Source organism: Cnephaeus nilssonii (assembly GCF_951640355.1).
Source record: "Cnephaeus nilssonii genome assembly, chromosome: 8".
Lineage (NCBI taxonomy): Eukaryota > Metazoa > Chordata > Mammalia > Chiroptera > Vespertilionidae > Cnephaeus > Cnephaeus nilssonii.
In genome coordinates this window covers 59,901,450-59,973,538 of record NC_137079.1, presented here as the reverse complement: position 1 = coordinate 59,973,538, position 72,089 = coordinate 59,901,450, and the positions used below count along the sequence as shown (strand labels likewise).

Genomic DNA, 72,089 nt, shown 5'->3' with positions numbered 1-72,089 from the left:
ACACTGCTTATAAATTAACAAAATCTAATACAACTGGTCCAAACCTGTAAAGTCTGCTGCCCAAGAGCTAGTTACCAACCATTTACCTAGCACTAAAGTCATGTCATGGAAATCCTGAAGAGCTTTCCCACTGGTAATCAAACTGCATCCCTTCTTTAAATGAACTTTCAACCTTTACAGCTTTCCTTATGCTGTTCGTGCCTCTTGGCATTCAACTCTCAAACATCTTAAAATTCAAAACTCCTCTCATATTATACCCATTCTGTGAAGTCTTTCCTGGTTTACTCAGCCTTCCTATGAATGTTCTGTGTCACTTCTTATAGCCTAGCACTTAGAACATTTTGCTGTGTATACTAGTCATCTGTGGGTGTGTTTCTCTCCCCCACTCACTGTACTACAATTGCCTTTGGGGCAGCTGGTACGTCCAACACAATACATAGAACAAAAACAGTCACACATTTATGAAGCACTATATACACTGTACAAAATTTAAGTCATTATTTCTTATATATAGGAAGAGGGAAAATGGCACTAGATATTGTGTCAATACAACATATTTAACTTATACCATAAAACTGGCAAGAAAATAAAATGTGGCAGCAATAGGAACAATCATTCATCTATGAAGAGTTCTATTAGACATCTATATAAGAGTCACGAATTACTTCAAAAATGATTCCAAATATCAGAATGTGAATAGATACTCTTAGACCTCTAGTGTTGGGCAATATAGCACCATGGTTTGTTAAATTTAATAAGCACAGATTCTAAAGTCAGACAGACATGAGTTTGAATCTCAGACTTTGTAGATATGACTAAATTAAGAATCCTGAGGCGAAGTGTTTCCTGGATTATCCATGTGGGCCCAATGTAATCACAAAGTCCTTTTAACAGGGAGGCAGGAGAGTCAGAGTCAGAGAAGGTAACATAATGATGATGGTAGCAGAAAGAGAAGCGACAACAGAAGCAGACGTTAGAATGATGTGCTTGGAAGATGGAGGCAGAACTCACAAGCCAAGGACTGTGAGCAGCCTCTAGCTGGAAAGGCAAGAAAACAGATTCTCCCCAAGAGCCTCCAGAGGGACACAGCCCTGCCAACACCTTGGTTGTCAGTCCTACAACACTAATTTTGGATTCCTGACCTCCAGAACAGTAAGATAATAAATTTGTGTTGTTTTAAAAAACAGCACTCCCCTCCCAATAAAAAGGTTCCACTTTTAAAACCTTATAATCTAGTATGATTCAGTTTCAAGATATCTTACTCCAATAAAGATGATTCAGTGTAAGTGAATGGATAAAATGAGTTATGAAAGACTGAATCAAAGTGCACTAACCCAGTAACTCTGAGCAAAGCCAGACAAGAGTGTTGGTTACTATCTCTCTGAGTTCTCCCTACCACCCAGGAATCCTCAAAAACAACAAACAGCAAGATCAATTGGAGACAAATGACACAGAGCAGTCAATGGTCATCTCTCAGCCCCTTGTATTCTCATTCTTTCTTATTTCATCTCTTATAGTATTTTGAATGGACCTGGGTGACTCTTGACCTAAAACAATATATTTTTAGTACTCTTCTTCTGGGAAGTGTTTTATAAGTTATTTGTCTAAAAACAGTTTATTAGCTAAAATAGGACAAGAACACTTGTAACAAAGAAACAGGATTAAGATATACCTAAGAATTCAAATTCTTATTCTTAGTATAAATATATAGGGTGTCCCAAAAAATTGCATACACACACTCTGAATAATTATAAAGGCAGTGTTTATTAAAATACATTTCATTTTCAAAATTGAGCTATCAACCCTAGCCAGCATGGCTCAATAGATAGAGCATCAGCCTGCGAACTGAAGGGTCCCAAGTTCGATTCTGGTCAAGGGCATGTACCTCAGCTACAGGCTCCATCCCTGGCTGTGGTCAGGGGGTGTGTATTGGGGGGGTGGGGAGGGCAACCAATCCATTTCTCTCTCTCTCACATCAATGTTTCTCTGTGTCCCTCCGCCTCCCTTCCACTCTTTCTAAAAATCAATGGAAAAATATCCCCGGGTGAGGATTAACAAAACAACAAAAACAAAAAATTGGAACCATCAGCTCTTAAACTGTGTTTACATTTTTGGGGGACACCCTGTATACACATTGGAAGATTAAAGAGGTATACTCTCCATTCTTAAAATAACTGGTTTTTAAGACTAAGAAAATGTTTGCGGTGCTATCTTTGTAAAGTTTAGTAATTTATTCCCTTAATCATCATTCTGAAATATTGTGTACCTAGCCCCGCGGTGTGCTCAGTGGTTGAGCATGGACCCAAGCACCAAGATGTTGCTGGTTGGATTACTGGTCACGGCACCTGCAGGGGTTGCGGGCTCAATCCCCAGTAGAGGGCGTGCAGGAGGCAGCCGACGGATAGTTCTCAGCGGGATGTTTCAATCCTATTGCTGTTCCTCTCTCTCTCTTCCCCTCTCCCTTCCTCTCTCTAAAAGGCAATAAAAACATTTAAAAATACTGTGTAACTAATTCCGAATAAATTGAACCTAATCAAGAACAATACTTGTTCTGTACTCTTTCGGCTGGGGTGGGTGGGGAGGTTAAATGACGATGGCAGTAGGCAGTGGCTACCATCTCAGGTGCAAAGAGGAAGGAGCGATGAGGGGCAATGCAGGGTGGGGGGACGAAGGTGACCGGCTTGCGGACACGGGCCTTGGATGGGGGGAAAGCTGGGGAAGGCTCACGGCGCATCGCCCCCGGCTTCCCAAGGCCCGCCCCTTACCCACGGAGGCCAGCGAGGACCGGGCAGGGCTGCCACTCACTCACCTGGTTGGTGACCTGAAACGGAAGCAGAAAACGCAATTTAGGGAATGACCTTTCTCGCGCCAGAAGCCCGCTTCCCCGGCTGCCACTAGCCCAGGGCTGACCTTGTCCTTAGCATCCAGCAGCGGCTCGTTAGACCCCTCCATGGCAAGGGTCCCGGGCTCTGCACCACCGACTCCGGTGGACGCTCCCCGAGCGACAACACTTCCGCTTCCTCTTCCCGGCGCGGGTGGCCTGGCGCACGCATCGGGCGGGGGGGCGCAGCAAGCAAACATTTTTGTGTAACTCACCCATATCATCAATTAAGTACTAGTTTTAAGGAATACACTCAGAAAAAAATTAACTACTCTAGGAATATGGTTCCCAGCATGTAGGCTATCCCCTGCTATGGAAGGACCTAGAACTTTAGGGTGCCGTCTCCCCCTATTAACGCTGTAGGTGTGGACTCTTCCTATGAGGGGGGGGCACAGCTCCCTCTGCGCAGGCGCAAGCTAGTGGCTTGCGCGAGTAATTGATCCTAATCAAATTGGAAAGCGGCTGGAAAGCCGCCCTCCTTCCCCACAGAAGTTCGTTTTACGAGGGAGAAGTTGTGGGAACTATCGTTAATAATCAGCTTTCGTCACTCGGGTTTCCTGCACAGGGGTCGCTGGTGGGGGGCGGAAAGGGGGGGTGCTTTATCCCCGCTGCCATCCTGACCGCAGCCAGAGCTCCCCATCTGGGCTTCCCGCTTCCCTCCTACTCATCGCAAATCCACTCTATATCCAAAGAGATTTTTTCCCCCCCGCAACTTTTTATTTTGAAAAACTTGATTTTTTTTTCCCCAGAAAAGTTGCAAATAGTTCAATACACATACGTATATACTTCATCTAGATTCACCCACTTAACATTTTTACACATTTGCTTTAACCCTAGTTACATACTAGGTGTACCGGTTAATAATGACAGATTTTGTAATCAAAGAAAACATGACAATTTCAAGGAGAAACATCAAAAGTTCTTTATTCAAAGTAATGTCCATCGCTAGCTACACATTTCCCCATCTTTCAGGTAATTTGTGGGTACCGTCCCAATAGAACTTTTCTTGTTTTGAGGCAGACCATTCAGAGACCCAATTTTCCACTTCTTTGTTTGTTTTGAAGTGCTGCTCAGAATGTGTATGTGCCATCGATGGGAACAAGTGGTCATCTGAAGGAGCAAGGTCTGGTGAATACAGCGGGTGGGTTAATACTTCCCAGGCAAGATCTTTTAACGTGTCTTTAACTGGTTTTGAAGTGTGTGATGGTGCGTCATTACGAAGCAAAATTACTTTGCCATGTCTTTCGTTTCACAATCAAAGTGTGGTTCAAATTGATTATTTGTTGTCGGTAGCGATCAGTATTAATGGTTTCACCTGGTTTTAGAAGCTCATAACATACCACACCTTCCTGATCCCACCAAACACAGAGCATTGTCTTCTTTCCAAAGCGATTTGGCCTTGCAGTCGATGTTGATGGTTGACCTGCATCAACCCATGATTTTGTGCATTTGGGATTCTCAAAATAAATCCACTTTTCATCACCAGTCTCAATTCGATGCAAAAAAAACTTTCTTTCGTGCTGTTGAAGCAACATTTTACTGATGACTTTCCGGTTTTCCATTTGTCTTTCGTTCAGTTGATTTGGCACCCATTTTCCTTCCCTTAACATCTTTCCCATTGCTTGTAAACGATCTGAAATTGTTTGCTGAGCAATGTTTAATCTTTCTGCAAGTTGTTTTTGAGTTTGACATGCATCTTCATCCAATAATGCTTGTAATTGTTGGTCTTCAAACTTTTTCGGGTGACCTGGACATTCTTTGTCTTTCACATCGAAAGCATCACTTTTAAAGCGTTTAAACCAGCGTTCACAAGTATCTTGAGATGGATCATGTTCCCCATAAGCTTCCCGATGTATACGATAATTTTCAGCAGCACTTTCCTTCAAAATAAAGTAATGAATTAAAACTTCCTGCAAAAGCTCTTTTTTTTTGGCACAAAATTCGACATTTTTAAGTGTAAAAATATCTATGATGTTAACACCTTCAGCAAATTTGACATATGAAGTTTTTTTTAAAATATATATTTTATTGATTTTTTACAGAGAGGAAGAGAGGGATAGAGAGCTAGAAACATCGATGAGAGAGAAACATCGACCAGCTGCCTCCTGCACACCCACCACTGGGGATGTGCCCGCAACCAAGGTACATGCCCCTGACCGGAATCGAACCTGGGACCCTTGAGTCCGCAGGCCGACGCTCTATCCACTGAGCCAAACCGGTCTCGGCGACATATGAAGTTTTGAAGCTTGTTGTCAATACAACAAAATAGCATACATATCAAATCGCATATATATCAACATATGTGTAACTCCATCTATTGAAAAAAAAAAGCCGCATTATTTATTACCCGGTACACCTAGTACATAGTAATGATGACACATTATCCCTAAGTCCTTGTATCTCCCAAGAACAAAGGCATTCTCCTGAAAAATCACAATTATCACACTCAGGAAATTTAAAACTGATAAAATATTATCTACCACATGGGCCAAATGCAAGTTTCCTCAGTTGTCTCAATAATATTCTTGAAAACTGTACCCACCAATGTAATGAACCTGCCACCGGATGCATTTGGTTATGGTGTCTCCTTAGTCTCCTCTAATCTAGAACTGCTCTGGTCAAATGGCCGGACTGCCTTGTTCCTCCCTGAGGCTCCGGGGGAGAAACCACCTTCAGGTTTGGGCAGAACTCAGTTTTACGCAGCTGCCATCTCCTTGCTGCCTTTGGAGAGGGGGGAGGGGGTTCTTCAGCTTCTAGAGGCCACCTGCATTTCTTGTCTTGTGGCCCCCTGTCTCCATCTTCAAAGCTAGTAATGGCAGGTCAAGTCCTCTGCACCCTTGGAATCCCTCTGACCTCCCATTCTGCATCACCTTTCTTTCACCACATCGTTTTTAAGGTCTCAAATGATGACACTGGGTTTACCCAAGTAATCCAGGATAACCTCCCTGTCTTAAAGTCCATAATCTTAATTTCATCTGAAAAGTCCCTTCAGAGCAGTGCCTAGATTGTCTCTGATTGAATGACCAGGAAGAAGAATCTTCGGGGGGAGGAACATCTTTTAAAATTTTGCCTACCACAAACAACCTTCATATAATTGTTGGAGAACTACATTAGTTAACACATGTAAATCCCCTAGAACTGTGCCTGCCATGGAGCACTCAGAATCTATGCAAAAAGGAAAAAAAAATAGCCAAGGTTTTGGACTCAAGGTTATTGGACCTGATTAAAAGTACTAATTAGCTTAGGAACACAGTCTCTGAATGAGAAAAATCATTTCTTTTCTATGGAAGTCTGATGAAAGATAAGACACTGTGGTGCCTCCCTCTGGTCAGTGCATCCGTTTCATTTGTCAGGAAATATTTCTGTAGCCCTTGGCTGCCATCAGATTATGATCCATGGAGGGAATTGTACTCTATGCAAAGCTGTATGCACACACACACACACACTCACACACACACACAACTAAACACACACAGGCCACATGTATGCACACACACATATGTAAATCTTAACTATATAAAAATGCCCCCAAAAGATGAAAAGAAATATATTTAAAAGTTAAATTTTTTTTATTTCTCTGTATTTTTCATGCATTCCCTTTAAAACTTGATTTTTTACAAATTTAAATTAGGCATGACTGTCCCTTTGTAAACATCTATTGATCTAATTTGGGGAGAGTAAAATGTCAGTTGTGTGTAGCCCAATCTCTGCTGTTACTCTTGTTCTTATGCTCCTGACACTCTAGCAACACATGTGATCAACTGTTTATTTTTAAGACCTCCATCTTACAAAATATCAGATTTTGTGCAGGTTTAAGACTTGGAAAATATAGTTTTTATGACCAGAGTCAAGAATAATGCTAAAATTAAAGATGTGTAAGCATAACTTTTGTTTTATTTATATTTTTATTTTATGACATGTAAGTAGAACACATAAATCAGAAAATTCTTTTAAAATATTTTTTACTGATTTTTAAAGAGAAGGAAAAGGAGAGGGAGAAACATTCATTCCCAACATAGGTCAGCCTCCTCCCACATTCCCCACACCAGGTATTGAGCCAGCAACCTGGGCATGTGCCCGGACCAGGAATGGAACCGGCCAGCCCCTGGTGCACAGGATGATGCTCAACCAATTGAGTCACACCAGCCTGGGCAATCAGAAAATAGTTTTGAAGCCCAACTGGTGTGACTCAGTGGTTGAGCATCCACCTATGAACCAGGAGGTCACTGTTTGATTCCAGGTGGGGCACATGCCCAGGTAGCAAACTCTATCCCTAGTAGGGGGCGTGCAGGAGGCAGCCAATCAATGATTCTCATCATTGATGTTTCTATCTATCTCTCCCTCTGAAATCAATGCAAATATATATTTTAAAAAAGAAAATAGTTTTGAAGCTCCTATAATAAACCTGGTACTGTCAGAAGTGCAGGAGGATGTCCCAAGAACGATGGCAAAAACTCTGATCTCACAAGAATTACAGTGGAATGGGGAAAACAAAATTGACACACATGAAGCAAGTAATAGTTCAAGCTAAGCTTGTGTTTTGGGGGCTTTCGGATGCCGAATCATATAAATCCAACTCAAACTAGCCTGAGCAAAATATCAGAAATTATTGTCTTACAGGGGTGGCCCCTGAAATGTAGGGGTGGAACAAAAGGGCCCCATCTCTCTTTCCCAATTGTGACATGGCCTTCTGTTTGTCTGTTGGCTTCATTCTCTTGGGCTTCTCCCCGTTATGGGCTTATGGGGGAGGGGTGTGTGCCTATGCCTATTTGACCACCGTCATCTCTGGGGTCACAGCTTATGTAGCTCATGATCCGAGGGGAAAGAGGGAGCTGTTCTTCTGTCTCAGTTCTCAGAGGGACTCTGATTTTCCTGCTTGGGTCATATGTTGTCTCCTTGGACCAATAGTGAGTCTAGGGTGATGCATTAATAATTTTGGCCACAAGAGGTAGAATTGTGTGATTGGCAGAGTTACTAGCAACAAAAGAAGTGAAATGTACCGTATAGAAGAGAGAAGTGCAGATGATGCAACAAAACGTGGGTGAAAACATTCTGGGAAAACAAAAACAATAGATGTCCACTAAACACATTACCATACCATACCATAGCATACCATACCATACCATACCACAACATAACATAACATACCATACCATACCATCAATGGCGGTAGTAAGCAGAATAATGCCCCCCCCCCCCCCCCCCACCAGATGTCAACTTCCAAATCCCCAGAATCTGTGAATATGTTAGGTTACCTGGCAAGGGAGGATTAAGGTTGGGATGGAATTCAGTTTGTTAATCAGACCTGATTAACAAACTGAATTCCATCCCAACCTTAATCCTCCCTTGCCAGGTAACCTAGATATAGGGGAACAGAAGAGTTAAAGTCAGAGAAACTTTCAGGGATGGGATGTGAGGAAGATTCAGCCAGCGTTGCTGGCTCTGAAGATGGAAGGTGGCCAAGAGCCAACGAAGCAGGCGGCCTCTGGGAGCTGGAAACAGAAAATGGATTCTCCCATATAGCTTCCAGAAGGAACAGAGCCCTACCCAGACCCTGACTTTAGTCAAGTGAAACCCATTTCAGACTTCTGATCCTCAGACTGAAAGGGAATACATTTGGGATGTTTTAAGCTGCAGAGTTTGTGGTAATTTGTTCCAGCAGCAGTAGGAAACTATGACAGTGGAGGATCACGCGATGTGCTGGAAGCTTTAGAATCACACAGGCCTGAACTGAAATCTGTCTTCTACCACTCAGCTGTGCGACTTCAGTAAAGGTAGCCTTTCTGAACTTCAGCGTTCTAATCTGTACAAATGAGGCTATTATTTGTTTCACAAGGTTTTTATGAAAGGTTACATGAGATCACATATACAAAGCACATGGCAAAATTCCTGAACATAGTAAGTACTCTGTAAATACTAGCTCCTATTATCATCATTATGATAGTCAATCCTCTAAAGAAACCTCTACCCTGGCTGGTGTTCTCAGTGGTTAGAGCATTGGCCCTCATACCAAAAGGTCATGGGTTCAACTCCTGATCAAGGGCACTTAACTGGGTTGCAGGTTTGATCCCGAGCCTTGGTCGGGGCCAGTGCAGGAGGCAACCAATTGATGTCTCTCTCTCTCTCTCTCTCTTTCTCTCTCTCTCTCTCTCTCTCTCTCTCTCTCTTTCTCTCTCTCTCTCCCTCTCTCTCTCTCTCTCTCTCTCTCTCTCTCTCTCTCCTCCCCCCTTCTCTTTTTACCTCCCTCCTACTTTCCACTCTATCTAAAATCAATGGGAAAATATTCTGGGGTGAGAATTAACAAAAATGAAATAAAATAAAATAAAATAGAAGCCTCTGGATCATACATTATCTCCATTTTAAACATGAGAAAAACTGAAGTTCAGGAATGTTAAGCAACATCACCTAGCAAACAAAAAACTCTGTTTTTAATTTACAGTGTGCAGTCTGATTTCAGAGAACTCCAGAGGGATTGAGCACTCCCAGTGTACCTGCTAAAATCCTCCCCAGGTGCCTTTGGCTAATTGAATGTTCTATTTGTGCTTCAGGCTATTCAAGAATGTGAATAATTGAGTGCATGTTGTGGGGGTGGTGGATAGTGGTGGTAATCAGTGGGCAGCATAAGCAAAAATGCAGAACTGGGAATAAAGCAGTATTTGTGATCCTAGGATCACAGAGGTTTTAGAGCTTAAAGCAGAGTACACACAAATTCTTAGCCTCTGCGCCAAACCTGGCTTACCCACATATTTAAAACAAAACGAAACAAACAAACAAAAAAAAAAAAAAAGGAAAAATTATATCGGAAACTGAATGAGAATGCATGTAGATTGGTCTCACATGTTCCAGTTTTGTCCCTGTCCCCACGTTCTTATTTCACTCCACCTGGCCAATTCACACAATTACCTGAAACCTGCATGACAGGACATAGTTTTCAACTTTTGGCTTAGGGAGATCTTACAGAGTCTCTCATTTTAAAAATTAGGTCTAAGTAGGTTAAGTGCCTGATAGATTATGGTAGTCACTGTTTCTGACCAAGTGGGGAGAATTATTAAGCCATCCTGTAGACAAATAATATAAGATCTGGATATGTTCCCAAGTACTGCAGAAAGGCTATTTGGAGATGGTGGTTTGTCAATGGAAGGCAGGCTCAAGACAGATGACAGGCTACATACACATGCAGCAGGAAGACAGCTGGATATATTGCTATTAAGACGAGAAATCTGAGATAGCATGCCGTCACTGTGGTGCACCATGAATGAGTTACAGGTACATAGAGACACTGGCCCCCCTAGCTCCAGGAAAAGCTGGGTGGAGCCTGAACGCGGAAGATCCCCGGGGCTGGTTAGGAGGACTATGACAACTGAATTTGATTAAGTCGGGTGTTATATAAATACTGCATTTCATCAATTGTCCAGTTTGTACTTTTCCACATTTAATGTCTCAGAAATCATATCGCACGTTGCATCAGATGGCTTCCTACAGTGACAGGGAGCCAGGCAGCAGTTGTGACTCAGTTGTTTCTGCATGTGTATGCACGAACTGGGTCATAGCTGTACAACACTGCTATTGAGCTATGGGTATTGTTAGCCGTGTGTTATGATGTTTAACTATCATTCAAAATGTCTTTGAAAAGATTGGGCTGTGATTTGGCATAATAAAAAGTTATCCTCATATAGAAATAGGCATGAAAAGAGAACAGTGGGTTGTAAACTTGTATCAGTAAGGCAAATGTAGGTTATTGCAGGGATGACCAAAATTCCAGGTTTTCTTACAAAACAACCAAATAATTTACAGTTCCAAAATAAGATGGATCGTCTTGAATAGACAATCAAAAGGGTTGCTTATTTCAGTTTAAGGTGAAGAGATTGCCAAATCCCTCAGAATATAAAAAACAACTTATTAGGATGAATGAGCAGGTTTTGAGGCACAAGTACTATTGTTAAGTCATCAAATATCAAATTGTCCAGAACTTCCTGCTGCTTTTGAATAGAAGCTGTTGAATTTTCATCAGTTGCTGAGAAAATGAAACTATGAGTTTAGTCAAGTAGGAAATGGTGGGAAACCCTGATATTCTTTGACAACCATCAAAATTAATATGTCAATATTAAAATTGCATGGTTTATATTATAATTTTATCTGTATCATGTGGTGAAAAGGGCTGGGAAGTACGGGAATAGGTAATAAATGCAACTGGCTTTTGAGAAAGAATTTTAGGATGGGTGGAGACCGTGAAGTAACAGCCAATTACAACTTCAAAAAATGTTCAAACTCATTATTGATCAATGAAAATAAAATTTCTTGACCTCCCATTAAGTTCTAGGATTTCTCTCTCGTAGGCTTCTTTTCATGATCCTAACTCTTACCTCCTTTATTTACCCCCTCACTCTCTTCCTCTCTTTCTTCCTTTCTTCTCCAACTCTCTTCATGTTGTTCTATCATGCAGAGAGGTTTAGCAATGACCTGTTGTTGGGTGTCCTGCTGACGCTGGTGTCCTAAGGCCTCAATCTCCAATTAAGTGGCTCATCAATGGAATCTTTCTGAATAGACAATTCCTTCCTAAGAGGAATTCAGACACTGCTGTTGCAACTATAGACTTTTCACTTTGTTAAAATTGCACTTGTAAAGCTTATCTAAATATATATAAAACCCTAAGCAACCAGTCGACTGTTTGACCGGTCGCTATGATACGCACTGACCACCAGGGGGCAGACTCTCTATGCAGGAGCTGCCCTCTGGTGGTCAGTGCGCTCCCACAGAGTGAGCGCTGCTCAGCTGACAGAGGAGCGCCAGACGCTGGGCTCACAGCCGGTGAGCGCAGCTGCTGTGTGAACCTCTCCCACCTCCATGGCAGCACGACCTAGCAGTGGAGGGGGCAGGCGCAGCAGGGCCAGGATGAGAGGGAGCAGCGCAGTGCCCGGCGGGGGTTGGGCTCCTCCCCACCACCTGCCACTTTGTGCACTACTACATCCCTGGGGGATGTTGGACTGCCGATTTTGGCCCAATACCTGCAGGCCAGACTGAGGGACCCCTCCGGTGCACGAATCCATGCACCAGGCCTCTATTAAATAAATAAAAATAAAGTCATGCCGAAACCGGTTTGGCTCAGTGGATAGAACGTCGGCCTGCGGACTGAAGGGTCCCAGGTTCGATTCCGGTCAAGGGCATGTACCTTGGTTGCGGGCACATCCCCGGTGGGGGGTGTGCAGGAGGCAGCTGGTCGATGTTTCTCTCTCATCGATGTTTCTAGCTCTCTATCCCTATCCCTTCCTCTCTGTACAAAATCAATAAAATATATTAAAAAAATAAAAAAATAAAGTCATTATCATAGATACAAGCAAGTTTCAACTCTTAAAAAAAATTTTATAGCAAATGCTGTTCTCTTTCTTTTTAAAATTTTTTTATTTTTATTTTTATTTTTTTTTATTTTAGAGAGAAGGGAAGGGAGAGGGATAGAGATAGAAACATCAATTGGCTGCCTCCTGCATGTCCCCCACTGGGGATCAAGCCCTCAACCTTGGCATGTGCCCTAATGAGGAATAGAACCGGTGACCTCTTGGTTCATGGGTCGAGGCTCAACCACAGAGCCACACCAGTTGGGCAAAATGTTTCAACTCTTGACCCATAATAGAGGCAGATTTGTCCCTAGAATAATTGACAGCTTATTTCCTGTTTAGCCTTCTCCAGCCCCCAGCTTTCTGAGTTCCATTCCCTGGTTTGTGAACATCATGTTGCTCTTCTTGTTTCTTTCCTGCTTTGAAAAGAGTCCTCGATGTGGCTGCAGAAAATCTAGGCTGAAATCACTCTGCAACCTTGGGAAACAGCTTAACCTTCCAAGCCACCCTTACCTTGTTTGTAAGATGGCGACAACCGTATCTCCTTCCCTGCCCACTTTACAGACTGTGGTGGGGATCAAACAAATATGAGAGATGTCAAGGTTTCTATTAAGTGTAACACCTGAATCAAGTGTGAATATCTATTATTTTCATTGCTAAAATAACATCTCATTTAGTTAAAATAATGAAATAGTTCATTAACAAACTAAAGTTGCAGTAACGTATACGTTTTTTAAAGAATTTGGAGGCAAAACAACACATTTGTATTTGGTTAGTAGCATTTGGGGGGCTCCTTTCTGAGTCTCAGTTGAGGCGCTATCCCCCGCGCAGTCACAGCGTGTTGCAGGCTGGGGCTCTCTGGGGGTGGGGCAGTTCTATCAATTAGTTGGGTACTCCTTTTAATTTGATTATTCAAATTCCTGGCAGGTATAGCAATTAGCTTTTGCTATGTAAAAATACAAAAATTGAAATGTCCACAAATCCCCAATGTCATGCTACAAGCAAACATTTATTTAGCTTACATGTCTGGGGGGCTAGTGGTGGGTTGGCCCGTCTAGACTGGGCTCAGGTGTCTCTCACTCTGTTCCTAGGACCAGCTGGCTAGCCAACTAAGCACATTCTTCAAGGCAATGGTAGAGGTGCAAGACAGCAAGCAGAAACACAAGCTAGTTATGGCTCAGATGTGGAACTGACACACCATTATTTCTCTCCCATTTTATTGACCAAAACAAGTCACGTGGTGAAATTCGGTGTCAAGGAGTGGGGAAATATACAGCAGAGTCTCATTACTTGTGGTATTTATGGTCTATAAAGTCACCATGTACACTTGTGGTATTTATGGTCTATAAAGTCACCATTGCTCGTAAGGGAAATACAGGTTAGGTTTCTGTGAGACTTTGGTCACATTTTCATCCACAGGTCAATACATAACCTTGTTTATGTGTGTTTCTGTTTAAAGACACCTCATTTACTATATGTTTGGGTCATACATATACACAGTGAAATCACCAACAAAAATGCAAAAAAATGTGCCCAGCCTGTGTGGCTCAGCAGTTGAGCATCAACCTATGCACCAGAAGGTCAAGGTTCGATTCCTGGTCAGGGCAAATGCCTGGATTGTGGGCTTGATCCCCAGTGGGAGGCATGCAGGAGGTAGCTGATCAATGATTCTCTCTCATCATTGATGTTTCTATCTCTCTCTCCCTCTCCCTTCCTCTCTGAAATCAATACAAATATATATTTAAAAACGCAAAAAAAATGTGACACAAAATAGACCACAAAATGAACACTTGTTTCTAATATGAGACTTCAGCTGGGAACTTGAGTTTTTTGCCATTCTTCCACCTATGTCTGCAAATGACTGTGAAAGTGACAAGAGTATTGATCTGGGGGGTTATTGAATTATTAACAAGTAAATGTTAGCAAGTAGGCCAATTCAAAAAGGAGGATTCATGAATATTGAGGATGAACACTACTTTCCCCTTAGTGGAAAAAACTTAATAATATGGCAAAGGATGTGGATAAAGGGAGGGTTAAAAATGGGGGCCAGCCAAAACCGGTTTGGCTCAGTGGATAGAGCGTCGGCCTGCGGACTGAAAGGTCCCGGGTTCGATTCCGGTCAAGGGCATGTACCTTGGTTGCGGGCACATCCCCAGTGGGGGTTGTGCAAGAGGCAGCTGATCGATGTTTCTCTATCGTCGATGTTTCTAGCTCTCTATCCCTCTCTCTTCCTCTCTGTAAAAATCAATAAAATATATTTAAAAAAAATAATAAATAAATAAATAAAAAATCAATAAAATATATTTTTTTAAAAAAACGGGGGCCAATAATATAGAATCTTGGGCCCTATATCAGACTTATGGAATCAAATTTGCATTTCTGACTTCCCAGATGTTTGTATGCACATTCAGATTTCAGAAGTACTGCCCTCGATATGAGTGTAGGTACACCCATGGCAGAGGAGGACAGTTAAATCCTACAAAGATTAGGGGCCTACTACATTAATAAAGTTTTATAAAATTTATTTTTCTAATCCTCACCCAAGTACATGATTAGAGAGCAGAAGGTGGAGAGAAAGAGAGGGGAATTTATGTGGGAGAGAAACATGAGTTGGTTGCCTTCCCTACGTGCACTGACCAGGGATTGAACCCACAACCCAGGTATGTGTCCTGACCAGGAAACAAACTGGCATCCTTTCGGTTGCACAGGATGACGTTCAACCAACTGAGCCATGCTGGCCAGGCTAATAAAGTTTGCGGGTTTTTTTTCAATCCTCACTGGAGGATATTTTTCCATTGATTTTTTAGCGAGAGTGGAAGGGAGAGGGAAAGACAGAGAGAAATATCAATGTGAGAGACACACATCGAGTTGTTTCCTGCGTGCACCCAGACCAGGGACTGGGCCAGGGCGGAGCCTGCAACCGAGGTACGTGCTCTTGATCAGAATCGAACCCGGGACCCTTCGGTCCGTAGGCCAATGCTCTGTCCACTGAGCCAAACTGGCTAGGGCTAATAAAGTTTTTATGGGTCCAAAAGTCTGGGCATGCTGGGACAACTTTCTAAGGTGAAGAAAAAGTTATTGTACATTTCATTTTCTATTAATTGGGAAGAGGCGGAGCACTTGGTGGGGCTTTTTGGATTTTGGAGGCAGCATATGCCACACATGGGAATACAGCTGCAAGACCTTTATTGGGAAACGCAGACAGCTGCCAGTTTAAGTGGGTCCCTGAGTGCAGTATCGCAAGTCCAAGCTTAAATGCCAGCTGCCTTGCTATTTGGCTCTATGTCTCAGCGGATCCAATGGTGCTTGAGATGTCCATGGGAGTTAAGGATGCCGTATGGAGTCTTAGGTAAGCTCTAATAGGAGAGTCATGGTGCAGAAACTCAGGATCTGGAGCAAGGCCATACCTCTGACAGCAAGTCATTTGTAAAATAGCCCCTGGTATGCCACTGAGAGCCTGACCATGAAACTCAAGTATGATGAAACTACAGCTGCCCATCGCGTGCTGGATATTTCAGATTTACCAAATCACAGTTGGGTGGGGATAGCAGCAAGCTATCGGGCAGATAAGAAAGAAGAGGAGTCATGGATTGGAAATTCCTTAGAGGTCAAAGGACAGTGACCAGAAAAAACATGAGTGGGAGAGTTGGAAGTTTCCCAAGAAAGGCAAACTCAATATAATACTCTTTTCCTCACTCTCTGTTTCTCTCCCTGGATGCCCTCTATTGGGTGCATGATAATAATATGCACTCTACCCCAGGTCAAATATCTGGAGTTACCATTGACAATTCCTGCTCATCAAAGGGATGCCCCCTTAAAACAGTATCTTTTTAACCTGTACCTCTCTCTCGATCTCCATGATTACTACCCTAATTCAATCTCATCAGTTCACGTGCAGGTTTTCTACATTATTGACAAACGGTGTTTCTGCATACCAGATTATTCTATTCACTCCTCAAATATTTATTGTGCATCTATTATGTATCAGGCACTGGGTTAGTTATAGGGGAAACAATGTGAAGAATTTAAAAATATGCTGCTGCAGGCCTCATGGAATTTAGTCTGGTAGAAGAGAGGTATGGAAATCCTCCTTAAAATCCTTCCGTGATTCCCTGCTGTTTTCAAGATGAAGCCCAAATGTCTTGACTGGATTGTCCCTACCTATCTCTCCAGCATCACCTCTAATGACTGTCCTTGAATCTTGCAGGCTCTGCAGCCACAATGTACACTTTCCCTTCTTCAGGGCACCTCTTTTAAAAGGGTTCACTCCCGCTGTCCACCTTCTACAGGAAGCCTTCCAGACACTCCCTTCCCCCTTTAGCTGCACTTCTCTGTAGTTCCAGCACACCTCGTGGTACCACTACCACATATGCATCACACTTTATTGTTCCACCTCTTATACTCTATTGAGAGCTCAGCTTTGTGTAACCAATATTTAGTGCATAGTCTGATTCATAAAGGCTTCTGTACTTGACCTTTTTTTGTCAAACATGCCCCCCACTCTGCAGTAGCAAACAAGGTCAGCACATCACTTCTGCACCTTGACAAAGGAACTCCTGGGGCATGCCTCCCTGGCGTCCTCAGGCCTTAGGGCTTTCATAAGGGCAGCTGCCCTGTCTCTACCCCTTAGACTAGGGTTTAGTGGTGCGCCCCCTAGCGCCGCCGGCTGACGCTGCAGGGATGGGTGGGGCGCTCGCCACCACGCGGTCCTAGACAGACGCAAGGCGCATGCGTAGCACGAGAGAGCTTGGCTCCGATAGGAAGAGTCCAAGCGTGAGGGGGGGCGAGCTCTAGTAGATGCAGATACGTTTTCCTTTTGCAGTAGGGAGGCGGCTCTTATTATTTTCCTCTCCGATTGTCCCTTAACTTAAAATATAAGACTTTCCGTGCAGCTTTGCAGGGAGCGAGGAAGGGGCTAGAGTGTTGTCAAGCTCTTCTTCGTCCTTAAGCAACCCCCCCCGGAGGGCGGAGGGTTGGACGGTCCCAGGTCACGGCAAGCGGGGCGGAAGCGGCCGCAGCTGCGACCGCGAAGGCTGTCAGAGCTGGCGAGTGGCCGGGCGGAGCTGCCATGGAGCGACACCGCTGGCTGCCGCTGGAGGCCAACCCCGAGGTGAGCGCGGCTCTGATTTCGGCCTGGGGAGGCAGGCGGGGGCGAGGGGAGCCGGGCTGCCGCCGCGGGTCAGGGGCAGTTGGTCTCTCAAGCGTGTTCTCTGTTTCGTTTCCAGGTCACCAACCAGGTGAGTGAGGAGTCTCGTCGCTCGGGACCCCGGAGCCCTCCCTGGCCGTCTACACCTCCGCGCACCCCCGCCCCCCGGAGGGTCCCTCTGGCGGGTGTGCCCCTGTTACGGCCAGTCTCCCTCCCACCTAGCTCCTGGATATACCCCCCAGCTGGCTCGGCTCCTCCTGGGGTCCCATTCCCCCGCCGCCAAGTTTCCTGCCCCTCGGGGCGGGAGCGGTGTTCATTCACCCTGTATTCCTACTCCTCGTTTCTCTCTTCGTTTTTCCTCCTTTCCTGCTGGGGGCGATTCCATCCTTTTCCCACCCCAGTACCTTCTGGGTGACTCATTTGCCTGCACTACCTGCCTCCAAGCTTTGTAAACTCGCCCACCCGGTCCTTGTAATTTCATCCACCCCCTGCACCGTGAAGTCATCTCCCAATCATCTCTTGACCCATCCAGTCACGCCTCTTCCCCGCCACGCCCCTTTTCTCTTCCAGCGTCTTAAAAACTGGAATTCCGTTCCTTTTACACCGCAGAAAGCTCAGTACAGTCGTTCCCACACGCTTCTTTGCCACAGAACAACCTCTAAAGTTCGCCTGGGTTTGGAGGGTCAAGTTTGAGGAGGAAGAGGGAACACCCCCCAGCCACTCCATTGAAAGGAGAATAAGTGCTGCCAGGTGTAAACTTGAGATTTTCTCGGGTCTGTTTTGCCTGACATTCTCAACAGGTAGTTGACTTCGTATTGCCGTCTTAGTTTATTTTTTTTACATATAAAATTTCCTCCCATCATCTTCATTCTCATCACCAAAGAATAACGTTTGTCACGCACCTACTTGGCTTTTGGTTTTCAACGCTTGCAGAAAATGCCTTATGTAATGGAAGTAGGTAGACATATTTGAACGTTGGCAGCAAACCCGTTGTCTTCCTCAGGTTTATTATATGCGTTGGAAATGACTATTATTTCCCCAACTGATCTCTTTAATAATCTAGAAAAAGCTTAAAACCCAGCATCTATCTTTTATATTATTCTAATGGTGGCGTTTCCTATCTATGTTAATTTCCTTTTTTATTACCCCCTTTGAAATTTGCTGTTCATTTTTTTGCTCCCTAACACATTTTGACCACGTTATAAGCTGAGAATAATCCTTAGGCAGAAGTCAGTATTTGCAACTTCTGACTTAATGCCATAGGAAAGAAGCATATTTCTCTTAGACTTAATCCAAAACTAGTTGTACACCTTTTGTGAAAAATCAGTTTACCATGTATCTGGAGAGTGTAGGGTTCCACTGATTTATGTGGTTGTTCTTTCACCAATACCAAACTGTTTTGACTACTGTAGTTTTATAGTAAGTCTTATTTTTCAAAACTTTATGATATTTTAGTTACTTTGCGTTTCTATGTAAGTTTTACAATCAGCTGGACAATTTCCACAAAAGTCCTATTGTGATTTTGATGGTGAATGTGTGCCCAAATCTATAACTACATTTTGGGGGAAATTAGCATCTTAACAATACTGAGTCTTGCAATTCATGAAGATGGTATATCTCATCATTTATTTAACTTGTTTCTTTTTTTTTTTTTCTTGGTTATTTTTATTTATTTATTTTTCATTAAGATATTATATGTGTACATATTTTACCATTGACCCCCCCCCACTATTTAATTTGTTTCAACAGTGTTTGTAGTTTCAGCATGTAGCTATTGCACATATTTTGTCAGATTAGTACCCAAGTGTTTAGTGATTTTTTGGTGCTATTGTAAATTATACTGTTTTAAAGTTTTAATTTCTAATCGTCCATTACTTTATGTAGAAGTACTGTTTTTTTTTAATGAAGAAACTTTATTTCAGATAAAATTAATATTTCCAAAATTAAGGATAAAGCAAATATACTTCCTTGTGTCCATTATTTTAGGTAATTGTGATTTCCATGAATAGAGTTACTGAGTATCATTTGAATATTTGCCTATGTGTTTATTGGAAGCTTCTGTAGTCTTGATAGCAATTCCAGTTTTTCTGAATTCTTCTTTTTCCTTCAGGCATTCCATGTTGCATTCTTCATAAAAGGTAGGATCATTGTAGTAAGCCATTGGACATTCTTTCAATGCAGAATTTTCTTTCCAGCATTTTACTGCTTAAGGATTTCAGATTGCTTGCACATATGGTAAATCTTGAACTTGTTCAGAACATCTCTCTTGGGCCTTTTATCATTATTTTAGGGATCAAAACATCTTTTTCGACATGTCTGAGATACTATTCTGTTGGGTTGAGTGCCATCTTGGCAACAGAGCTTAAGATACTGGTTTTTATATATTGATTTTGTGTCCTACTGCCTTGCTAAAGTCACTTATTCTAATAGTTTGTTTTTTAGATGCTGTGTGATTTTCTATATAGACAATCATATTCTCAATGAATAGACTGTTTTATTTCTAATTTTTCAGTCTGTGTGCTTTTTATATCTTTTTGCACTGGTTAGGACCTTCAGTACAACATGGAAGGTTGGAGATAGAACATCCTTGCCTTGTTTCAGATGTTAGGGGGAAAACATTTGATCTTTCATCATAAAAGATGTTAGTTGTAGGGTTTTGGTAGATGCTTTTTATCAAGCTAAGAAAATTCCCTTCTTAGTTTGCTGAGAGTTTTTATTCATGTATCAATGTTGAATGTTCTCAAATGACTTTTCTGCGTCTCTTGATAGGATCATTTAAGGAAGAAATAATACCAATCCTATCTAATAATAGAGTAAGATGTAAATTACCATCACTCCGCTACACCCACGATTGGGTGGCGGGAGGCTGGGGGGCGGGACTCGGGGTGGCCTATCCGGCCATTGAGAGGCACGGATCCGCTGCCACTGAGGGGGGCTACCCTGCTGTTGAGAGGCGCAGGGGGTGGGAGTCCCGCCCCCTGCGCCTCTCAACGGCCAGATCACGGCCGCTGAGGGGGGCTGCCGCGGACACCCAGCTGCGCCTCTCAACGGCAGGGTAGCCAGGTGTCCGCGGCAGCCCCCCTCAGCGGCCGTTGAGAGGCGCAGGGGGCGGGAGTCCCTCCCCCTGCGTCTCTCAACAGCAGGGTAGCCCCCCTCAGCGGCCGCGGACCATCAAAAGTGGGGGAGCTGGGTGCCTGTCTGCTCCGGCACCAGGCCTTTCAGAAGCCTCCGCCGAGCCGGAGGCTTCTGAAAGGCCTGGTGCACCAGCGGACAGGCACCCAGCTCCACCGCGAAAAGCGAAAGCGTGTAGGGGACCCTACACGTGCATGATTCAATCATGCACTGGGCCTCTAGTTCTACATAAACATAGAAGAGGAGGGACATTTTTCAACTCATTTTATGACCAGCATTACCAGACAAACCATAATAACAAAAACTGAAAGCCAATATCCCCCATGAACATAGATGTAAAAATTCTCAACAAAATATTAGCAAAGAGAATTCAACAGTATATAAAAGGATAATATATTCTGACCCAAACAGTTTATTATAAAGCTGGTTCACCATTCAGGTCAATCAATGTAATTACCTATATTAACAGACTATTTTTAAATTATATTATTTCTTTTAATAAGATGTAAGCTTGTTTTACTGGAAACATATTCTGTGATTCAGCTATTATTGGACTTTGTTCCTAGGTAATCTTGTAAACTATAAAAAAACATGTACTTGTTCACATTAATTAAATAATATTTTGGGAGCATCTTTTTAAAAAAAATTATTTCAGAAAGAGGAAGGAAGAGGGAGAGAGAAACATCAAAGATAAGAGAAAATCATTGATCGACTGCCCCCTGCACGCCCCTTACTGGGGATTGAGCATGTGCCCTGACTGGGAATGGAACCCTGACCTCAGGGTTCATGGCTCCGCCCTCAATCCCTTGCCACACCAGCCAGGTGGCGGCATCTTTTTTAATACCAGGTACCTGAGCAGGAGGTGGTTATACTATGGTGATTAAAACATTCATAGTTTTCTGCTTTTCAGTCCAATGGGAAGAGACAGAAAAGTAAGTAAATAATTAGCAATAATATAGGTGCAATGATAGAAATTAACAGGGTACTGTGATGAAGAAAATCAGAGAAAGCATCACAGGTTAGATGGTGACAAGGAGGCCATTCGGAGGTGTCATAAACAGAAGAGATGTCATTTGTATATGATTGTATTCTATTTCTGGCATGCTTTGTTGTGGTTCAGTTTGTTTTAAAATAATTTATAAAAGAAGTGATGCACTTTTAGTGAGAGAATGTGCAAGTATCTAGTCAGTGATTAATTTTAGCCACAATTTTTGTGGTTGTTTCTTTATTCTCTTTGTATTAGTGATAAAACTGAGGATAGATAATGAATAGATATTTAATTAACTGACTTAGAATTACTAGAATTAAGCCACAGGTAAACCCCAACAACAGTATCCATCTATACCTTTTCTAATTTTCTCAATTAATGGAATAGAAAACCTTTCACTTACCTTGATTTCACAGTGTTACCATTTGGAAGTTGCATGTGTTATTATTGTACTTTTGGTTTGAGCAAATATTGGTTTTGCTCTAATGATGCCTACTTTGTATAAGAATGATCAACAGATCATTATTAACTATTAAACATTAACTAGTAACCATGTGTCTCTAGGTATGTTAAGCAATGATTTCTTTTGTTGGTTAATATGCTGTCAATTCCTTCTAAGAATATTTTATCATGCTACAGGTAGGACTTACCTTACCTAGAATGAAGTATTATAAAATTTATTTTAAAAATTTAAGCATCTTTTATGTACACATACATTTAAAGGGGTAATAGCAGCTTGCAGCAGATTTTTAGGTAATTAAGCATAAGAATTATAACTTAAAAAACAACAACTCCAGTCTGTGATAGAGGCAATCATAACATTTCTTCTTATGAGCACACTAGATTTTCATCCTGATTTATGTTTTGTGATTTGAGTACAACACAGCCACACTATGTATATTTTAACCTTTTGCACTCGGATGTCAAGTGTGACTCGACACGGTTAGCATTAGAATAAAGGAATCGAGAAAAAAGCAAGCGAGTGCAAAGGGTTAAATGTTATTGTGTTTTAGAACCAATAATTTTTGGTATGGAAATTCCTAAAAATATTCCTAATGGTGATTTTATTGAAGAGGTAATATATTTTCTATCATCCTATCTAATAAAGAGGAAATATTCTAATTGACTGTCATTCTCTCACAAAATGGCAGTGCCCACAGCCAATAAAGAGGAAATATGCTAATTAAATGCCACACCCTCACAAGATGGCAGCGCTCACAGCCACAAGATGGTGGCACCCAGTCCCCTCAGCCCTGCCTCATCCAGCCTCAGTCCCCCAGTCTCCTCAGCCCCACCTCACCCAGTTCCCGCAGCATCCAGCCTCAGTCCTCCAGTTCCCTCAGCACCGCAGGGGAAGGCAGTTGGGGGCGATTGGACCAGCAGGGGAGGGCAGTTGGGGACGATCATGCTGGCAGGGGAGCAGTTAGGTGTCAATCAGGCCAGCAGGGGAGTGGTTAGGGGCAATGAGGCAGGCAAGTGGTTAGGAGCCAGCAGTCATGGATTGTGAGGGATGTCCAAGGGGTCCCAGATTGGAGAGGGTGCAGACTGGGCTGAGGGACAACCCCCCCACCCCCGTGCACAAATTTCGTGCACTGAGCCTCTAGTAATGTATAATATCCAAAGGAAAATAAATGTAACGTAACTATTATATTTAGCTTAGATGCTTAGAGTTGGAAAAAGAATTAGAGATCATTTGCTGGACTTTTGCCATAAATATACAAAGATTTTCTAGTTAGTAGATCCCATCTTAGGGGAAATCCCTGTTACTCTATCCTCCTCTAGCTACTGTCTCACATCTGTTTTCCCTTCTTTGTAAGAATTGTTCATAGGAGCTGTTGCTACTTTCTCATCATCATTTTCCTCCTGTGTTCATTTCTATCTGACTTGTTTCTGTCCTCACCATTTCATATTAAGTATTTTTGTAGCGTTTACTAATCATCACTTTGCCAGATCTATTTGTCATTTTCTGTCCCCAAATTTCTTGATCTCTCAGCAACAGTTGATAGAGTAGGCCATTCCATCCTTCTTGAAACATCATCTTTTCTTGGCTTCTGTGATAATTCTGGTTTTCCTCCTTTTTCTCTGTTTCCTAGATTCACCTTTGCTAGATCATCTCCCTCCCAGCTTCTAAGGAGTTCCTGAGAACCTTGTCCTAGGTTGCTAATCTTTTCTATGTGCATTCTCTCCCTAGTGATGTTTTCTATTGTATAGCATTAATACTATCAATCGTCATGTAGTTGATCATATTTCCTCTAAGCATGGACTTCACCAATGGAAACCTGTATATTCAACTACCTCTTTGATACCTCCATTTTGATGTCTTATAGATACCTCAGACTTAACATGGCTGAAAAAGAAATCTGGATTTAACCTCCTCTCACCTGTCCTCCAAATGCATTTCCCCAGGCTTCCAAGGGAACTGCCTTTTTATCTAATGCCGAAGTCAATGTCATTGAATCTTCTTCACAACTATGCTAATTTGGAGAGGCTCTGTTGCATGGATTTGATATCTTGGGTTTTATCTGGGCTGTGAGACTATGAGCAGTTCCCTGTCCTCTGTACCTTAGTTTCTTATCTCTCCTGATCTTGTAAAATTGTAAGGATTAAATAAATGACTACATGTAAAGTATGTAGAGCAATTTCTAGAACAAAGCATTCACTCTGTGAATGTTAGCTTTTTAAAATATTGTTCTTTCCCTAACCTCTCTCATCCTTGTAGACCAGTGATGGGCAACCTTTTGAGCTTGGTGTGTCAAACTTCGCCAAAAAACTGAGCATAACTCGGGTAGTGTGTCACTTTGAGGAAAAAACATTATTTCGCAATATTTATAGTTTAAATAACATAAATGTATAATTGTTATATATAATTGTATTTAATAAACCTCAGCGGCCGCGTGTCATCAGAAATGGCTACGCGTGTCAGTGCTGACACGCATGTTATAGGTTCGCCATCACTGTTGTAGACTTTTCTTTCAAATTCTATTCCAAATCTGGCCATTTTCTTCATTTCCACTACTACAGCCCCAACGACCGTCATCCTCAGTTTAGACAACTGCAGTAACCTCCTAACTAGTTTTTCTGCTTCTCCTTTCACCTCCCCAAAATCTAGTCTCCATATGTACCCAAAGTGGTTTTCAAAAAATGCGGGTCATATCGCTTGTCTCCCTGCCTAAAACAGAACACAGTATGGTCTTCCGAGCTTCCTGTGGCCCGATGAGGAAGCACCGCCCACTGCTGTTCCGCTCCTGCTGAGCTGTCTTTGAGCGCCATTCCCATTCCTGCGTCAGAGTCTTTGCACTTGCTCGCTTTTTGCTGGAATCATCCTGATCTGAGTTGTTTCATGGCTGTTAATTTCTTGGCATTTGTGGCTCAATTTGCAGTCACATCCTCAGCCTTTTTTTGATTAGCAGTTAAAGTTCCTCCCCACCCCCCGAATCTGCACTGACATTGTGTCTTGTTTTATTTTCTTCAAAATACGTACTGCCTTGTGAAATAATCTTGTTTATGTCTTTACTTGTTTATAGGGTGTATACTACTACTAGAATGTAAATCCTATCAGAGCAAAGACTTGTCTGAAGTACTAAGAATGGTGCCTGGCTGCTAGCGTTCTCTCTACATATAGTGAGTGGGAGAAGAATAAACATATAGCTGCTCCAGAAAATCTTTCTCAAAATCATCTTTAATGTGATCATGAGTCTTTTATTTTAATACTTTAATGAGCAGCATTCTATCGCATAAGGTGGTTTAATTTCTTATAATAATGAGTAGTATATAATAAGAGCTAAAAGAATTATATTTATTGAAATAAAATCTGTTTTTCTATAACTTCCTCCAGTTGCCCATCAGTCCTCCCAGTGAAACCATACAGAGTAAATCTAATTGCTCTTTCATGATATTACTAAAAAATATCTGGGGTTAAGGATCATAATAAGTTAAGGTTTTTTTTAATGTGCCTAGACTCTCCAGCTGGGATGTTTTCCAAAACGTTATCATTCTTGGTCACCTTCCTTTGAGCTTGCTTCTGTTTGTCATTGTCCTTTATAAAATAGGCCTCCCAAAGCTAATATTATAAGACTTTTTTAAAAAAATGTTTTCAATTATAGTTAATATTCAATATTATTTTATAACTAGAGGCCTGATGCACGAAATTCGTGCACAGGTAGGGTCCCTACGCCTGGTTCCGCGATCAGAGCCTATCAGGGCCTTCCTTTCCCCGGCTGCTGGCCAGGGCCTTCTTTCATTCCACACTGCCCCCTGGTGGTCAGCGCACATCATAGAGGGCAGTCAAACTCCTGGTGGGTTGAACTCCCAAGGGGACAATTTGAATATTAGCCTTTTATATATAGGATAGTTTCAAGTGTACTGCCTAGTGATTAGACATTTATAAAATTTACAAAATAATTCCCCCCGTAAGATCTAGTACACACTTGGCACAATACAATATTATTGACTATGTTCCCTATGCTACACTTTACATCCTGTGATTATTTTGTAACTACCAATTTATACTTCTTAAATCCCTTCACTTTTTTTCACCCAGTCCCTCCAATGTCCCTCTCATCTGGCAACCATCAGTTTGTTCTCTTTATTTATGAGTCTGTTTCTGTTTTGTTTGTTCATTTATTTTATTCTTTAGTTTCCACATAAACATAAAATCATATGGTATTTGTCTGTCTCTGATTGACTTATTTCACTTAGCATAATATCCTCTAGGTCCATCCATGTTGCTGCAAATGGTCAGATTTTATTCTTTTCTATGGCCAAGTAATATTTATATTGTATATGTATGTGTACAATGTGTATTTTATATGTACCACCTCTTCATCCAATTGTCTATTAATAGGCAGTTAGGTTGCTTTCAAATTTGGGCTATTGTAAATAATGTTGCAGTGAATATAGGGCTTCATATATCTTTTCAAATAAGTATTTTGATTTCTTTGATAAATAACCAGAAGTGGAATTGCTGGGTCATAAGGTAGTTCTATTTTTAATTTTTTGAGGCACATCCATACTGTTTTCCACTGTGGCTGCACCAATTTACAATCCCACCAAAGTGTTCTCTTTTCTCCACATTCTCGCCAACACTTGTTGTTTGTTGATTTATTGACCATTCTGACAGATGTGAAGTAGTATCTCATTGAGGTTTCAATTTGCATTTCTCTGAAGATTGAGGAACAATTAAGCATCTTTTCATATGTCTATTGGCCATCTGTATGTACTCTTTGGAGAAATATCTATTCAGGTTCTCTACCCATTTTTTAATTGGAATGTTTATTTTTTGCTGTTGTTTGTGTTTTTTATAAATTTGGGATATTAACCTCTTATCAGATGTATCATTGGTGAATATCTTCTTCCATTCAGTAGGTTGTTTTGTTTTGTTGATGGTTTCCTTTGCTGTGCAAAACTTTTTAGTTTGATGTAGTCTTATTTGTTTATTTTTTCTTTTAAGGAGATATCCAAAAAAATATTACTAAGAGCAATGTCAGAGAGTTTACTACCCATGTATTTTTTCTAGGAGTTTTATGGTTTAGGGTCTTACATGTAAGTTTAATCCATTTTTAGCTTATTCTTATATATAGTGTAAGAAAGTTTTATTTTTTTGTATATAGTATATATAGTTTTATTTTTTTTGCGTGTATCTGTTCAGTTTCCCAACACCATTTATTGAAGAGGTTATCTTTGTCCCATTGTATATTGCCTTCTTTATCATAGATTACTTGACCATATTGGCATGGATTTATTTCTGGGCACTCTATTCTGTCCCATTGATCTATGTACCTATTTGTATGCCAGTACCATGCTGTTTTGATTACTATAGGATTGTAGTATAGTTTGATATCAGGTAGCGTGATACCTCCAACGTTGTTCTTTTTTCTCAATATTGCTGTGACTATTTGGGGTCTTTTGTGATTCCATATAAATTTAGGATTACTTATAATAGTTCTGTGAAAAATGTTATTTGGTAAATGAATTCAGTAAAATAGCAGGGTACAAAATTAAAATAATACATCTTTTTATAGCAAACTAGTACTGCATTATTTTTGTTGACAGTTGTATAGTCAGTCCATATTGAGCCTTCAGAGAAATAAACCCCTTAATTCCCACATAAAATGTTTTCAGTATTTTCCTATTTCCCTATTCTGTACTTTAATTTTCTTTTTTTTACTACATCTCTATTAAAATTAATTTTGCTACTTTCCAGGTTTTAAGAACCATCATTTTCTCATTTAACTATTAATTATGCTCCTAGTTTTGCATCTAGCAATTACTACTAGTATACTTTTAATAATAGTTAAATCAAGCAATTACTAAATAAGTATAATTTCTGGCATAACCCACAGCATTAATGAATTTGTAATAAGGAAAAATCTATTGCTGTCCAGGATCTTAGGTCTTAAAGACTAGAGAAAGTGGCTTTAGAACAAATTTGAAAGGAAAGTAAATTTAATTTTTCTATTAAAAAATTATAAAATCAGATTTTTTGTTATTTGATTGTCACCTAAAGATTGAGGGACAATTCATTATAAATCAGGGAAGAGGCTAACAGTGTTTAGATAGAGAACTGCAATTTGTGTGTAAAAATCTGGACGGAAGAGATGGTTATAGACCCTTTAAGAACTGGAGGAGTTCATTGTGGCTAAAGTTAGAAAAAAAGGTAGAAAAAGATACTTCAAGCAGTGAGAGATGGGGCTCGAAAAGTAAATAGGTGCCAGCACATCCAGAGTTTTGCATGTGGATTCTGGCAGCGAGACCTTGAAAAATCATGTAACCTCTCAAACTCAGTTTTCTTATTGGTGAAAACTTATCTTACCCATTGCAATAAAGTTGAAGTGCATTAAAACTCTGCAAATGGTTTCTGCTACATCATAATCTTAAAAATTATAAGTAATTTAAAATACTCTTTATCTGGTGGAAAGTTTATCATTGGGCCATTGAATAAAAAGGTAAGTTGACCAAGGATATTGTTATTTACTAATTTTTTTGACTGGCCAATATTTTAGAGGCATTGTGAAAATTTAGTGAACTAATCAGTCAGAATATTTTGTTATTCTATTACCCAGTGTTTAAAAAAGCCAGAAGACTAGTGTTAGAAGTTATAAGAGTCTTTATTTTGCTTCATGCAAACAGTATGCTAATTGTATAGAGATAGCTTTGCAAATGCATATATAAGATACTTTTCTTCGTGAGTGGTCTAGAAAGATTTTTGAAGGGTATAGTTCTAAGACTTATTTTGGGTTTTCTTCCAGTTTCATGAATTTAAATAAAATACACATGTATCAGTTCTATCGATTTGTAACTTAGAAGCTGCATTTAGCTATTACAAAATTACACTTTTTTAAAATATTGGAAAATAAAAAGTTGAGTTCACACTATTCAAGCTAACTGCTGCTAATATTTTAGAGAAATTTTTTCTTGTTTTTATTTATTTGCATATAATCATCAAACCCACAGAAGGGTTGGTTTTAAATTATAAAAGTACAACACCTTTAAGATTTAAAGTAAGAGGTAAAAGTTGACGACTTATACTTAATAGATACTACTTTAATTGAACTTTGTATCAATCTCGTTTGATTTGGCGATATAAGTAGCACATTAAGGAAAACTATGACTCCAGTGATAATTTTTGTATTTAATTTAATTCATTTTTGTATTTAATTTAATCGACTGTTTAATCATTAATTGTGTCTGCAGTTTGATACTACTCAGTCTCACTACAGTTGCCGCCTTTGGAGCTTGGTACTTTTTATACTTGTTAGCTTATAACTTAATTACAATATGGCTTTTAGGAGTTCATAACATTAACCTATACATTTAAATCCTCTTATCAGAGTTAGGGCTGTCAGTCCTGTGCAGGTAATATTTGGAGTTGATTAAATGAATGCCTGAATTTAGATTAATAGCCAAATGTATCTTTTCTACCTCTTTAATGTGACACAAATAAAAACAAATATATAGCCCTAGCTGGTTTGGCTCAGTGGATAGAGTGTCAGCCTGTGGACTGAAGGATCCCGGGTTTGATTCCCAGACAGGGCACATGGCCTGGAAGGCAGCCAGTCGATGATTCTCTCTCCCTTTCCCTTCCTCTCTGAAATCAATTAAAAAAATATTTAAATAAACATACTAGTATATCTAAGACCTTATTTTTGACCAATCGTGTTATCATTAAGTAGAATTTCTTCTACTGTCTGAGAAATGGATGGGAATACCTGTGTGTAAGATTAATAATACTATTTATGTAATGTGGCTTACTTTCCATCAGTTTAGCACAGCGATTTTCAACTGGTATGTCTTAAGGATTTTTAAAACATGCAACACCTGACTGTTGAGTCAGGGCCACTGACCTCTTTTCTCTTAGATTGTGAAATAAGAAAATGACAACAGCCAATACAACAATAGCTGTTCTGTGTGAATGACCTGTCTTAAACCATAAATATATAGGTCATATAATAAAGTTGCATCTTATCGCTCATGTTGCATAGTAATGTTGCATCTGATTGGTTAATTCTTGATACCAGAAATACTTATATCTAAATACAGATGCCTGATTTTTTTAAAATATATTTTTATTGAATCAGAGATGAAGGGAAGAAAGATAGAAACATCAAAAATGAGAAAGAATCATTGATCGGCTGCCTCCTGCATGCCCCCTGCTAGGGATTGAGCCTGCAACCCAGGCATGTGCCCTGACCTGGAATTGAACTGTGACCTTCTGGTTCATAGGTCAATGCTCAACCATTGAGCCACACCAGCTGGGCAGACACCTGATTCTTTTAAAAGTCACTTTGGAGCAAAAAGGTTAGGTAATTACTATTGTTATTATTTTTTAAATCAAAATTATACCTATTTTTTGTTAGAATAGCAAAATATATTTTTGGTGTGCTGCAGAATTTTAGTAATCAGTTTATGTGTGCCATGAGAAGCAAAAGGTTGAAAATCGCCGATTTAGCAAGATCTGATCTGATGATCTAAGAACATGTGATCATTCTTTAGGGAGAAATACCTAAGGCACCTTTTTATTTTTTTTAAATATATTTTTATTGATTTCAGAGAGGAAGGGAGAGGGAGAAAGAGTAGAAACATCAATGATGAAAGAGAACCATTGATCGGCTGCCTCTTGCACATCCTCTACAGAGGATTGAGCCCACAACCCGGACATGTGCACTGACCCAGAATGGAACCGTGACCTCCTGGTTCATAGGTCCAACACTCAACCACTGAGACACGCTGACTGGGCAAGCACCTTTTTATTTTTAAATTTCAGATGATGTTAGACCAATAGATGCTATAATTATATTTGAGGTAAGGTATAATGATGAATTCTTAATATGATTTTTTTGTTTCCTCTTCTCATTTTTTTCTGTCATCTGAAACTTATTTTGTGATAGTGCACTTTAAAAAATCATCTTTATTCAGTACAGACATTTGTTAAGAATTTGTGAAATTGACATAATTGTCATTGTTACATTTTTCTTTTTTCTCTCTGCAGTAGATTAGGGCCTGACATTTTATTTTCCTATGAAATCTTAATTAAAAAAACACACCATTCTTGTCCTTGCCGGTGGTCTCAGTGGTTAGAGCATTGGCCTGCACACCGAAGGGTCGTGGGTCGATTCCCAGTGAAGGGCATGTACCTGATTGGGAGGCAACTAATCCGTGTTCTCTCTCACATCAATGTTTCTCTTTCAAACTCTCCCTCCCCCCGTCCCTCCCCCCATAAAAATCAATGAAAAAAATATACTTGGGTGAGGATTAACAACAAAAACAAAACAAACCACTATTCTTTTGTTATAGTTGTTTTGCCAAATATAAGAATCGGTACAGTTGACGAGATTTCATTGTGTACTAGAGGTCAGGAAGCCAGTAGTATACTCCTTATATCAAGCATTCTCTGGTGTTCGCACAAGTCTATTGGACTTTTTTGGCTTTATATACTCTTTACTTATTGATATGATTTATGATATCTACCTATTTATTTTTAAACTTCATTGGTAAGTAGGATAAGTTGTGTTGATCTTCTAAAATAATTATCTGCTAGGACTTGTATGGGTTTGGTGAAATCCTGGCTTATTATGTTCCGTCCCAAAGTAATGGATTTTGAAAAACGTTTTGCTTAGTATCATCCCTATTTATGGGAAACCTATTTCATTCTTATTGAATATCAGTAATATTTGTATCTTGCATTCCCTTTTATGTATTAGACTAGAGGCCCGGTGCATGAATTTGTGCACAGGTGGGGTCCCTCAGCCTGGCCAGTGATTGGGGCCTATTGGGGGGCCGGCCAGCAATGGGGAGGGACCACGGGAGGTTGGCCAGCCAGTCAGGGGGGACAGCCGGCTGGGGTGAAGGGCTACAGGAGGTTGGCCAGGCAGGGGGAGGGGCTGCGGGAGGTTGACTGGGTGGGGGAAGGGCTGCGGGAGGTTGGCCGGCTGGCTGGGTGCAGGTTGGGGAGCGGCCACGGGAGGTTGGCTGTGGGAACGCACTGACCACCAGGGGGCAACTCTTGTGTTGAGCATCTTCCCCCTGGTGGTCAGTGTGTGTCATAGTGACTGGACAACCTATCGTTCATGTCATTTGGTTGTAACGGTTGCTTAGGCTTTTATATATATAGATACATAGTATTTACATGTTGGTTATTTCCTTTTTTCCCCTTCTTTTACCAGTTTCTCAAACAATTAGGTCTACATCCTAAATGGCAATTTGTTGATGTATATGGAATGGATCCTGAACTCCTTAGCATGGTACCAAGACCAGTGTGTGCAGTATTACTTCTCTTCCCTATTACAGAAAAGGTAATTGTTAAGTAAGATATAAAGTTTTCAGTAAATGCAAAGTTCTCTTTTATTGTTCTGTTAAATATTATGCTCTTCTTTAACAACAAATGACTCCCTTCTTGCATAAAAAGAAGAAATCTAATAGCGGGGATACCTTACAAATCTAGTTTTATTGAAGAGATGATATTTAGATTTTGATTTATAGATTGACAATAAAATCCTGAGTTAGTCTTTTACACTTGTGTAATTTTTTTCTTTAAAAAATTTGGTAAGATTGCCTCAACTATGGTTTGATGTGACCTTTACTCACATTTTGATGTATATACTTCATTTATTTTAAGAATTTTTTATTGATTTTTGGAGGGAGAGGAATGGAGAGGGAGAGAGAATCATTGATGTGTGAGAGGAAAACATCCATTGGCTGCCTCCTGCATGCCCCCAACTGGGTATTGAGCCCACTACCCAAGCAGATGCCCTGACCGGGAATCGAACCAGTAACCCTTTAGTGCACAGGACATCAACCAGCCAACTGAGCCACACTGGCCAAGGCTTGATGTATATACTTTAGAAATGTTAAGTAATATGATGATCTTAAACCTGTCTTAGAAAATATATGAATAAAGAATATGTTCAAATTTTCAATATATAAAATATGTACATTTAAAAATATATATGTAAAAAGAAATCTGCTTTTTTTAAGGTGATAGGTATAACTAATGGCATGGGTTACATTATTTTCAGGATAAACTTGTTTTGGGTGGAAACACTTAAGATTAAATATAGTTTAATTGACAGATTTAGGATGTGTTGAAATTATAGTTATTAGATTTCTATTTAAATTCCAGTCACTGTATTTCAGGCCTTTCTTCTAGAATGATGTCACATAGATATATGTATTATAGAGCCAGAACATTTAAGTTTATTTCAGTACAGCTTATAAGTCCCAATCTTTCTGATTTTTATTTAAACTTAGAAACAATAGGATGAACTTGGTAGTTTAAAAAAATGAAGTAATGTTTGGGAAGTTATATGAGAAATGAGGTGTTGATGATTTGGCATAAAATGCTCAGGTCATCTTATTTTTCAGTAATAGAAGGAGCTGTATCTCACAGAAATTAAGAATTAGGCTTTTTTTTCAGTTCTAGAAATTCCTGGATCATTTTCTTTATACCAAAACTAATAACCTCAGTTCAAGATAAAATAAAAAATACTGAAATATTTTTCTTTTTTAGTTAAGAGTGCTGTAAAACAAATTAGTTAAAGAAGGGATATTTCTTCATATTAGCTGTTTGTAATATTCATAGAAATTTAGAGTTAGAAATTTCTTGTGGTTATCCAGTATTAGACTGAATACCTACTTTTAGTGGTGAGATTGTGATTATTCTGGAATTTGAGGAAGAGTAGGACAAATACTTAAATTTATACTCTTCTACTCCAGTGTTAACTTTCCCTTTCTTAGATTGCTAAAATAAGCAAGGAGATACCTACCTCAGGATACCAATCGTAAGGAACAGTGTAAAAAAAAAAAATCAGCTTCTTAAAACTTAGGCTTTTTTAGTTGGTATGTGATATAAATGTGAGTCTATGTCTGAATTGGAAATTTTCCAAACCTTTTATTTTTATGATCTACTTTTTTTTAAAGGAATAAGTAGGATTTGATCTCCTTTATTTAGTGGGTCATCAGTATTAAAAAGAGCATGTAGTCCTTATCAATAGGACTTCTTCATTTAAGTGGATCATTAGTACTGAAAAGCTTATTGTAAGATTGCTAGAAAGAACACACACTTCTGTAAGTTATTTATAGATACTGTTAAGTACTAGAATAATCTTAAAAGCATCTGTAAATTACTTACAGAAATACTTATATAAGTAGAGAATATAGTGGTATCTGTTACTTTTTCATATCTCTTACAATTTGGTAGGTTCCCCATTTTAACTCATAAATGACATATTAAAGTTACACTAAGGATATCTAGTGGATGTTTTAAGAGATACAAAGTGTTTTGGTCTTCTGTGTTCTAATTTAGGAACTGATTATGTTGTTGCAAATGGCTTAAGCATAAATAGCAAAAGAACTGTCATGGGTACCGCATTAACCTTTAAATAAAGTCAATTATGGTTTTCAATGTGTGCTTTATAGTTGAGTTTACCAGCCAGTGAATCGTAAGTGGAAAGGCTATACATTATTTCTTTCTGATATTTTGATTGTCTCTTGACCATGTGTTTTCACTTTGGTCTGCCATAATTACATTTTCTTTTTTTCTATACTTGCTCTGGTATCATTTTAGGATTTCTCTTCTAAGCATTAAATCTTGTGAAGTTATCAAATATTTTGCTTTGTTAGCAAGGAACAATAATATTAAACAGCAACAAGAAACTGAACTGTAGAACCATATAAACATATCAGGATAAGACCTTACTATATTGAACATTTCAGTTTTTATCAACTGAACTTATATGAATGAAATAATGGTTCAGAATTTATTATGAAAACGTAACTACCAGTTTGTACTTCTTAATCTCTTCCCCTTTCTCACCCAGCTCCCTAATCCCTCTCCCCTCTGGCAACCATCAGTCTGTTCTCTGTATCTTTGAGTCTATTTCTATTTTGTATGTTTATTTACTTTGTTCTTTAGATTCCATATGTAAGTGAAATCATATGGTATTTGTCTTGCTCTGACTGACTTATTTCACTTAGGATAATACCCTCTAGGACCATCCATACTGTTGTAAATGGTAATATTTCATTTTTTTATGGCCAAGTAGTATTCCATTGTATATATGTACCACAACATTTTATACAATTGTTTATTGACGGGCCCTTGAGTTGCTTCCATATCTTGGCTATTGTAAATAACACTGCAATGATGAACACAGATTAAAAATGAGTGAGGAGAATTAGTGTTTTGTATTTCTTCAGATATATACCCAGAAGTGGAATCATTGGGTCATAAGGCAGTTCCATTTTTAATTTGTTGAGAACCCTCCATACTGTTTTTCCTAATAGCTACACCAGTCTGCATTCCCACCAACAATGCACAAGTGTTCCCTTTTCTCCACTTCCTTGCCAACACAGGTTGTTTGTTAATTGATGATAGCCATTCTGACAGGTGTGAGGTGACAACTTATTGTGGTTTTAATTTGCATTTCTCTGAAGATTAGTGACTTTGAGCATCTTTTCATATGTCTATTGGCCATCTGTATGTCCTCTTTGAAGAAGTGTCTGTTCAGGTTCTTTGCTCATTTTTTAATTGGATTGTTGTTATTTGTTTGTTTTATAGTGAGTTGTATGATTCTTTATAAATTTTGGATATTAACCCCTTATGAATATGTTCTTCCAATCATTAGGTTGTCTAAGTGTTGTTGATGGATTCCTTTGTGTGCAAAAACTTTTTAGTTTGTTGTAGACAGTAGAAAAATAAAACTGTACTTCTGAAACAGGCAGTTGACCTGATTTGGCCTGTAGATTCTAGTTTGCTGACTCCCTACTCTATTGGAATTTGAAAATTATAGACAAAACAATAAAGTCATCTTTCTACTCTCCCCCTTCTGCTTCTCCTCACTCATTTTTAACCTTTAATAAATAATTTGTCAAAGCTGCGCAGCTAATAATGGCAAAGCAAGGATGTGAACTCTGGCAGTCATATGTAGAGCTCACACTTTTGACATTCAACATTATACCATATCGGTTTTACAACCAGTTATTAGAAATAATGGTGAATGTTATGAATATTGTATGCTTATAAATATAGTGTGAATTTTGATATTATAGTATGGTTCAACTATATAGAAATGTAAAAAGTAGAAAGTAAAAACCCTCTAGGAATCTCTTATCCCAGAGATAACTCTCTGTTAAGTTTTTTTTATATCCTTTCAGATTTTCAATGCATATATAAAATAAATATTTTAAAAATATAAATGAGAATTTTATTCATGTATATTGACCTACAAGCACTCTATAATCATAGATAAATTTCTAAGTAAGAATTTGTAAATCTACTTTTTTCTTTTAAAAGTGCTTTATAGTATTTTAGTAAGATATCCCATACAGTTAGAATTTTTGAAGTTTTATGTTTAAGTTCTTTTTAATATATTATTTTCATATTTCAACTATTGGCTTTTTCTTTAATAGTATGAAGTATTCAGAACAGAAGAGGAGGAAAAAATAAAATCTCAGGGACAAGATGTTAAGTCGTCAGTATATTTCATGAAGCAAACAATCAGCAATGCCTGTGGAACAATTGGACTGATCCATGCTATTGCCAACAATAAAGACAAGATGCATTTTGGTAAATAATTTTTCATTACTGCTGTTTTCACCCCTCAAAGTATAAGCTAACTTATTGAGCACTAGGTGGTGCTCTAATTCTTTGTTTCAAAGTATTACATAGACTATTTTCCTCCCTTCTTTCATTTATAATGGGGATGTATATACTGTTAGAAAAACTAATAATCCTTCTCATTCTTTTATATTGTTGATAAATGGAGGTTTAAGAAACAAACAAATAACTTAAGCCTTATCATTTAGGCCAATATTCTTACATGCCTAATTTACCAGTGAAAGGGTTTTACCTGAAAAATAGGCAGCATGCTTCTAGTATTTTCATATATCAGTCTCTTTGAGATATCAGACCTTTTTAATTATATCTTCTTTAATATTCTCAGAATCTGGATCAACCTTGAAAAAATTCCTAGAGGAGTCTGTGTCAATGAGCCCTGAAGAACGAGCCAGATATCTGGAGAACTATGACGTCGGTACCATCTATTTGTCTTGATTTCATATGTGGGCAAAGTTTGGGGGGTTTGTCTTGAAACTGTCATTTTGAACAATTATGAATTTGGTTGCAGCCATTAAAAAGGCTTTTTTTTTTAATGTTTCAGGTAACAGTACTGAAATATCCATAAACTTACGGCTTCATTTCTGTGTCCAGAGCTGAGTGAGAGAGAAAGAGCAGTTTGTTTTACAAGTTTATAAATATCTTATGATAGACTATTTCTCACCATTCCCTCCCTCCAATAAATATATGCTCCATGTGTCTTTCCCGGGAATTTGGAGTAAGGCTGAAGACCAATGGAAAAAACAAAGGTTTAAGGGTAGATGTTAGGTCATACTGTAGTTCTTTTATCAGCAAAATATTTTTGCATGTGTGAAGATAGAGGCCACAAAGTCTAGTTTTAAATGATTGTACAATTTCATAGCATTTTCTTAGAATAGTATTTAAATTTTATTATTTTTGAAATCTGTTTTTCTTTTGAAGGCATTTTACCTTTTTTAAAATTTATTTTTCAGTTATACTTGACATACGATATAATATTAGGCTTTCTAACTGTTGGTAACATTAAGCAAATTGTAAGTTCTTTGAAATTAGAAGCACTGTGGTGTATATATTACTCAGCTAAAACAGTGCTTTATCCAGAGTTTGTTCCCAGTAAATTCATTGATTTGATTATTTATTTTTACCATTGTAATATAATTTGACTATTTAAAATTGTTTTTCCTTTAAAAAACCTGCAGAGCTCATAAAACATCTTTATTTTACATAAAAATGAAATAACACAAAAGTCAATAGTAATCTCACCAATGAGATGTGGGCACCATTAATATATTTTACAGGGAGTATATATGTATATACACACTTTTTTAAAACGAATGTTTGATAACACTGTAATATTGTTTTATAACTTACTTTTTTCACTTAACTTATCACAAACGTATTACATACCAGTAAGTATATATTTGACATCATCATTTAATGGCTGCATAGCTTTCCATTGTGTAGTATTTTATTTAACCAATAAATTATTGTATTTTTTTCTCTTTTCACTGTTTAAAAAATACAACCAGGTATATCATTGTAGCTAAATCTTTGCAAATATCCATAATTATATATACTTACATACAATTATATGTAAATACATAAACTTATAGAAGAGAAATTGCTGGATCAAACAGTGCATGTTTTTAAGGCTTTGATAATTATTGCTAAATTGGCATGCATTGAGATTGTACTTTCACCTGTAATTTACTACTTTGCCTATTTCTCTTCATCTTTGCTAATAATGGTATTATAAGAGCATTATTTTTAAGTTCAGGAAACTAAACACTCTAGCTTCTGATAAATGCATGCTTTTGCTCCACATTTCTAACCTGCTGCCTGAAGCTGCATGGTTAAGCATAACTACAGCCAGAGCTGCAGAGGAGCATGTAACCTGAAGAAACAGATGAGCTAAGCTTTTTCCGTCTCTGTCGTGAGATGCTGACTTCATTCTAGTCTCAGTTGAATAAACTGTTAAATGTTAGTCCTAACCATGAAGTTAGGCTTCCCACTTGCACCTGGAAATCACAAATAATTTAATATTTAATATCCTAAGTCTTCAGAGATTTGTGGGTTGGAAAGTACAGCAATTCGTTCTTAAATATTTCAAATTAAACTTTTCCTGAATTTACTTCAATTCGTTGTTTTATTAGTATTTAGTATTGTTTTCATTTAAAAAGTAGGATATAGTCATTTTCCCCCCTATTAATACCTTGCATTCCTATTACAGGCTATTCGAGTTACTCATGAGACCAGTGCCCATGAAGGTCAGACTGAGGTATTTCACATTTTTCAAAACTCCTCTGCCATGTGTAAATTTAACCACAATGTTATTATATAACATGTAGTTTTAAAAAATTCATTGGACTTCTTTTTTTCCTTTGAAGGAATTTGCTCTTATGCAAAAATTAGTCAAGAAGTAGCACAAAAACACATTTTGACAGGTTGTTAACAGGCACATTTATATCGGCCATCTCCGTTCGTCTAATCATTTAGATAGATTGCAGATTGTGTGTTGTTTGCTTTGGGTAACCGATGGCCTGTGACTTCCCTGTAACAGTGATTTTCAACCTTTTTCATCTCATGGCACATATAAACTAATTACTAAAATACTGCGGCACCCCAAAATATATATTAAAAAGATAGGTATAATTTTGGTTCATTCATACCAGACAGCTATTGTGTTGGCTTGTGTCATTTTTTTATGTGAAAGTCTAAGGGAGAAGAGATCAATAGTCCTGACTAAATTGGTACTGCATGTTTTAAAATTTCTGTGATTTTGAAAATCACTGCCCTATGAGATTCCTTTAACTTGCAGATATTTTGAGAAAAATATCTGCACGATAGTACAGGTAGATAACCTGCATGATTTTTAAGAGTCTTTATCACACCCAGCTTCTAGCAAAAAGCTGCATCATTCTCTTTGCTCAGTATATCTGTTTTGGGGCAATGTGATGATCTTCACCATCTGTCCTCTGTTAGCTGGTTCTCCTAGGTTGCCTCTCCTCCTCTCACCCCCTTGTTTCATTCTAATGGTTTTCCTCATTCCCTCCTTCCATTTCTTCTTTTCCTTCTCTCAACCTCACACTCCCACTCTTGGGGAAAGTTTGTGAAAAGGTATTTTAATCAAAGTGACTATAATTTAATTAAAGTCACTTGGTATATTTATAATATACTTAACACCAGAAAATTATATATATTTTTCTTTTTCATCCCATGTGTGACTCTAAACCATACTTTTTAATGTACAAAGCTGACATTGCCTTTGTGTCTTAATAATACTTTTTAAATACCTGATTTAAAAATAGTTAACTGAAATATTCCTACTACTTAAAAAAAATTTTTTTAAGGAGACAACAATTTGATACTATGGTATAACAACAATTTTTCATAGATTAAACTGGATAACTGTGAATGTTCATAATAAAACTATTTAGAAATTTAAACACTAATTCTTCCTAATCATATCATACCTTCTTGGTTGCTGTCAGGTTCTGCTTTCAGAAATGTGGACTTTTGGTTTTTTTACTGTTTACACACAGACACACATACACATACAGATACACATGCGCACAAAGAATGTCTAAGTAGCTCCAGATTGGAAATTAATGAAATGCTCTGTTGTTGTTTTTAATTGCTTTATATGATCCTGGTATGCTTTGCTTTTTTTTAAATTTTAATTTATAGTGTTTAGCCCTAGCTGATTTTACTCAGTGGTTAGTGTGTCGGCTCGTGGACTGAAGGGTCTCGGGTTCAATTCTGGTCAAGGGCACATACCTCAGTTGCAGGCTCGATCCTGTCAGGGCGCGTGTGGGTGGTAACCAGTGGATGTGTTTCTCTCACATTGATGTTTCTCTGTGTCTCTCCCCCCTCTCTTTAACTCTCTCTAAAAATCAATGGGAAATATTATCCTCTGGTGAGAATTAACCAAAGAAAAAAAATTATAGGGTTAAAATTAGTAATGATGATGATGATCAGCATGAAATTTGTAAACTATGAAAACAGTTATTTGTAATAAAGGAACCAAATGCTTTAATACCTGTTTACTTTTTTAAAAGTGTCTTTAGGATACTTCTCTTGCCACCTTTTAGTTGTTTATCCAAATTACAGCTTTATTGCCTCATGTTAGATAATGTTCAGATATCTTTTTCCAGATCTAAACTCAATGACCAATATTTTAGAATGCATATGTTCTTGTGTGAGTTTATTGTAATGTATCTTAAACATTTTCTTCCCTGTCTACCATATATTTTCCCCACTAATACTAATGTAATTTAAATTTAACTTCTTGCCTGGAAAATCAGCTGCTTATGTAAATTTTCAGTCTTTAATGTTTTTTTTTTCTAATTCTCACTTATTTTTACACAATTGTGCTGGATTATCTTTATTGAAATATAACATGAATCATTTGGCTACTGAAATTTTCTAGGGATTCCCTAAATGATTCTCAGGGTGAGGTGGATGGAGAAGTTAGGATAGTCTAGATGGCTTTTTCAAATTGTATTCCCACAAGAATTAATCTCTTCTGCGAATTTCTCAGCTCCCATATTTGGTGTATGTTATAGCCATAAATGTATTGGGGCAAAAAAAAAAAAAAAAGCATTTTCGAACCATTACTCAAGCATCCTATATAATAAAAGGCCAGAGGCGTCACAACTGGAACAACCAGAGACCAGACCACCACAGCCCCTGGCCGGGCTGGCCCCACCCCCACGCAAGTTGTTAGGGGTGATCAGGTAGGCAGGCGAGCGGTTAGGGGCAATCAAGAAGGCAGACGGCCCCTCACTGGGCTGGCTTCACCCCCAAGCAAGTGGTTAGGGGTGATCAGGTAGGCAGGCCAGCGGTTAGGGGCTATCAGGTAGGCAGACGGCCCCTCGCAGGGCTGGCCCCGCTCCCCCATCCAAGAAAGAGGAAAGCCCAGGCCAGCCAAGCCATCGCACGCCAACCTGTCGCCTGCAGAGGGAGGCCACTTGTGGCGGGGGGGAGGGTGGGGAGGGGGGGCGCGCGCGCAGCGCTGTATAGATGGCAAGCAGTGGCAGCAGTGGGGGTGGGGCCCGCTGCCTGCACCCAGGAGAAGGAAAGCCCCAATAGGCCCTGATCTCAGGCCAGGTCTAGGGACCCTACCTGAGGGGTCCCAGATTGTGAGAGGGTGCAGGCCAGGCTGAGGGACCCCCTCCCCCCCAAGTGCACGAATTTTTATGCACCGGGCCTCTAGTATATAATATTCAGCCTCTTTAGCCTCCTTGCCTGCCTGTATACAAGGTTTGCTTAACCCTCGTCCTTCCAGATTTTCAACAGTGTTTTCTTTTTAATTATTTCTCTCTAGCCATCCCTCACTTTACTGTTGCTCTGTTTTACCTCTTGCAATTCCCTCTTCCTAAAAATACTCCTTCTTTCAATCTCCAGTCTTCCTAGTTGTACCTGTCCTTCAAGATTGGGCTTAAATACCACTTTCTTCATGAAGCAATCCATCCCTTCTACAGACTCTTTCATATGACTCCTCCTATTTGCATTTTAACTATTTTCATTTATTTAAGATATATATTTATTTATTTTAATCCTCACCCAAGGATATAATTATTGATTTTAGAGAGAGGTATGGGGAGGGAGAGAAGACAGAGAGAAACATCCATGTGAAAGAAACATTGATCAGTTGCCTCCCGTATGCATCCCGACTGGAGATTGAACCTGCAACCTAGGTATGGGCTCTGACCAGGAATCAAACCCACAACCCTTTGGTATATGGGACAACGCTCCAACCAATTAAGTCACCCGGCCAGGGCAAGATGTATATATTTTTTTCACATTTTAACAGCTCTGAAATTAGGATGTGTCTTATAGTTGATGTCCTAATTTATTTGGTGGAATTCCCTTATGTTATCACTTTATGATATAAATTATACATCTTATAACCAGTGGTGCCTTAGTTTTGATGAAATGTGGTGTCATATCACTCTTACTGTGACTCTTGGGCCTTGGGTTGGTATTTGATTCATTTGGGCTTTCTCCAAAGTATCCAACACCATTCCTTGCACATAGGCTCAACACATTTATGAATTCACCAGAATTGGCTCAGAACTATCCTTAGTGGGGTAAGAACTACAAAAAAAAAAAAAAAAGTAAATAAAGACTAAATCTTGTGGGGGTTTTTTTTGTAAGCCTCTTAGTAAAGAAAACATATTCATTAGCCTTTATTCCTCAATAGGGCACTATTTACATTTTTGGAAAGTTTCAGTTCTTTGTTGTGTGGGGCTTTTTTGTGGAATATAGATTGTTATATTCTAGTCACTGTACAGGGATGGGCAAAAGTAGGGTTACAGTTCTGAGTACGTGAAACACAGAATTTATTCTTGTATTATGTATTTTTCCATTTGAACAACTATGCATGTACTTTTGTCCACCCCTTTATTTTAGTGATTCCCAGTCACTGAGAGAACAAAAACCCACATCATACATTTCCAAATCCAGACTTAACCAGCTTAAAAGTCCTGCAGCAGGAACTATTCTTATAATCATTTCTGGTCCATCTAACATCTAGGTGCTTAAGTCTTTGAATATTACCTCCATTGCTCTCTATATGCTAGCACACTGGTTTTGTCATTTTCCATAAATATCTAGGTTTTTCACATTTGTTTTTATTTACTTGGCTGCCATAACAGAACACTGAAGACTCGATGACTTTAACAACAGACATTTACTTTCTCCCAGGTCTGGAGGATAGAAGTCAGTATTAAGGTGCTGTCAGGGTTGGTTTCTCGTGAGGCCGCTCTTCCTGACTCATGCACACCTCACCTTTCTTCTTTGTGCATGGGGAGAGAGAAAGAGAGAAAGGTCTCTTTTTTTTATAAGAACACCAGTGCTGTCAGATTAGGGCCCATCCTTGTGCTTTCATTTAACTTGAATTACCTCCTTAAAAGCCCTCTCTCCAAATATAGTCACACTGGAGGTTAGGGCTTCAACATATGTTTTTATTGATTTTAGCGAGAGAGAGATAGACACATTGATGAGAGAGAGACATTGATCAGCTGCCTCCTGCATGCCCCCTACTGGGGATCAAGCCCGCAATCCAGTTATGTGCCCTGACCAGGAATGGAACTGGTAGCCTCTTGATTCATGGCTCGACTCTCAACCATTGAGCCACACTGGAATACAGATTATTATATTCTAGGCCCATCTTTGTGTTTTCTAATGACCAAGTTATCTTCTGGATATACCCTGCCTCTTTGCATAGTCAGCACCTTCTCATGCTTAAGTCTTATCTTAAAAGTAATTTTCAAAGAGGCTTTCTTTCATCATTATTAGGTATGTCCACTATGAACTTATTTTCTGTTATAATAATCTTGTTTATTTTCTTTCTGATGCTTTTTAATAATTTATGATTCTTCTGTTCTTTGTTTATTCTTTTTATTTACTAGAATATGAGTCCCATGTGGGCATACACCTTTGCTTGTCATTCACCTGACAACTCAGGACAGTGCTTGGCATATATAGACATTTACAAGAAATTACATAGTGTAAAAGTAAGGAGCATAGGATGTAGGTTTCTATACTGACTCCACTGCTTAGTAGCTTAGGCATGATACGTTCATGCATAAAATGAAGATAATAGCATATACTTAGGAAATTACTGTGAAGAGTAATGAGTTAATCACATAAAGTAATTAGAATGGTGCCTGGCATATAATGGGCCTTCAATAACAATTAAGTGGTACTTTTATTTTACTAGGCATTCAGAAAAATGGATATGAATGGTAGAGGATGAAACCAAAAGGATGAAGTCAAATCAAAGGGCAGCTAGAATTTTATAGACAGTAAGGAACTGCCAAAGATGGTGTGTTTATTACTCAGCATATTGACTTTAAGAATCATCTGGGTAGAATTGGATACGGAGTGTAAAGCTCTGGGGAGATATCTAGTCTTTTGTATTTGGCTGATAGAAGCTTGAGAATTCTAAAGAGGGAGAATAGTGGTGGACCACAGTGAAATCCTGGGGCATGTGGGTGATAAAGGAGTGGGCAGAGGAAGTGGAGCAATAATAACAGTGCAATAGCAATGGCATTCATCACTGGCATCATTGATGCTCTCTTTCAGAACATTTTCATGGGAATGGAATAGGCAGGAGCCTTATCGTATGTAGAAGTTTGTAGACTAAATGAGGTATCAGTAATTTGAGCCACCAAAATACAGCAGTCTTTTAGGAGGATTAGCGGTAGCGTGCTGCTATACAGTAATTGTTTACTTGTATGTTTTTCCTTATTCCACCATGATTGTTCAGAAATTTGGACAGTAGCTCTCCACTGTCATTAACTTATACTGAAAGTTATTGCTTTTATGTTTCACTTTAGGATGGGAAAGATAAAAACAATAATGGGATATGAGGAAATTAAAATGTGTTTTTTAAAATTATGAACAAAGATCAATGATAGAATAATGGAAGCAATCTTCAAGTCAAATATGAAGGCAAGGAAAGAAATCCAAAAGGATATTTTATTTGCCTTCAGACTTTACTTTTACTTCATTGATACTTATCTAAAAAGCAATTTCTAAATTTTGAGATTTGTTTGTATTAATCTAGGAGCTAACCCAGCTATAGTAGAGATCTCTTGATTTATTGTTTATTTGGCTTTAAAAATTTTTTAAATCTTCTCAGGAACCTAACCTGCATGTCAATTTATAATGAAAAATAATAGAAACTGGCACCATTGTTTTATTTCTGTTTTTAAATAAAAACAGTATGCCAATATGGGAAAGGTAGCAAAAAAATACAACACACTTTTAGCACTTACTTTATTTAGTTTGAATCTTTTTAAAATTCATTTTTAAAACAGTTGAGATCACAACATTTTGTGGGGTTTTTTTCTTAACATTTTATTATGAGCATTTTCTTGTTTCATCAAAACCTCTTCATAAATAATTTTTTATGGCTGTATACTCTCATGTGAATGAACCATAATTTACTTTCTAATTCCCTTGACTTTTAGTTTATATATAATTGATTTTTAGAGATAGAGGAAGGAAGAGGGATATAGAAATAGAAGCATCAATGAGAGAGAAACTTCATCAATAGGCTGCCTTCTGCATATCCCTACCAGAGATTGAGCCCACAACCTGGGCATGTGCTCTGACCAGGAATTGAATTGTGACCACTTGGTTCCTGGGTGGACACTCGACCACGAGCCACACCAGCTGGGCATAATTTCCTTAACTTGATGTTTAAATTGTTTTCGTTTTCAAGTTAAAAATATAACTTCCTTGAATATCTTTGTTTACTAGTATCCATGTATTCATTCTAAGATCTGTCTTTAAGGTAGTTTCTTGTAGGTAGAATTACCTTGAGTCAAAGAAATGAACATTTTAAAGGTTCTTGTTACATAATATGAAATTGCCTTTCATTTAATGAACCAGGTAACCTGTTTGAGCACCTACTATGCCAGGTACTGTGTTAGGAGCTGTATGTACACCTGAATAAAACATAGTTTGTGTCTTCAGGGATCTCTTATTTCAGTGGAGGTAGCCTCAAAAATAGACCTTGCCAGTGTTTAATTCTATTTTTAGATTTTAAATTTTGGCTTGTTTGATAGAGGGAACTATTAGGTTTGATTGCTAATGACCGTTCAAAGATATTTTGTAAAAGTTTATGAAATAAATTTAAATCATGAAATTAAATTGTAATTAATTTAATGAAATGTGTAGTCTATTTTGGTCAGTATTATCCTACAAGAAAAAGATTATTTGACTGTTGGGTAAGCAATGGGTATATTCTGATTTCAAGTATGTGTTCATATACAGCATGGGGCAAAAGTAGGTTTACAGCTGTGTTTATGCAAAACACATTTATTCTTATTAACTAGAGGCCCGGTGCATGAAATTCATGCCTGGGAGGGGGGGGGTCTCCTCAGCCCAGCCTGCACCTTCTCCAATCCGGGACCCCTTGAGGGATGTCCGACTGCCGGTTTCGGCTCGATCCCAGGGATCGAGCCGAAACCGGCAGTCGGACATCCCTCTGACAATCCTGGACTGCTGGCTCCTAATTGCTCACCTGCATGCCTGCCTGGTCTCCTCTAAGTCCCCCCGCCCACCCCCCGCCAGCCTGATCGCCCCTCACTGCCTCTGTGTGCCGGCCTGGTTGCTCCTAACTGCCCCGCCCCCTGATGGCCTGGTCACCCCTTACTGCCCCCCCTGACGGCCTGGTTGCCCCCAACTGCTCCCCCCGCTGGCCTAGTTGCCCCTCACTGCCCCCCCCCCGTTGGCCTAGTCGCCCCTCACTGCCCCCCCTGCCAGCCTAATCGCCCCCAACTGCCCCCCCTGCCAACCTGGTCACCCCCAACTGCACCCCCCCTTCCTGCTGGCTTGGTCTCCCCTAACTGCCCCCCCCCAGCCTGGTCGTCCCCAACTGCCCCCCTCTGCCGGCCTGGTCGCCTCTAACTGCCCTCCCTGCCGGCCTAATCGCCCCCAACTGCCCCCCCTGCTGGCCTGGTCACCCCCAACTGCACCCCCCTGTTGGCCTGGTTGCCCCTAAATGCCCCCCCTTGCCGGCCTGGTCACCCCCAACTGCCCCCCTCTGCTGGCCCGGTCACCCCTAACTGCCCTCCCTGCCGGCCTGGTCGCCCCCAGCTGCCTCCATGCTGGCCTGGTCATCCCACACAGCCTGCTGTTCAGTCGTTTGGTCGCCCCTCACTAACCCCCCCTGCCAACCTGGTTGCCCCATGCAGCCTGCTTTTTCAGTCGTTTGGTTGACCCTCACTAACCCCCCTGCCAGTCTGGTTGTAGGCAACCATCCTGTGAGGGTGTGAGGGTCAATTTGCATATTACCTTTTTATTATATAGGATTATTATATTATTTTTCATATGAACAACTGGAAACCTACTTTTGCTCCACCCTGTAGATGTATGCACGATTAAAGATAAGTCATGTGTTTGTGTTTGTGTGTATTTAGTTGGCTTTTTTTTCCCAATCAATGCAAATTTTCAGAGGGGGTGGGCATAAGATCAAGTTTTATCTTCATTAGGTGTATCATTTAAGGATAGTTTGCTTGGCTTCATTTTACTCTGAAGTATAGTTTTTAGTTATTTCAATTATGTTAGAATTACAAGGAGTTAAGATGCTCACATTTTTTTTCCTGCTTTAGAGATTTATTTTCTTCTTTCTCTGATTTTGGAAGAAACTGAAGGTATTAAGAAGAAACTTAGTTCTTGTATAATGTAGAATTTAATTTCCTGCTTATCTTGGGAGAATCAGATGGAAACAGTAAATTAACTCTGATGAAAGTATCATGCATTTTAAGCTATATAGTCCAGTTTTGTTAAGAAATCTGAAATTGCAACTTTCTGGTTTTTCTTTTTTTTTCCATATACTTTACATACACCATTTTATTTATCCCCTTCCAACAAGACTTACTGGAAATCTTTTTTGGGCAACTTCATTCTTAAAATTGAGAAATGCTCTGGAACTTCTATTCTTGCTCCTTTTGCCTCTGTCTCTCTCTTATCTTTTTTTATTGTTGTCATTGCTCTTGCATATCATTCCTTGAATACAGGTATATTTATGGTATGTGTATGTGTGGAGTTGAGTGGGAGACTTCAGTTTGAAAGAGGGAGTACAAATTAGGATTAGTTATAAGGAGAAATGTTATTGAAATGATTCTTTTAATTCCTCTTTTTTCGAAACACTGACATCTTTTTCCATGCATGTGGTCAGTTCTTTATCTCATATCACTAAATAATGATGTTTAAATGGATTAAATTGGTTGTTGAAAAGTTAAGAATGTAGTTACTACTACATCCTGTTTACACTTTGTTTTTCTTCCTTAACAAATGTTTTGTCCTAAAATTGATCAAAAGGGTCTTTTTTCTTTTTTATTCTTTCTTCATCTTTTTCTTTTCCAATATCAGATTTGAAAATGGAGATATTAAACTTACTATTTTAAAGGAGATTTCTTAGAATGAACTCATCAGTTTACTCTTACATATCTGACTACATGTAACTCTTCCATCTAAAAATGTCTTCAGCGATAAAAATAGAGTTGAGGCTGTAACTGGGGATGGTGCGCTTTTCTGTTTGTTTTGGTTTAAACCACAACTTTCCAAAGCAGAGATTATGTTAGGAATTAAGGTGTGTGTTTTTCATTTGTAGTAAAGGAGAATCTTATTTGGGGCTACTCTCAGATTTAAAAAGTAATAACATTTCTGGGACTTTGTTTGGCCGGCTTAACAATGATAAGCTTAAGTTTAATGTAACATTTACAGATATGGGTCATTGTATTAACAGCGATTTCTTATGTGGAGAATTGTAAATTGAAGTGAGAAAACACAATCGTTAAACCATTAGGGAAAAACATTAAATGTCTTGAAACCTGTGGGCATCTTGATTTATTAACTGAGCAAAATGAAGAAATTTGCCATTATACAGATTTTCCGTGGAATACGTAGTGGTATTTTGTGTATTTTGGTATCTAGCCCATGTTTTACTTTGACATCTTTGCCAACTGAACATGGATACTGTGTAGGAAAGTTTACATCTTTTGCATGAATCTGGTTTTACTTCCCTGTTTTAAATTTGGACTTTAAATTTTGTGTAATGCAATGCATTATACTTGAAATTTACTTGAAGTCTACATAAATACATTTAGAATTTTGATTTTAAACTTTAATAATTTTATATGTGTGTACATGTTCTCACATATCTACACACATCCATGTCCTCATATATGTATGCTTACATATCATAATTTTACTTCTTTTCATAGCATTTGGCAGCCCTAGAGAAGTTCCTGATTTTTTTCTTTTCCATGTATCATTTTTTAGATTTATTTCTAACATCTGAAAAGACATGCCACTGAAAGTACATGGAAATAATTTAAGTTTTTCACCATCAAGTTTATTTTATCACCATGTCAATAAAAGGAATCATGATTTCTAATGCTCATCTAATAAGAAACTAAAATTTTTTTAAAACGTCAAATTTTATTATTTTCAGTATTTTATTTCCATTTCTACCCTATAAATGAAAGAAGGTATTGTGAAGAAAGTGCGCATTGTTTTCTACTAGAAAGCCACAAATATTATTGGTATTTGAGCCGAAAGATTCTCATCATGAGATACTTGGTGTTGCTGAAAACATTGGGCATCATTTTGGGTTGCTACAGTGTAGGTCAAGCGTCCTCAAACTACGGCCCGCGGGCCACATGCAGGTGTTTTTGCCCTTTTGTTTTTTTACTTCAAAATAAGATATGTGCAGTGTGCATAGGAATTTGTTCATAGTTTTTTTTAAACTATAGTCCGGCCCTCCAACGGTCTGAGGGACAGTGAACTGGCCCCCTGTTTAAAAAGTTTGAGGATCCCTGGTGTAGGTCTTTACTACTCTTTAGTGTCATGTATGGGTGAATGCAATGGAAATTGAGATGTTTTTAGTTTTTTTCCATGGATTGTCATCATCTTATTTCTCATTGCTTTTGAAAGTCTGTCATCTTATAATGATGTTAATTAACATTTACTGAATGTATCTTATGAGGTAAGCTCTATACTAAGCCCTATAAGTACCCTGCTCTAATAATCTCAATTCCTTAAGATAGATATTATCCCAGTTTTTAAAAAAATAGGTTTTTGTTGATTTCAGAGAGAGGAAGGGAGAGGGAGAGAGAGAGAGAAACATTGATGAGAAAGAATCATCTATTGACTGCCTCCTACACGTCCCCTTCTGGGGATTGAGCCTCCATCCCAGGCATGTGCTTTGACCTGGAATTGAACCATGACCTCCTGGTTCATAGTTTGATGCTCAACCATTGAGCCACACCAGCCGGGCTAAATATAAAATCTTACCCATAAACCAACTAGTCTTTTGCTAGTCATGTTATATATATTTTGGGTGACAGTAACTATTTTACGTATCTATCAGCTAATTGTCCCTTTATGTTGATGAAATTCCATGGTTATAATGATTTTTTTTTTTTTTTTTTAGTAACAGGATCTTCCCCATTTAAATGTGCAAAAGTTTTGGGTATAAGCCTAAATCTACTAAATTTATTTTAGCATTTTAGAATAATTTAAATTTAAGCATTTAACCTATCAAACACTTGATTTCTTAAAGAAATACTTGTAGGCCTCCTTTTTTAAAAAAAGATCTGTATCATTTCTTTTTTTTTTTTTTTTCTTTAGTGATTAAGGTATTACATATGTGTCCTTATCCCCCCATTATGCCCCCGCTCACTCCCTCACTCATGCCCTCACTCCCCTGGTGTCTGTATCCATTTGTTAGGCTTATATGCATGCATACAAGTCCTTTGGTTGATCTCTCCCCCTTATTTCTTTTTAGCCTCTACTGCATTTCTAATTCTTCAGTTTTTATTAGATAGTTTAAAGAGCAATCTCTTCATTTTTTTTTTTATATACACAGAGCATGTACATTAACTGAAGGAAAAGTAAGTTGGCTTTTTAGACAGACACACTCCCCCACCTTTTTATTAAAGGTTCAGTTCATTTTTAGTCTTCATGACATTTCTCATTTTTTAATTATTGAACAGATTAAAGAGTTGTTGACTTATTTTTACACTAGAGGCCCAGTGCACGGATTTGTGCACTGGTGGGGTCCCTTGGCATAGCCTGCGTGGATCGGGCTGAAACTGGCAGTCCAGTGCCTCCTGCCGCTCCTGCCTGCTGCTCTTGCTCATCCCAGCCTCGCTGTACCTGCCACCTCCGCTGCTGCTCAGGAGGCTCGCTGCCGGTCTGCTATGGTCTCTGGGCTGCGGCAGCCAGCTGTGAGCCCTGTGTCTGGTGCCTGTCAGTCAGCTGAGCGGTGCTCCTGCTGTGGGAATGCCCTGACCACCAGGGGGCAGCTCCTTTGTTGAGCGTCTGCCCTCTGGTGGTCAGTGTGCATCATAGTGACTGGTCGACCGGTCGTTCAATCACTTAGGCTTTCATATATATAGATAGATGTACAAAGTGACATGCACATTCATGGTGAAGGAATAATAATTTGGCCTTTTAGGACCTAGGTGTTTTTTGTTTCTGAACTAACTGTAAGTTTGAAAAATAGAAAGATTTGCATAGCGGTTGGGAACTACAGATAGAAGTAGTAATAGATTTGCCTCCAAACAGTTAAATTACTTGACTGCTAGTGGGTGGGTGATTTTGTGTGTTATGAAAACACTGAAATTAGAGCCAGGAGCTATGGGTTTTGCCTCTGGCTTTGACAGTCACTAGTTCTATGGCTTTGGGAAAGTCATCAAAATCCTTGGGCTGCTTTTAAAAAAAGCCCAACACTGCCCAGCCAGTGCGGCTCAGTGATTGAGTGTTAACCCATGAACCAGGAGGTCAGATTTCGATTCCCAGTCAGAGCACATGCCCGAGTTATAGGCTTGATCCCCAATAGGGGTTGTGCAGGAGGCAGCCGATCAATGATTCTTTCACATCATTGATTTTCTCTCCCCTCCCTTCCTCTTTGAAATCAATAAAAATATGTATTTTCAAAAGTACTAACTAGGCCTGGCTAGTGTGGCTCAGTGGTTAAGCATCCACCTATGAACCAAGAGGTCCCTGGTTTGATTCCCAGTTGGGGTTTTGGGCTTGGTCCCCAGTAGGGGGCATATGGGAGGCAGCCAATCGATTTCTCTCTCTCTCATCTATGTTTCTATCTATCCCTCTCCCTTCCTCTCTCTCTAAAATCAATAAAGACATATATATTTTTAAAAGTACTAAGTAGGATCATAGAATTTTCAGAGTTGAATGAGTCTCAGAAAGTATTCAGGGAAAACCCCTTCATTTTCCTAAAGAGACTAAGTCATGGATAATGAAATCCATTATCACTAAGCAAGGACTTATTGCTGCTTCTCATTATGGTAATAAGTGTTTTTAATTTTTTCATGCTGATTTAATATTTTTTATTTCATGTACTGACTGGTGTTATTTATTGGAGTAACATTTATAAAGTTTTTATTTAGATTAACATAAAAAGTTAGTTATCACAAGCATGTTCATTTAATGAAAAACTGTTGGGCCAGATTTGTCTTTTATGGTACCACTAGAGGCCTGACGCACGAAATTTGTGCGCGGGTACGGTCCCTAGGCCTGGCCTGTGATCAGGGCCATCTTCCCCAGCTGCCGCAGCCGGCCCTGCCCTCCACCGCCACCCACCCCAGATTCCTCATTTGCCATCGGGTGATCAGTGCCTGACGGCCGGGGGAAGGGACCGAGAGGTTGGCTGTTCCCGCCCACCCTCCAGCCCTGCCCCGCCGTGGGTGGCCATAAGGCAATCAGAGCCTGCTGACCGGGGAAAGGGACCAAGAGGTGGTCAGTGTGCCTCATAGTGACTGGTCCAGCAGTCGTTCTGGTCGTTCTGCCATTAGGGTTAATTTGCATATTACCCTTTTATTATATAGGATGGTTTATGAAAGGGTGACTCTCAATATCTAATTTTAAGAGGATTACCCCCTCATTAGAATCTGGTCTAGTAACTTAGTATTGAAATCTTTCTCTTGGCCATTTAGGCTGTACACCACAGTGATTGAGAGCATTGGATTCTAGAACCAGATTTCCTGTGTTTGAATCCCAGCCCTGCCATGTACTGGTAATGTGCCCTGTACATGTTAATTAACTTCTGTGTACTCTGATTCCTCATTTGTAAAATGGGAATAAATATAGTGCCTATCTCATGGGTTACTGGGAGATTAAATAGATTTATACATGTAAAGTGCTTAAGAGAGTGCCTGGCACAAAATAAGTGATACATATTTTAAACTAGAGGCCCGATGCACGAAATTCATGCAGGTAGGGTCCCTAGGCCTGGCTGGTGATTGGGGCCTTCTGGCTGCCGGCCAGGGCCTTCCTTCCTTCCTTCCTTCCCCAGCTGCCAGCTGGGGCCTTCCTTAGTTCCATGCCGCCCCCTGGTGGTCAGCACACGTCATAGCGAGCAATCAAACTCCCGGTCGAACTCCCAAGGGGACACTTTGCATATTAGCCTTTTATGTATATAGATAATACTATACTTAGGCCATGATTGCTTCCATTTAACTTGTCAGCCAAAGTAAGAAGATAGTTTATGCAAGTCATCAGCTTCAGAGGGGTTTATATTTCTTCACTTTAGAATTTAAAGTTGATTTTTCCCCCTTGGTGCTTATTCTAAGAAATTTTTAATAGTGCTTATCACCATATAGTTTTCTTCTGCACATTATTCTAGTGTTTTGTATGTTACATATTTTATGTGTATTTCTTTTTTAAAAACAATTTGATATAATTCCATTTCAGTGAGTTTTAAAAATATATTTTTTTATTTATTTTAGAGAGGAAGGATGAGGGATAGAGAGATAGAAACATCAATGATGAGAGAGAACCATTGATTGGCTGCCTCCTGCAAGTCCCACACTGGGGATTAGGCCTGCAACCTGGTCATGTGCCCTGAACGGGAATCAAACCGTGACCTCTTAATTCGTAGGTGGACGCTCAACCACTGAGCCATGCCAGCTGGGTGCTTTTTTTTTTTTTTTTCCCCAGACAAGAGCTCTTGCTCATTTTATTCAGTGATTTATATTCAGGAAATGTCAATATAATCTGCTTTAGGTAGAAACAACACAACAAAAGAGAAATAAAATATCATTGTATGCCTGTTACTGAGTGTTCTCATATGTCGTTTTTAAAAAATGCATTTAAAAAGTATCATTTATGATGCTCTGCAGTATTTTACAGTATTCAATTATATTACTTAATTTCATATAATTACAATTTTTAAATTCACAGATTTTTTTTTTAAGCTGGAAGGGAAGTAGTAAATCATCAAGCCTAAATGCTTCACTTTATAAACAAGGGAATTGAGGTTCCAAGAAGTGAAATGACTTACCCAAAGTCACCAAGACTAGAGCTGGCAACCTCTCAAGTCGATTGTTCTTTTCTTCCTTGATGCCTGCTGTTCCACTTTCAACTTGTACTGTCATTTATCAAGCTTTCTCTAAAATGCTATCTATAACAGAACATCTAGTTGGATAAGATGTTGAGTGGTTTTGTTTGTTTGTTTGTTTGTTTGTTTGTTTGTTTTTCCAAAAGAAGGCTTTGATTAGTAGTATTTCACTCCTCCAGGAAACATGTGTAATACTGTCCCTGGATTTCAAGTCAGTCAAATGGCCCTGGATAAATTCTTAGGTATATACTCAAGGGAGCAGGTTAAAAAAAACAACAACACAAAAAAGAGGTATTATTTTGCCTTGTCCAACTAAAAAAAGAAACTTTATGGCAGATTTTATTAATCAGAGTGATCAAACAGTTAAATTGAAGCCTATATTTGTTCCTAGAGAATTTGAATATAATCAATGCCACCAGTCTGCTATGCATATGAAGATATGTAAATATTTTAGATGTGCACTTACAGAACCTATGGCATATACCCTGATACCTTGATTATATATTTCCACTTTACCTGCTTTTAACCAATATTCACTTATGGTCTTTTTCTAGATTATGGTTGATTAAAAGTGCTAGACCATATAAATACAAGTATGACCATACGTTGCTTTTAAAAATAAATGATCGCCCAGTGACGTGGTCTAAGTAAAATGTTCTCTTTTTTAATTATGTAGTCCTCCTCGCCATCCTCATCACAGCCTCATTGTAGCCACTGCAGAACGAAGGCCTCATCATTGTGTCACCATGCATCCCTGCCCTGGGTCAAACGTAACCATGTAGACCCTGCAAAGGCTACCAGTCCATCTCTCCGTCTTCGTCGCTGGCGACCCTTCTTACGCCTACCATCTTTGGGTCTCCATTCTGTTGTAAGTGTAGTCAATCTTCCATCTCTTCTTCCAGTGACAAGGGCAGTCCATTTTTCCCCTTAAACTTCTTCAGTCTTCAAAATGCTTTTCTCTTGGTTCCCTCAGCCATTAGTTTTCTCTCCCAATAAGATTGTGAGCATACCTCCATGCTTTGCAGTCTAGCTTGACTTTCACCAATGCCTTGGTGAAATCCATCTTTCCACTTCATATCCTACCACTGTAAGAATGCCTGCCTTTTGATGAGTGTTAATTGACATTCATGATAATGTTTAAGTTCCTATCATTTGTTAAAGTGAATATGTATTCTTTTACCCTTCATCTTTCTGATTTCATTTAGTTGACTCAGGTCAACAAATGCTGTGTACCTTCTGAGTTCTATACCATTTCTTACTTTTTTTTTCATGTTTCTGAACATGACTTTAGGCTCTTGTCATGCTCTGGGGTGCTTTACTTACTCTATCCTTAATCTAATACTTCATGGTGTAGGGTGTTTCATCTAAGCTATTTTTCCTGAGGTGGCTCAGGTACTTGGTTTAATCTTGATCCAATCTTCCCTGCCTATTCAGTTTAAAGAACATCTTTCCAAGTAAGAGGAGAAGATTTTTTCCTTGTGAATTGATGTAGGCTTCCCACAAATTTTAGGATTTCTCATTCTTGAGTAGATATTAGCAAACTATTTAAAAGTGAGTATATGTTCTTGTAATCTTGCTAATTTTCTTAAATGTTGAGGTTGATGATGGAATTCTAATTATTTTCATAATTGAAATAAACTGCAGGTTTTGGCAACTACAGCTCTTGTCTTTCTGATGTTTTAGACTATTAGTGGCAATGACTATGGATTGGTTGAGCCTACCTAGAAATGTTGTATCTGAGCGATTTGGTATATGCCTTATATTTGTAAGAAACTTGACACGTCTATAAATCATCATGACTTTCGAAGCCAGAGGAAGTCTGATTACACATAATGTTTAATGCTTAAAAAAAAGTTGGTGTCAAACATTCTTTCCTCCCTTTATTTACTCTTCTAGAGCTATATTCAAATTATGAAGTGGAGTCGTGGCCCTTTTCCTTAAACATCTGCTTCCTCCAAATATCAGTATGGTCATCAAAAGAGCCTTTGATTTTTGCTGAGTATCAACAAAACTGGTGTCTCTATGTTTCATTATCCTCATTGGGTCACAGTGTGTATTTGTCATTTTTATTCATTTATCATATTTGTTGTTTCCCTACTGTGCCAATTTGTACAGTAGGAGATATAAGGTGAATTAAATGATCAGAGTAAAACCCTAATTTTGTAAAGTCTGACTTGGGCACAATTGATTCTAAATATGAATAAATTCCTTTGTATTTAAAATTATTCTAAATATAAATGAGCATATCATAAAATTTGTTTTTTCCAGGTTTATGTGTTTTTATATAATTTTGATCTTTGCTCAATATTAATTCCATTGCTTTATATCTTCATAAATATTTTCATAGTCTAGTGGTTAAGAACACAAATTCTAGAATGACACTGCCTGGATTTGTGATCTAGAACATGTTACTTAATGCTTCCGTGCCTCAGTTTTCTTGAGAGTAAAATGGGTATAATTATATTACCCACCTTGCAGAGTTTAAATGATAATTAATTGGTCAGTACATATAAAGCACTTAGAACAGTGGCTAATATATATTAAGTACCATATAATTATTAATTAAATTACAACCACACTTTTTTTAATTTGAAATATCTATTTAGTATTTAATTTCTATCTAATTGATTTGTTATTACTTTTTAATGATTTGAGATAAGTATTTTCTAAATTAGGGAACTTTATAAAAAAATAATATATGTAAATATAGGCAAAAATGATCTAAATATATAGCTTCTGTGTTTTGCCCTTTGTTTATTATATGTTTGTCATTTTTTTAAATGAAAAACTTATTGGAATTTGCTTTTTATTCTTGTTTTAGGGTGGAATCATTTTTAAGCAACAAATAATTACAGGTTTTTAAGCAATTGATAATTGCATGTTTCAGATTACACGTAGACCAAAGGAAAAGGTTCATAGCAAGTACTGACACACAATTTTGAGTCACTAGATTTAGTGATTTCTTATATTTTGTGATAATGTAGTATTAATTTTGTAATAATACACAATGTTTAGTATCACTTAACAATTTACAAAGTAATACATTTCATTTAGACCTCAAAACAGATAACAAAATCAGTATTTACAGGGATTGAGTATATATGTTCATATCTCTGACTCCAGTTATACTACTTTTATCTCTAGCACAGTTGTATTTACTGGCAAGATACAAAAAATGGAAGCTATAAGATGCAATATTCTTAAGAAGAAATGGTGTTAAAATAATTTTAAAATTTTGAAAACATAGATCAAAAGATGTAAAATACTTGATATCCTGTTGGAGAATCATATCTTCAAATGAGAAAACCAGACAGACCCTTTCCTAGTTGGATAAAAAATTCTTTTGGGCACTTTTTATAGAATTGAACTTATCATTTGTAGAATTGCCTAGGTTTAGCCTTGAAGAATTGAATTCTCTTTTGGTCATTGGTATTAGATTGAGCAATCAAGAATACATTTGAGCCGAAACCGGTTTGGCTCAGTGGATAGAGCGTTGGTCTGCGGACTGAAGGGTCCCAGGTTCGATTCCAGTTAAGGGCATGTACATTGGTTGCGGGCACATCCCCGGTAGGGGGTGTGCAGGAGGCAGCTGGTCGATGTTTCTCTCTCATCGATGTTTCTAGCTCTCTATCCCTCTCCCTTCCTCTCTGTAAAAAAATCAATAAAATATATATATTTTTTAAAAAGAATACATTTGATTCTCTGACCAAGAAAGTAAGGGAACTCATTATCACCATCTTTAATTATTTGAAGAAAGATCATGCTCGGGAGCTATTAGACTTTTTATAAGATGATGGAAAACACTGGGAAACATTTTTAGCTTCAGTATGAGGGATAACTCTAACAAAGCTGTCGCCCTAACCGGTTTGGCTCAGTGGATAGAGCGTCGGCCTGCGGACTCAAGGGTCCCGGGCTCGATTCCGGTCAGGGGCATGTACCTTGGTTGCAAGCACATACCCAGTAGGGAGTGTGCAGGAGGCAGCTGATCGATGTTTCTCTCTCATCGATGTTTCTAGCTCTCTATCCCTCTCCCTTCCTCTCTGTAAAAAATCAATAAAATATATTTTTTAAAAAAAAGCTGTCAAAGATGGAATGGACTGCTTCAAAGCCTAGTGACAGTTCCCCTGTTGGAGGGCCTACCAGAAGTACGGGCTGTGGTAGAGAGGAGATTAACAACAGTAACCTAGGTGACTTTGATGGCTACCAACTTCGGAATTGTTTAGTTCTATGTGAAGTTAGGAAGAGCTAATTTGCCACATCAATTTTTGTTGCTGTTCTCTCATTCATAAACTTAAAGAAAATAATTTCTGAAGAATAATGTGAGATTACATGAGTCACTCTATCTGTAAATGTTTTAAGAGCATTCAGTAAATCCAAGATAATGTTTCTTCTGTATCTTTCAATTTCTGCATCTGAAAACTTCATATTACAACTACTTAAAATTATGTAATTACTAATGAGTAAAAAAAATACGCATTTTAGAGTTAAGCTACTATTGTTATAGGATGTTATGTAATATGAGAAGTAATTTGATTTATACCTTTTGAAAACTTTGTCTCTAAAATTTGTACTTGCATTTAATTGTACTTCATTTCACACCATTTAGATTTGATAAAAAGATAACACATATTTGTATTAACTGTGTAGTCACTGTGTATTAAAGACAGTGTCAGTGAGTTATGTATTGACTTTGCATAAGTTACTTGAATGTTTAACAAATGTATCAGATATTGCTCATGAAAATTGAATTTGATAAGCCAAAAAATTTGGGTTTTAATTTCAAAGCGTTTACTAAGAAAGCAAGAGAAAAATTATAGGCTACAGTTAATTGTCTTTTAATTTGCTCTTATCCTTATTTTCCCCCTTTAACCTTTTGGGTTATTTTCCTGCATCTATTCATTTATAAACCTTTTGAATGTAGGATGAGTAAAGATACTTATTTTACTCTAAAACTCTTTATGTTCTATTATCAAGGTCAAGTTATTAAGGGGAGAACTCACTTTCTTGAAGTCTTAAAACTTGAAAAGAGTTTTTTTAAACTCTCTTTATGCTATTAAAATGTAAAAGATTTTCTTTTTCAAATTTCAAAAATTAGACAAATCACTTTATGCATTCATTTCATTTGGAAAGTATACATTGCACATTTACTATATACCAGGCATTGTGTGAAGTGCTGGGCCTTTGAAGGTGAACAAAGCATTAGGTATTTAGATTGTTGAGATTAAGAAAAATGTGCTTGTAGTTGACATTTTTCTTGTTGATGGGTGAGCACATTGTTATAAATGTAAACATATTTACTCATTGTCCACTATATCAAAGGTTAAGCCTTTAATTATTTTGGATAAATGTTCTTTGATGTGATTTGATATTTGTATGTGTTTACATGTACTTGATTGATTTGTTTGACTATTAACATGTGTAATATGTATGTTTCCTCCTATTGCAGGCACCAAATATAGATGAAAAAGTAGATCTTCATTTTATTGCATTAGTTCACGTAGACGGGCATCTCTATGAATTAGGTAAGAACTTTAAAAATTTACTCTGGTGAGAGAAATTGGAAATGAAAAAGTCTGTATTTATAATAAACAGGATTGTTGATATTTATTATTTACTTAAATTAATTGATTGCCTTATAGCATTGAATTGGCATAATGAACGTGTTTCATTTAAGACTTTTTACTAGAAAAAATAAAATTTTTCTTTGGTGTTCAAGCAACTTACAATTCAAGAATGTTTGCATACCACCTTTACATTTTAGCAAAGCAGTAAAGTAAAAATCATTATAGGAAACTCCTGTAAATCACTCCAGCAGTTTTTACTAAATTATTGAGATAGATATCATCAACATCTGCATAAGCCATTTTGATCCTGAAACTAGTTTTAAAACATAGTGTAATATTCATGACTAGTTTTTATATTACCAAATGAGTATTACTAGTTTTCAGGCTTTTGTACTATCCCTTTTTTATTATATCTGACTTTTTAAAAAAAATGTATTTTTATGGATTTGAGAGAGAAAGGGAGAGGAAGATACAGAGATAGAAACATCATTGATGAGAGAGAGAATCATTGATTGGCTGCCTCCTGCACACCCCCAACCAGGGATTGAGCCCGCAACCTGGGCATGTACCCTGACCGGGAGGGAATCTAACCATGACCTCCTGGTTCACTGAGCCACACTTGCTGGGCTACATCTGACTTTTTTTTTTTTTTTTTAATATATTTTTATTGATTTCAGAGAGGAAGGAAGAGGGAGAGAGAGATAGAAACATCCATGATGAGAGAGAATCATGGATCAGCTGTCTCCTGTAAGTCCTCCGCTGGGGATCGAGCCCACAACCTGGGCATGTGCCCTTGACCGGAATCGAACCTGGGACCCTTTAGTTCGCAGGCCAATGCTCTATCCGCTGAGCCAAGCTGGCTAGGACTACATCTGACTTTTTAAAAGACTTTACAAGATTCTCTTTTCTGGTATCTTCCTTAAGGCATATGTCAAACTACGCATGATTAATTACTTAGTATTTTGGCCTGTAAATGCACTTAGTTTTTAAAAAGTTTAACTATAGATAGATTATTTCAGGAGGAGATCTTCATAATTTTAATTGTTTCATTCAGATAGAGAACTTCTTATGACTCCTTCATAATTGATATATAGTATGTTAGTACTTATGAGTCCTTCTTGTTCTTCTCCATGAGACCTTCTTGTGTTAAAAAAAGGGGGGGCAAATAAAGAAACAAAAAAGTATAGTACTTTTCAATATTAATTTGCACTTTTAATTTTCTTATTTAAAGACAGTTTTTAAATTTTTCAAAAATCTTTTTGTTACAGTTTGCATTCAACACTTTTTTGTACTAGTTTCAGGTGTACAGCATAGCTGATAGACATTCATGTAAGTTAAGGACAAAGAGTTCTGAAAGGACTCAGACTACAACTGCAAATGAGGTCCATAAAATTTAGATGGATTTTGTGTTTGAAATCACTCTATTTAAAAAGAAATTGCTCTATTAAAGGGGAAAAGGAGAAGAAATAACATAGTATTTATAAAAATTGATGGTTGTCTTCTATAGTCAAATGATTTCAGTAGGAATCAAACTAAAATGAAAATAAATTATTAAGGGAGTATATAATAGACCTCAGCTTCACTAATTTATCCTATAAATTTTATATTTGCTAAGTCAGTCTATAAAATTTATATAGAAATAAGGTGTAATAGTGATTGGGGATTTCAGTTGTGTGACTGATTGCTGGAAACTTCATTTCCACTCTGAATAATAAGGAATTACTAGTAGAAATTGAAATAAAGAGAGTGCTGAGACTTACCAGACACATTCTATTGACTTCAAGGAAGTAGATTTAGAAAAGGCCAGAGAAACGATACATATTATCCATAACCAAGGACTAAAAAGTAATGGTGACTTTCAGGATGAAACACTTAGTAATAAAATAAACAATAACATTGAAAAGGTATTTAGAAAAAAAAATCTATGATCAATGGGAAGCAAAGTTGTCTAAAAAACTCAATTTGACTAGTTAGCTAGCAGTAGAAAGAAAGACATATATCAAAGGTAAGCTACATATGAAGAATGTCCTATTTTGTAGCATGCCAAGATCAACACAAAAGTATTTTAAAATTGGCTTGAAGTAAGAATATCAGAAAAGAAAGGCAGAACTACTGAGATCTTGTTTGTTTTAGGTGTTCTTTAGCAAGAATGATCAGTAAGGCTGATGGAGAATTAGAGCCCTTTGGGGATAGCAATCTTTAAATGATTTTAAAGAACTTCATTTCTAAAGAATAGTCATAATCTTTGATATATCAGAGAGCAGGGGGATACCTACAAGACAAATGTAGATGGGGCAGTTGCAAAGGAAATTGATAGTAACCCTGATATAGATTCCTAATACAAAAGAAATCTCGAGCAAGAGGAGAATTGAGTTATTGAATAAAAAATTGTAGATGACATGATACTATATATAAAGAACCCCAAAGATTCCACCAAAAAAACTATTAGAACTGATAAACTAATTTAGTAAAGTAGCAGGATGCAAAATTAATATCAGAAATCAATTGCATTTTTATATACCAATAATGAACTATCAGAAAGAGAAATTAAGAGAATTCACTTTACAATTGCATCAAAAAGAATTCAGTACCTAGGAATAAATGTAATAACCAAGGAGGTAAAAGGCCTGTACTTGGAAAATTATAAAACACTAGTAGCCCATCGCGAAAGACCCGGGATCACCTCCCCTCCTCCCCCTCCCACCCCTGCGCCATGGGACCTTACCCGAATGCTCTGAGCACAAACCCCTGCACTTGCTACTAGGAAGGGGTTCATGTGGGTGGCCATCTTGGCTACACCCCCTTACACCTCGCTACGCCCCTCACGCCGGTTATGTCATTTTGCTTATTCACATTATGCCCCCATCTGCCCAACAGTGCCTTAAGCCACGCCCTGGCCACACCCCCTAAGGGCACCTCAGCTTTGCTCAGGGCCTCTTCCACCGTCTCGAGCACCTGTGCAGTAACTTGGCCCCGCCCCTGCCCTCCGCCTGGGTCCAAACCTTCTTCTAGCAGGACTTTCTTTGCGATGCCTCTGAGCGCAGCAAAGCTACGCCCTACAGACCGGGAGCGCCATCATGTTCAGGGTACGTCCTTGCATTCACTACTCCGTGGCCCCTCCTCTCTATTGGTGTTCACCCTCATTCTGCTGACTCCACGTCTGTCCCTTGTGCCCATGTCCCTGCTTTTAACTATAGTAATTCCTATGCCTGAGTTTACCCCTCCGGCAATCTCTGGGCTAGGCCAAGGCCACGCTCCTACCCACAGGGCCCGCGCCTGCTCTCTTTCCCACGGTTCCAGGTTCTGCCCCTTCGGTCTGGGTCCCGGAGTCCCGCCCCACATGGCTGGCGCGCTGCGGGATAGCCCCGAGTCCTGGAGTGCTGCCCCGATGCCCTGCCTCTGGACAAGTGGGGCCACAGAAACCCCGGCAGAAGCCACACGAAGCAGATGCCGGGACCCCCACAGGGCCGCAGGAACCCCGGCAGAATCTGTGCACCAGTAGCTCTCTGTGGGGCCTGGCCGCTCCGCGCCCGCTGCCCAGAGGCTCTCCGTGGCCCAGAAGCATTCCGCCAGGCCGCTCACACTGCCCTCTTACAGCGGCCGCCCCCCCCCCCCCCCCCCCCCCCCGCCAGACTGGGGGACTCTGGCCAGGCTGAGAGGACTGGGTGCCACCATCTTGTGACTATGGGTGCCGCCATCTTTGTGATGGAGTGATGGTTAATTTGCATATTACCCCTTTGTTAGATAGAATTGAAGAAAGAAATTGATGCATACATCAATAGAACAGAATAGAGAATCCAGAAATAAACCCACACCTATGTCAATTTATCTATGACAAAGGAGGCAAAAATATACAATGGGTAAAGATAGTCTCTTCAATAAATGGTTTTAGGAAAACTGGACAGATACATGCAAAAAAATGACCTGGATCACTTTCTTAACACCATACACAAGAATAAACTCAAAATGGATTAAAGACTTAAATGTAAAACTCAAAACCATAAAACTCCCAGAAGAAAAGATAGGCAGTAAACTCTTTGACATTGCTTTTAGTAATATTTTTTGGGGTATATCTCATCAGGCAAGGGAAACAAAAGAAAAAAAAAAACACACAAATGGGACTATATCAAACTAAAAAGTTTTTGCACAGAAAAAGAAACCATGAACAAAATGAAAAGACAGCCTACTGAATGGAAGATGTTTGCCAGTGGTACATCCAATAAGGGGTTAATATCCAAAAGATATGAAGAACTCATACAACTCAACACAAAAAAACCCCACAAACGTTCCAATTAAAGCATGGGCAGTGAACCTGAACAGACACTTCAAAGAGGACATACAGATGGTCAATAGACATATGAAAAGATGCTCAAAATCACTAATCTTGAATGAAATGCAAATTAAAACCACAATAAGTTATCACCTCACACCTATCAGAATAGCTATCAATAAATCAACAAGTGTTAGTGAGAATATGGAGAAAAGGGAACTCTCTTGTACTGTTGGTGGAATATTATAGAATACAGTATGGAGGTTCCTCAAAAAATTAAAAATAGAACTACGGTATGACCCCACAATTCCACTTCTGGGTATTTATCCTATTAAATCCAAAATACTAATATGAAAAGATATATGCTTCTTTATGTTCATTGCAGCATTATTTATAACTAGAGGCCAGGTGCATGACATTCGTGCATGGGGAGGGGGTGGGTCCCCTCAGCCCAGCCTGCACCCTCTCACAATCCGGTACCCCCGTGGGATTCCTTAGTGCTGCCGTGGAGGTGGGAGAGACTCCCGCCACCTCCACTGCGCTCGCCAGCCATGACCCCAGCTTCTGGCTGAGCGGCGTTCCCCTGTGGAAACGCACTGACCATCAGGGGCAGCTCCTGCGTTGAGCGTCTGCCCCCTGGTTGTCAGTGCACGTCATAGTGACTGGTCGTTCTGCCATTCAGTTGATTTGCATATTAGGGTTTTATTATATAGGATAGCCAAGATATGGAAGCAACCTCATTGTCCATCAGCAGACGATTAGATAAAGAAGATGTGGTACATATATACAATGAAATATTACTTGGCCATAAAAAATAATGAAATTTTACCATTTGCACTAACATGGATTGACCTAGAGTGTATTATGCTAAGTTAAATAAGTGAGACAGAGAAAGACAAATACCTTGTGATTTCACTTGCATGTGGAATCTAAAAAGACAAACAATAAATGGAACAACAAATCAGAAACAGATTTGCACTTACAGAGAACAAACTGATAGTTGCCAGATGGGAAGGGCATTAGGGGCTGGGTGAAAAAGGTGAATGGATTAAGAAGTACCAGTTGGCATTTACAAAAAAGTAACAGGAATATAAAGTACAGCATCTATACTAATAAAAGAGTAATATGCTAATTAGACTGGGTCAACTGGACATCTTCCGGATGTCCGACTTCCTTCCGCACAGTTAGGGGGCGACCAGACCGGCAGGGGACCAGTTAGAGGGCGATCAGGCTGGCAAGGGGGGGCAGTAAGGGGTGACCAGGCCGGCAGGCAGAGGCGGTTAGGGGTGATCAGGTTGGCAGGGGCAGGCAGGCAGGCAGGCAGGTGAGCAGTTAGGAGCCAGCGGTCTCGGGTTGTGAGAGGGATGTCTGACTACCGGTTTAGGCCCGATCCCCGGTAGTCGGACATCCCCTGAGGGGTCCTGGATTGGAGAGGGTGCAGGCCAGGCTGAGGGGACCCCCCCGTCCCTGGGCATGAATTTTGTGCACCGGTCCCCTAGTCCTACCTAATAAAAGAGTAATATGCAAATTAACCATCACTCCACTACACCAGCCACGCCCACCAGCCAATCAGTGCGAGTATGCAAATTAGCCCAAGCCAAGATGGCTGCCGCCACAGAGAGCAGGAGGGAGGCTTGGGTTTCCCCAGCAATAGAGGAAGCCAAGCTTTCCACACACCCTGAAGGGCCCAGGCCTCCACTCAAGAATACAAAACTTCAATTATAGAAGATAAATCCCAAGAAAAATGGCGGCAGCCATGGAGCTGGAGAGAGCAGGCTAGGGTTGCCCCCGGTGACTGAGGAAGCCAAGCTTTCAACCTGCCCTGGCTGGCCCAGTCCTCCGTTTAAGGCTACAAAGTTTCAATTATAGAAGGTAAACAAATCCAAACAGAAATGGCAGCAGCCACGGAGCTAGCAGAAGGCTTGGCTTTGCTCCAGGCTACAAAGTTTCAATTGTAGAAGATAAATATATCCCAGATACCAGGGCCTCCGCTTGGGTCGCTGGGGGGCATGGCCAGCCTGCAAACCACCACAGGCCCCTCGCCCAGGCTGCCCCATGCCCTAAGGGAACCCCCACCCTGATCTGGGACACCCTTCAGAGCAAACCAGCTAGCCCCCTCCCATGCACTAGGCCTCTATCATATCTAATAAAAGAGTAATATGCAGGTTGACCATCACTCCAACACACAAGATCAAGATAGCTGCCCCCATGTGGTCAAAGATCCGCCCCCATGTGGACACAAGATGGCCAGCAGGGGAGGACATTTGGGAGGGACCAGGCCTGCAGGGGAGGGCAGTTGGGGGCAATCAAGCCTGCAGGGAAGGGCAGTTAGGGGTGACCAGGTCGGCAGAGGAGGGAAGTTGGGGGCAAACAGGCTGGCAGGGGAGCAGTTAGACATCAATCAGGCTGGCAGGGTAGTGGTTAGGGGTGATCAGGCTGGCAGGCAAAAGTGGTTAGGGGCAATCAGGAAGGCATTTAGGCGAGCAGTTGGGAGCCAGCAGTCCTGGATTGTGAGAAGGATCCCAGGTTGGAGAGGGTGCAGGCTGGGCTGAGGGACACCACCCCCCACCCCTGTGCACGAATTTCGTGCACCGGTCCTCTAGTCTATGTAATAAAAGCCTAAGTGACCATTATGGTTGAACAACCAGAACGACTGGTTGCTATGATGCACACTGACCACCAGGGCCAGACGCTCAATGCAGGAGCTGCCCCCTGGAGGTCAGTGCGCTCCCACAGCGGGAGAGCCGCTCAGCCAGAAGCCGGGCTCATGGCTGGTGAGCGCAGCAGCGGTGGCAGAAGCGTCGCCTGCATGCACGGCAGTACTTAGGAGCAGCAAGCTGAGCGTTAAGGAGCAAGGGGTCCCGGATTGCAAGAGGGCGCAGGCTGGGCTGAGAGGACACCCCCCGGCCCCCGCAATGCACGAATTTCATGCACCGGGCCTAGAGTAGGAAATATCTTACCTTATAATAGAGAAACATGCAAATTGACCGCACCTCCGCTATGCCCATGATTGGGCCAGCGGAGGCTGAGGGCGGGACTCCGGGTGGCCTGTCGACCGTTGATAAAATCAAGATGGCAGTGCCCAGTGGCCGCGCCCGAGCCGCTGCTCCCCGGGGGTGCCTGGGGTGATCGGCACCCCGGGGGGCGTGGCCGCGCCCGTGACCGCTCCCTGGGGGTGCCTGGGGTGATAGGCACCCCTGGGGGGCGTGACCACGCCCGTGCAGCTGCTCCCCGAGGGTGCCTAGGGTGATCGGCACCCCGGGGGGGCGTGGCCGCGCCCGTGCCCGCTCCCCGGGGGTGCCTGGGGTGATCGGCACCCCGGGGGGCGTGGCCGCGCCCCTGCTGCCGCTCCCCGGGGGTGCCTGGGGCGATCAGCACCCCGGGGGGGCGTGGCCGCGCCCGTGCTGCCGCTCCCCGGGGGTGCCTGGGGTGATAGGCACCCGGGGGGCGTGGCCACGCCCGTGCAGGTGCTCCCCGGGGGTGCCTGGGGTGATCGGCACCCCGGGGGGCGTGACCACGCCCGTGCAGCTGCTCCCCGGGGGTGCCTGGGGCGATCGGCACCCCGGGGGGGCATGGCCGCGCCCGTGCCCGCTCCCGGGGGGTGCCTGGGGTGATAGGCACCCGGGGGGGCGTGGTAACGCCCGTGTAGCTGCTCCCCGGGGGTGCCTGGGGTGATCGGCACCCCGGGGGGCGTGGCATGGGGGCGTGGCCGCTCCCTGGGGGTGCCTGGGGCGATGGGCACCCCGGGGGGGCGTGGTATGGGGGCGTGGCCGCTCCCCGGGGGTGCCTGGGGCGATCGGCACCCCGGGGGGGCCGTGGCATGGGGGCGTGGCCGCTCCCCGGGGGTGCCTGGGGCGATCGGCACCCCGGGGGGGCGTGGCCGCGCGCCTGCTGCCGCTCCCCGGGGGTGCCTGGGGCGATCGGCACCCCGGGGGGCGTGGCCGCGCCCGTGCCCGCTCCCTCGGGGTGCCTGGGGTGATCGGCACCCCGGGGGGCGTAGCCGCGCCCATGCTGCCGCTCCCCGGGGGTGCCTGGGGCGATCGGCACCCCGGGGGGCGTGGCCACGCCCCTGCTGCCGCTCCCCGGGGGTGCCTGGGCAATCGGCACCCCGGGGGGGCGTGGCCGTGCCCGTGCCGCTGCTCCCCAGGGGTGCCTGGGGCCATCGGCACCCTGGGGGGGGCGTGGCCGCACCCGTGCCCGCTCCCTGGGGGTGCCTGGGGTGATCGGCACCCCGGAGGGCGTGGCCACACCCATGCTGCCGCTCCCCGGGGGTGCCTGGGGCAATCGGCACCCTGGGGGGCGTGGCATGGGGGCGTGGCCGCTCCCCAGGGGTGCCTGGGGCGATGGGCACCCCCGGGGGGGCGTGGCATAGGGGCGTGGCCGCTCCCCAGGGGTGCCTGGGGCGATCGGCACCCCCTGGGGGCATGGCAAGGGGGCGTGGCCGCTCCCCAGGGGTGCCTGGGGCGATCGGCACTCCGTGGGGCGTGGCCACGCCCCTGCCATTGCTCCCCGGGGTTGCCTGGGGAGATCGGCACCCCGGGGGGCGTGGCCGCGCCCGTGCCACCGCTCCCCGGGGGTGCCTGGGGCGATCGGCACCCCAGGGGGCGTGGCATGGGGGCGTGGCCGCTCCCTGGGGGTGCCTGGGGCGATCCGTGTGAGAGGGATGTCCAACTGCAGGTTTAGGCCCGATTCCACAGGGATCGGGCCTAAACCTGCAGTTGGACATCCCCCGAGGGGTCCCATATTAGAGAGGGTGCAAGCTGGGCTGAGGGACACCCTCCCCAGTGCACGAATTTCGTGCACCGGGCCTCTAGTAACCAATAATATTGTAATAACGGTGTATGATGCCAGGTGGGTACTGGAAATATCAGGGGAAATACTTTGTAAAGTATATGATTGTCTAACCACTGTGCTATACTCCTGAAATTAATATAAAATTGAATGTCAACTGTAATTGAAAAAATATTTTTTTTCAAAAAGATTAAAGGAATCAAAAAGAAAATGGTAACTGAAAGAACACATATGGTTTTTAAGAAAAAAAATTTTAATTATCCATATTTTTTGGTTTGTTTGGTTGATTTTTGCTTATATTTTTTTCTTTAAATGTAGTATCTGTTAGTCCAAGTCTAGTACTACAGATACATATTGATTACAAATTTTATTATATTTAGAAGCCATAGAGTTATAGAAGGGATTGTGTTTTATGAATTGTACTTGAAGTGCCACATATAAGACATCCGAGATTATAAATTTTGATGCACAGGATGGGGCAAAAGTAAATTTACAGTTGTAAGTATGCAAAACAGAGTTTATTCTTGTATTATTATTTATTAATTGTTGTAATAGTTTCCATTCAAACATTTGTAAACCTACTTTGTGTAGAGTTATCAGTTACCTTTGGGTTGCATGAGTTTATATAATTCTAGATTTTTTCATAGTATTGAAAAATTACTAGTTTATTCAAGTGACTATAGTTGCAGTTAGTTATTTTTCCTGGTCAGTAAAGTAATCCTAGTTTATTTAGATAATTATTCTATACTACTACCTTGGGGGTACACAATTAGTAATAATATATAAAACTTGGGATGGCTCCCTTTTGTTGATGTAAACATGGCAGTCTTACTTAGAAGCCTTCTGATTTAACTTTTAAAGTGAAGAAATAATTTTTTTCATATTTCTGAGGGTAAAAACAGATCCTAACTTTTAAAAAAACTGACTTATTAATTTTGCATATTCTTTTTAGGAAATTAAACCAAGCCAATATGTATTTATAATAAATTCTGTTTATGAAGATAATTTAGGTTTTCAAACATGAAAGCAAGGATTTAATAACTTTACTTTTAATCTAATAACTTAATGTTAAAGAATATTCATAGGCAGCACATTTAAAATATTTGTTTTAGGACATATTATTTTAAATACTAGAGGCCCGACGCACGAAGATTTGTGCAAGAATAGGCCTTCCATTCCCTGGCTGCTGGCACCGGCTTCCCTCCAGCACCCGGGACCTGAGCCTTCGCTCTGGCCACCGCCTTCCACCTTCGCTCCGGCTGGAGCAGAGCCGCCTTTCTGCCTTCGCTCCTGCTGGAGCGGAGCCACCTTTCCGCCTCTCGCCTTGTTGCATCAATTTGCATATTCCCTCCTTATTGGCTGTGGGCGCCACCATCTTTGTTGTGGAGTTACGGTCAATTTGCATATTCCATCTTTATTAGGTAGGATCATTAACTTTTGCCTCACTGTGAGAGGAGGAAAGTGGAAGTTGAAGTACATTATCTTGTACAAACAGCTAAACATTCAACTGTTTGTCTATTTTTTATAGATGGACGGAAACCATTTCCAATTAACCATGGTGAAACTAGTGATGAAACGTTATTAGAGGTAAGAGTAAAACTTGTTGGCTCACTTTAAGTGTTATTAATGTTTTTGTTATCTTTGAAACATCTCTGAAAATCACTTGTATAACATTTTATCTATATTTGGATACTTCCTTGTCCTTGCTCTCTTGAAAAAATCCAAAAAGAGAAATTTGAACTAGTGTTAACCTATAGCAAATGAAGTAAAGAAGTCTTCAGAGCTCTTCGTGTGAACAAGTATCAAATTTGAAAAAGGCAAGAATAGTTTTGCTCTGGCTGAGTGGCTTATTTGGTTGGAGTGTCGTTCCATACACAAAAGGTTGCAGGTTTGATTCCCAATCAGGGCACAAACCTAGTTTGGTTCTATCCCCATTTGGGGGCATATGGGAGGCAACCAATCAATGTTTCTCTCTCTCTTCCTCTCTCTAAAAATCAATAAAAACAAATCTTTGGGTGAGGATTTAAAAAATAAGGAAAAGGCAAGAATAGTTTTGAAAGAGTTGCACATTGTATCCCATATTTCATTAAATCCAAGATATCATCATTTGTATCTTGATCCTGATTTTAGAGATTTTTAAATTTATGAACAAATTATGTGGCTTAGAATCAATGAAATGTAATTTTTAAGTTAAAAGTTTCTTAAAAGCATTTTAAGAAAGAATACTTACTGTATCTTAATACTTTTGGACTAAGCTAATTAGGTCACGAAATGTTCATTCTTCTGGTGTGCTTTAGTTATTCTTCATTTGGAACAAGAAGTGTGCAGTGTAACATTAGTACTAACTAGGAAAGTATGAAACACTTATGATTTGCAAGTAAAACACATGTTTATAAACTGAAAATGTATATATTTTTCCCCAATAGGATGCCATAGAAGTTTGCAAGAAGTTTATGGAACGTGACCCTGATGAATTGAGATTCAATGCAATTGCTCTTTCTGCAGCATAGTTTGTCATAATGGAAACACCAAGTACTGTATTATTTGCAACAAAAATTTAATTTCTGCTGCCATACACTAACTCAAAAATTTTGATATTTTCATTAACTTGACCGATTAAACTTTATGTGAATTAAACTTTGACTTAATCTGTGTTTTATATTACTTTGTCCTGAATTAAAGCTGCATTTCTTTTCTTCCCTTTCTTTCCTGTGAAGGATTTAGCTTGTTTGATGACTAGCAATAACTTTCTTATTCTCTTTAAAATTTTATGGTAAGTTTTATATTGGGACACAGACACAGTTTCCATCTGCATAGTGTGTATATACAGGGTGTCCCAAAAACATGTATGCACACTTCAACAGCTGATAGCTCAATTGATGTTTCTTTCTTTTCAGCCAGGCTAAGCTTTGAACAAAGCAAATTCATCCTAAAATGCTATTGGAAGTTTGAAAATGCGGTTGAAGTACAAACACTGCCTTTATAATTATTCAAAGTGTATATACATTTTGTA

General features: G+C 40.0%; 2 protein-coding genes across 8 annotated transcripts in view; one reads left to right on the top strand and one right to left on the bottom strand.

The window, feature by feature from the left end:
• Positions 1 to 3,022, bottom strand: part of COMMD6 (COMM domain containing 6) — a 15,245-nt gene extending 12,223 nt beyond the window's left edge. Inside the window, exon 1 of one of the 2 annotated variants that reach the window (XM_079779195.1) lies at positions 2,896 to 3,022. In XM_079779195.1, coding sequence (XP_079635321.1) covers positions 2,896 to 2,952 — 57 coding nt within the window. In that variant the 5' untranslated portion in view covers positions 2,953 to 3,022. Of the gene's footprint in view, positions 1 to 2,765; positions 2,800 to 2,895 lie in introns of those variants that run through there. The other variant, XM_079779194.1, reaches the window with a different exon arrangement.
• Positions 3,023 to 17,210: 14,188 nt separating this feature from the next.
• Positions 17,211 to 71,707, top strand: UCHL3 (ubiquitin C-terminal hydrolase L3). 6 transcript variants are annotated; one of them, XM_079778644.1, is made up of 9 exons: positions 17,211 to 17,323; positions 17,439 to 17,450; positions 32,141 to 32,269; positions 36,384 to 36,540; positions 36,917 to 37,002; positions 38,798 to 38,845; positions 59,898 to 59,973; positions 70,605 to 70,663; positions 71,503 to 71,707. In XM_079778644.1, the coding sequence occupies exons 1-9, from the start codon at positions 17,282 to 17,284 to the stop codon at positions 71,584 to 71,586; spliced, it is 693 nt and encodes a 230-aa protein (XP_079634770.1). In that variant the 5' UTR covers positions 17,211 to 17,281; the 3' UTR covers positions 71,587 to 71,707. The 6 variants fall into 6 exon arrangements, with proteins under 6 accessions (XP_079634770.1, XP_079634766.1, XP_079634767.1 ...); XM_079778640.1 differs by lacking the exons at positions 17,211 to 17,323; positions 17,439 to 17,450 and adding exons at positions 19,281 to 19,497; positions 55,128 to 55,319; XM_079778639.1 differs by lacking the exons at positions 17,211 to 17,323; positions 17,439 to 17,450 and adding an exon at positions 55,128 to 55,319 and having other exon boundaries at positions 31,960 to 32,269.
• Positions 71,708 to 72,089: the final 382 nt, after the last annotated feature.

What these genes read in the sequence shown, in the direction of transcription:
- UCHL3 (XM_079778639.1), top strand. Translation starts at nt 32,045, where the DNA reads ATGTCATTTGGTTGTAACGGTTGCTTAGGCTTTTATATATATAGATAC. An exon ending in CTTTGGGTCTCCATTCTGTT is followed by an intron (nt 55,320 to 59,897) that starts GTAAGTGTAGTC and finishes CTCCTATTGCAG; the next exon opens with GCACCAAATATAGATGAAAA. An exon ending in GTGATGAAACGTTATTAGAG is followed by an intron (nt 70,664 to 71,502) that starts GTAAGAGTAAAA and finishes TTTCCCCAATAG; the next exon opens with GATGCCATAGAAGTTTGCAA.